The 71,260-nt window shown below is 34.2% G+C and overlaps 1 protein-coding gene and 1 long non-coding RNA gene across 3 annotated transcripts; both read right to left on the bottom strand.

Moving 5' to 3' along the window:
• Window positions 1-20,394: 20,394 nt before the first annotated feature.
• On the bottom strand, window positions 20,395-22,767 carry LOC120212574. 2 transcript variants are annotated; one of them, XR_005524713.1, is made up of 4 exons: window positions 22,507-22,767; window positions 22,316-22,345; window positions 22,065-22,188; window positions 20,395-20,429 (listed from the first exon to the last, which is right to left on the bottom strand). It is a non-coding gene; the product is annotated as an uncharacterized LOC120212574 (long non-coding RNA). The 2 variants fall into 2 exon arrangements; XR_005524712.1 differs by lacking the exon at window positions 20,395-20,429 and having other exon boundaries at window positions 21,950-22,188.
• A 2,107-nt stretch (window positions 22,768-24,874) lies between these two features.
• On the bottom strand, window positions 24,875-26,161 carry LOC120212572 (phospholipase A1-IIdelta-like). The gene has a single exon (XM_039210840.1). It carries the CDS (start codon window positions 26,087-26,089, stop codon window positions 24,875-24,877), a length of 1,215 nt encoding a protein of 404 aa, XP_039066771.1. The 5' UTR covers window positions 26,090-26,161.
• Between the last annotated feature and the right edge of the window lie 45,099 nt (window positions 26,162-71,260).

Below are 71,260 nucleotides of genomic sequence, written 5' to 3'. Positions count from 1 at the left end.
ACCGGCAAAGATGCCACGACTTCTATCTCCCTGTTCTCCACCTCCACGGGATGAGTCAAGGGAGTTACGTGATGAGGTCAATGCCTTGCGTGAGGAGATCGATACTCTACTCGATAACGATGGTGCATGGCGTGTGGAGGTGTCTACTTTACGTGGTGAGGTTGCCGCTCTACGTGAGATGGTAGTATCGTTGCAGAATGAGGTTCATACTCTACGCAACGAGGTAAGTTTAAGATTTTCCATATTTAACTTGATGATAAATTTACTCGTAATTTCACTTAAATTAACCATTTCACTTAGATTGCTTAGTAAATTTATTCGGTTGCTGCCAATACTGCTAAACTGTTTATTAACACTGTGAAGTTAGTATTTGTCTTTTTTTTGTCTTTTGTTGAAGTAAATTTATTCGGTTGCTGCCAATTCTGCTAAACTGTGTATTCTTTAACACTGTGAAGTTAGTATTTGTCTTTGTTTTGTCTTTTGGTTGAAAGTTTGAAATATATTTGTCTTTGTTTTCACTGTTTAAATATCATGTCTGTTTATTTACTGATATTTGTATTTAATTATTTAGCGGACCGATAAGGTGGATGCTTTACGTCGAGTTTTTCTTGCACGACAGAGTTCACGCATCAGACGGCGTGCACGTGCTATTAAGTCTCCGTATACCCCAATAGTGCGAAGACACCGCAAGAAGAAGCCCGACTCGCCTGTCATCCCTCAAGAGTCCACTCCTATCGTTGAAGAGGCCCCTATCATTCCTCGAGAGTCCCCTCACACCGTTCAAGAGGCCACTGTCATCGTTGAAGAGGTCCCTCCCACCATTCAAGAGCCCGATTCACATGGCGTCATATGTAGGATTCTTGAGAAACCCTCTGACGTGCTGGACATGATGGATTCAAGTTGGCTCTCGTATGAGTTACCGGCCAGTACCATACCGGTATCTGAAGTGGAGAGGAAACAACTACTGGACACAATTTTGGATAACACCCTTTGGGCTAAGACCACAGTTGATTTTTATCTACATGAGCGAAGCCATGGGTGTTTCACTGACATATGCAAGCTCAATGATGATATCTATTTGTTGCTTGATCGGTCTTGATGGGGCGTATTATTAGGGGTCAAAGACAATGGCTATTTCGATGGAGGGGTAAGTCTTATATTTTTCTTATATTTTAATTTGATTATTTTTTTGTAAATTTATGTAAGTTACTAATATATGTCTTTTTTTTGTAAAATAACATATCGATGCGTGGGTGTCACGTCTTCTAATAATTAGGAAACTTAAGGAAAATAAAAGAAATACACGATATACAATTATGCCGACGTCTTTTAACACCGTTCACTTGAAGAATCAACGAGATGAATCATTTGCGTTGGGCAATGGACAAGCTAAACTTTATCCTGTATGGTGGGAGGTCGATAAGGTTAGTGTTTATTTTAGATTGAGTTTAAAGGTATTCATAAATAAGTGCGCAAATGAATGAATTATTACTTATGATTGCAGGTGTTTATCCCTGTTTTGGAACGTAACCATTGGCTTCTCGTCGAGCTTCAGATCCCATCCCTTAAGGCAATAGTATATGACAGCATGATAAATTACATATCATTGGCTGATTTAAGAGATATTATTAAGGGATGGAGCTCTTATTTGGCTAAATTCTTGGATGCGATAAATTATTGGACTCGTTCTGGAAACAAGAAGCCAAAGAAGCTCAATATTACAGTTAGTAGAGACGAGACCGCACCAACAAACGAAAGGACCCAGAGGGGATTGTGGTCCTCTCGTATGCTTGGCGTTGGACCGTTTGATCACAGGAAGTATAAAGTATCTACCTCCCACCGATATAGATAGAGCCGCAGTAGGCTTGTGGTTTCGACATTATATGGCTAGATCGATATATACGAGACGCTGCCTACCTGCATCCGCGTTATAAAAATGTCCATAAACAATTGGTAAGTTTATAGGCTTGTGGTTTGAAAATGTTTGGTTAAGTACCTAGAATTCAATAATTTGCTGTTTGTAGGTTTTAGATGTGTAGAAAGTGTTGTTTGAGCAAATGTTTGGTTTATGCAGGTTAATCTCAGAAGTGAGCTGCGTGAAAATGATGTATGGCTGTAAAAGTTGATTCAATAGTAGAAGTGTTATTTTCTCTAATAATTATTGCTTATTTTTTGATTGTTTAATTGATTTGTAAAAGGTGATTTGTAAAAGTTGATTTGTTTAATTGATGTTAACATAATTCTTATTTGTGCTTGTTTAATTGATTGAAATGTAATGGTTGATTTTGTTGATTTCAATCTGCATTATGTTGAAGGAAAAAAGTAATATCGCAATGCGAAATGAAAATCGCAACGAGAGAATCGAGAGAATCAACGCGAAATTAAATTCGCGTTGCGATTTTCATTTCGCATTGCGATTCCCTCGTTGCGATTTTCATTTCGCATTGCGAAATTAGCGTTGCGATTTTCATTTCGCATTGCGATTCTCTCGTTGTGATTTTCATTTCGCATTGCGATAGTAATTTCCGCGTTGCGATAGACATTAAGATGATTGCCTATTAAGTGATAACAACTGAACATATCATAGCAATTTTCAAACTCAAGTTACTAATACATGCCTAACTGAAAATGTTAAAAGTTCATACATAAAATCTACATAATACAACGTTTGCATTTAAAAATCACCTAAGTTAACAGTCCCAAAAGGTGAAGCCAGTTGTGATTGGGATTTTAAAGATGATTGCGATTTTGATTGCCTTTTTCTTGACACCATATGAGCTTTGGATTTTGATGATGATCCATATTTTGGTAGAGGAAAAGATGGTTGTGATGGCACTGGTGATCCACATGTAAACCTTGTATGATCACTTTCCTTGCACCGACTACATGTCGATCTCTTCTTCTCTTCACCCTTAGACGGTATACGATCGTGACTTTTTGGTCGGTCAGGTAGCCTTCTGTCCATGGCTGGTGGAAAAACTGTTTGTAAGTCATCTGGTATGTCCCACTCAGAAGGATGTGGAATAGGGTAGACAATCTCGGCATAAGTCTGTCGATATACTTCTGTAGTGTAGCAATCCATAGCGTATGTGCTTGAATCATCTTGGTTTAGATGAAGAGCAACTTTTATAACATAGCCACACGGATAACCAGATGTTTGCCATTTCATACAACTACACGTCATTGCATTTAGATCGACAAGCCCATTTAAGTTATTATCCAGTACTTCAAACAAAGTGTTTGAACATGGTTCAACTCTCCATGACGTTGACTTCACAACACGTTTCGTTATCTTTTTTTCAGTCCATGGTGTAACACGATGTTCCAATGTTCCTGTAAATTTAAATAAATAATACTTAGTAAATATATGATAAGTTACGAATTCAAAGAAATAATACCTGCATGGTTTCTTTTCTTGTAGTACCACTGTTGAATAGAGGCTCGAAAAAACTCCATTAACATAGTAATGGGTAATTTCCGGGAATGACGACTTAGAGCGTTGATTGATTCTGCACTATTAGACGTCATGAAACATATCTTGCTCCAAGTTGATGTACTCTTGACCATCTTTCAAACCGACATCTTCTAGTGTTTGAGCACACTGAGGCAAACACGTCTTAAACAGTTTATATGCTTATTGAAATCCACTTCCCGATAAGCCTTTACAGCATTCCAGTATGTCCATTTGTGCTTTTTTATACCAGCAGACCTTGATTTTAGATTTCTATACAAATGAACACTACAAAGTCCATGAAAAGCATCTGGGAAACACCTTCTAACAGCGTTGTCAATTGAGTTTGCCCTATCGGATATGATTGTCAGATTGCTAATAGGACCTATATAATCCCTAAGATGCCCCATAAACCATGTCCATAAATCAGAGGTTTCAGATTTGCCAACCCCGTAAGCTATTGGCAATATCCCATTGTTAGCATACATGGCTACTGCTAATAAGTTTACTCCAAGGTATCGACCTTTCAAATGTGCTCCGTCAACTATAATAACTGGGCGCATGCAAGTAATAAACGAACGAATCTACAAAATAATATACACAAGAAATAATCATTTAAATGTGAAATGCATGTAACTAACAGAAATGAGTCAACAGAATTATATTGATTTACTAACCGCAGCACCAATGGCGATAAACAGCAACTCAAAGCGTCCATCTCTATCTGTTTTGATATGAGTTACCGACCCATGATTTTTCAGCTTTAAATTGTGACAATAAGCCGGCAGTTGGGCAAACGATGCTTCTGGCGACCCCCTCAACAATTCCAAGGCATAACATTTGGCTCTCCAAGCTTGAGAATATGATATACTAATCTTGAACCGAGCATTCATGTCAGTCATAATTTCATGTCCCCGATATACCCTGCCATTCAAAAACATTAACTCAGCCAGAAAACCACCCAACACCTTTTTGTTTGCATGTCTATGGTTAGGAAAAACTTGGGTTCTTGAACATGTATGTTTATCAATAAAAGTCCTAACTTGAAACATTTCGCAATCTTTTATCCTCTTTGCAATCATACGCCACGTACAGATTTTGTCAATCATACACCTTGTTTCGAAACGATCTTTGCTTGATTTGTTAACTTTTAGTTGATAGCCATCTTCCACACATTTCGTATACAAAACTATCTTCAAGTCTTCCTTTGTATCAAAACAATCATCTTTCTTGATACGAATAACTTTTGTGTAACAATCAACTGCTTTCTTTACCAACTCTTCTTCCGGTATCTGAAGTAATTCTGGCATATTCCAGTTATACTCCCGTGGCATTTTCTTTTCTTCGGGGACTTTTTCTTCTTCTTTTTCTTCTTCAGGATTATATGAATTACAGAATGGATGTTCAACATGTTCATTCACAGCCTCCACTTCCTCCTCATTATCATCAACAACATCTTCCTCGGCAACAATTGTTTCATCATCAAAATTCGGGTATTGACCAATATCAAAATCATTACACGCAGGGTCTGTTTCTTCTTCTGAAACATCATCAAAATCTGAGTATTGACCAATATCAAAGTCCGGGTATTGACCAAGATCAAATTTCGAATACTGACTAGTACTCACAATTTTTTCTCTTGGCTCATCATCGTCTAATTGGTCAATACGAAAACCGGAATTTGGTGCTGAAAGTTGATTGGGATTTGGATTAGAGAAAGGTTGTGGGTTTTGAGAAAAACTTAGTTGATTACTACCCGCTACTGACCCAACAATACTACTTCTAGGTTCAACAACATACAATGTAACATCATCACTTGAAACACTAATGTAAGCAATGAATCGTTCAACATCTTCATTGTCGGTTAACAAATAAACTTTACCATTCCTCTGATAAGATAGCCTAAATCCACTTAGGGGCTCTAAATTCAATTTCTTTGAAACACGTAACATTAGAGTTTCATAAGTTAACGTTTTTAATGACAGTTTTAGTTGAAGATTCATGGGTAAAGGCATATATTGTAAAACACCATGAACATTCTCCCATGACCCTCCAAAACACAAATCTATCCAAACATGATCAACATTAGATGATTTCATGGTTGTAAATTAATTTACTAAACAAACGAGCTGCGAAACTAAGACCTGTTGCCGGATGGGGAAGGATGTAGGAACGGATATAGGAATGGATGTCGCCGGAGAGAGTGATAGATGGAGATGGAATGAGTTGCGATTTAGGGATTTAGGTTATGAGTTGTTGCTTCTGCGTAGATATATACACAAAAAATTTGTGTTGCGAAACTAAAACCTATTGCGAACTTTGAAAATCGCATTGCGATTATGTATTATCTCGTTGCGAAAGTAAGTATCGCGTTGCGATTTTCCTAATTCGCATAAGTAAATCGCAATGCGAATTTGGAAAATCGCAATGCGATACTGACTGTCGCAACGAGATAATACAAAATCGCAACGAGATTCTGACTTTCGCAACGAGATTCTGAAAATCGCAATCATCTTCAAAATCCTAATCACAACCGGCTTCACCTTTTGGGACTGTTAACTTAGGTGATTTTTAAATGCAAACGTTGTATTTTGTGTATTTTATGTGTGCACTTTTAACATTTTCAATTAGGCATGTATTAGTAACTTGAGTTTGAACATTGCTATGATCTGTTCAGTTGTTATCACTTATTAGACATTCATTTGACTATCGCAACGGGGAAATCGCAACGCGAAAATGGCTATCGCAATTTGAAATGAAAAATCGCAACGCGAAAATGGCTATCGCAACTAGAAAATCGCAATGCGAAATGAAAATCGCATTGCGATTTTCTCGTTACGATTTTCATTTCGTATTGCGATTTACATTTCGCATTGCGATTTTCTCGTTGCGATAGTCAGTTTCGTGTTGCGATAGTCTGTTTTGCCTTTAACATAATGCAGATTGAAAATCAACAAATCAACTATTACATTTCAATCAATTAAACAAGCACAAATAAGAATTATGTACACATTAATTAAACAAATCAATATTTACAAATCATCTTTTACAAATCAATTAAACAATCAAAAAATAATAATAATTCTTATTTCTTCATAAATAATTGAATCAATGAATCAACAACTTTGTGACCCCGTACATCCATTTCACGCAGCTCACTTAAGGATTAACCTGCAGAAACCAAACATTTGCTCAAACAAGACTTCCTACACATCTAAAACCTACAAACAACAAATTATTGAATTCTAGGTACTTAACCAAACATTTTCAAACCAAAAGGAGTATATATGTTAACAAAACTTGCATTTGACTTACCAATTAACAATGGACACTTTCATAAGGCGGATGCATGTAGACAGCGTCTCGAATATATTGCTCTAGCCATATAATGCCGAAACCACAAGCCTACTGCAGCTCTATCTCTATCAGTGAGAGGTAGAAACTCTGTGCTTCCCGTCGTCAAACGCGCCAAGCACAAGCATACGAGAGGACCACAATCCCCTCTGGCTCCCGGCGATTGTTGTGGCGCGGTCTCGTCTCTGACAACTGTGACATTGAACTTCTTTCGCTTCTTGTGTCCAGAATGAGTCCAATAATTGATCCCATCCAAGAATTTAGCCAAATGAGAGCTCCATCCCTTGATCATATCTCTCAAATCAGACAGTGATATGTAATTTATCATGCTGTCATACACTATTATCTTCAGGGATGGGAGCTGAAGTTGGACGAGAAGCCAATGACTACGTTCCAAAACAGGGATAAACACCTACAATCATAAGTAATAATTCATTTATTTGCGCACTTATTTATGAACACCTTTAAAAAATTTAAAAAATAAACACTAACCTTATCGACCTCCCACCATGCAAGATAAAGTTTAGCTTGTCCATTGCCCGACGAAAATGATTCATCTCGTTGATTCTTCAAGTGAACTGCGTGAAAAGCCGCCGGCATTATTGTATATCGCAATTTTTTTTTATTTTTCCTAAGCTTCCTTATTATTAGTAGACGTGACACCCACACATCGATATGTTGTTTTACAAAAAAATACATATATTAGTGAATTACATTAATTTTTAAAAAAAAATTAATCAAAATCATATATAAGACAAATATAAGACTTACCTCCCCATCGAAATAGCCACTGTCTTCAACCCCTAATAGCACACCCCACCAAGACCGATCAAGCAACAAAAACATTTCATCGTTGAGTTTGCTTATGTCAGTGTAACACCCTTGGCTCCGCTCATGTAGATAAAAATCAACTACGGTCTTAGCCCAAAGGGTATTATCCACAATTGTTTCCGGTAGTTGTCTCCTCTCCACTTCAGATACCGGAAGGGTACTAGCCGGTAACTCATACGAGAGCCAACTCTCATCCATCATGTCCGAAACCGGTGGGGGTTTCTCAATACTTCGATATATTACCCCATGTGAATCGGACTCTGGAATGGTGGGAGGGACCTCTTCAACGATGACAGTGGCCTCTTGAACGGTGGGGGGGACTCTTGAGGGAGGATAGGGGCCTCTTGAACGATTGGAGGGGACTCTTGAGGGATGACAGGTGAGTCGGGCTTCTTCTTGCGGAGCCTTCGCACCATTGGGGTGAACGAAGACGTAATAGCACGTCCACGCCGTCTGATGCGTGAACTCCGTCGTGCAAAGAAAACCCGACGTAAAGCATCCACCTTATCGGGCCGCTAAAAAAAATTAATACATAAATCAGTAAATAAACAGACATGATATTAAACAAAGACAAATATGTTTCAAACTAGCATTGTATTCACCCAAGTCATTATTCTATCATAGTTCACAAAATGCTCAGATAACATTCCAGAAGTAAGCACTTATATAAACATTTAAAAGGACAACATATATAAACATTCCAGAAGAAGAATAGTTTACTTTCGCAACACGAAACTTAAAATCGCAACGCGAAAATGACTATCGCAACACGGAAATGGCTATCGCAATGCGAAATGAAAATCGCAACGACAAAATCGCAATGCGAAATGAAAATCGCAACGACAAAATCGCAATGCGAAATGAAATCCCAACGACAAAATCGCAACGCGAAACACAAATCGCATTGCGATTTTCATTTCGCGTTGCGATTTCATTTCGCATTGCGATTTTGTCGTTGCGATTTTCATTTCGCATTGCGATAGCCATTTCCGCGTTGCGATAGTCATTTTCGTGTTGTGAAAGTAAACTATTCTTCTTCTGCAAATTGAAACTTGAATGGATTGCATTATTGGCAGCATTGGCAGTATTGGCAGCAACCGAATAAATTACGAGTATGAAAAATCTTAAACTTACCTCGTTGCGTAGAGTATGAACCTCATTCTGCAACGATGCTACCATCTCACGTAGAGCGGCTACCTCACCGCGTAATGTAGACACCTCAACACGCCATGCACCATCGTCTTTGCGTAAAGTATCGACCTCCTCACGCAAGGCATTGACCTCATCACGTAACTCCCCTAACTCATCCCGTTGAGGTGGAGGTGGAGAACAGGGAGATAAACGTCGTGGCATCTTTGCCGGTCGCCTATCTTGCGGTGATGGTGGAGAAGAGGCTCGATGATGTGACAGAATAGGTGATGGCTGTCGTTGTGGAGGTGTATAGTCGGGTCGATCAGATGATGGCTCTGGGTGAGGTGATAGCTCTGGACGAGGTGATGGCTCCCGAAGTGGAGGCTGCTCATCAACCGTTCCATCAAAAAAACGCTTACTAGCTTGCCACCAATCAGTGGCAAGCTCAGCTTCCGTGGGTGTCAGCCTCTGTAGAGGAGTGTTGGCCTCCTAACAATATAAAAGCTCAAACAAAGTTAAACGTGTACTAGTAATAACTTGTTTATAAATATATGGTAGTATTTATGTTAACTTACATTATTTATTGTCGTATACCGTAGTAAATCTTCCCATTGCAAGGTCCGTTTCCTCTTCTAGGAAATAGCCCTGGGAATATCATTTGAAGTTTTTATTGCATATGTCTTCATGGCGGAAAAGGCCTCAAATATCCAAATCTACAAACAATATAATAACAAACATTAGTAATTGTTAAATAATTACTTATAATTTTGGAAACATTATATAAAAATTCTTACCTTAAAGGCCCAAATAAAGCCTGTCAAAGTGTATTTGGAACCATCGCCATGCAAACTTTTTCGATCATCCAAGGAAGACGATAAATTATTCCATGTAGCTTTCCATAAATACGAGCCCCACGAAAACAGGTTCCACGCATTTAGGTCTTCTACCAATTTGATTAGATCATTTGGAATAGGTTGTCTGGCCTCTCTGCCTAAAAAGCCGGCATGCAAAAGAATTAGAAGGCATACTCGGACAACGTCGACGTCATCCATCCGAGTAAAACCATCTTTCTTATTCAACAATCTTGTCAGGTCTTCTACGTGTAGATTTGGCCTCTCCAGCTCAAGAAAAACCCGGGATAGCCATGATGGGCGGGTAATGTGTCTAGTGTACCGACCTACATCATCGTGTCCGAAGCGTAGACCGGTGATTAAGCAAAACTCCTCCCGCCCAAAACACGTATACGCCGGTGGAAAATCAAACCATATCTCTTCATCACGACGTTGTATAGTCTCTGGTAGATCGCTAGTCATGGTTTGAAGAAACAGGTGTGTCAACATCGCATCTCCACCGGGATGTTGTACTTTCAGCCATGGCCCGAAGCATGTATCCTCAAACATTTTTCTTTGTGTAGGTGAAAGCTTCGACGCAATTGTTTTGGCCAGGCTGACTTTATTTCTTAAGGTCAATTGAGCCGAATAAAAGTTCTACAAAAACAATAAACATACTAAGTTAGATATACCAAAAACTACACTGTGAAGATATACCAAAAACAATAATAAACATAAAGAGTAGTAGTTTATTCTTCAAACTTAAATTTGCAACACTGTGAATTTCGTATTTGTCTTTGTTTTTTGGTTGAAGTAATACAATTCATTCAAGTTTCAATTTGCAGAAGAAGAATAGTTTCTGAAAATGAAAATCGCAACACGAAAATGACTATCGCAACGAGAGAATCGCAACGCGAAACTAAAATCGCGTTGCGATTTGCATTTCGCGTTGCGATTCTCGGTTGATTTAATAAGCAATCTAAGTGAAATGGTTAATCTATTATTGAAATTACCAGTAAACTTATCATCAATTTCAATATGAAAAACCTAATAATAATGCAAAAATTTCAAAAAGAAAATAATTAAAAAAACTAACCCTCGTTGGTTGATTTGGTTGATTTTCCATTTCTGATTGTGAGGGTGGCTCTGAGAGATGGAGATAGACGGATTTCGCCGGAGATGGGGACGGATTTCGTCGGAGATGGGTGAGAGAGTGAGAGATGGAGATGGGACTGAGTTGTGATTTTAGGTTTTAGGTTATGAGTTGCGATTACGGGATATACTGTGGACGGTTCAGTGTTCCAATATATTAATATTAGTGTTTGGAATTTAAAAATAAAATACTTGGCCAGGATACTAATGGCGCTTTGAAAATCGCATTGCGATTATGTATTATCGCGTTGCGAAAGTTAGAATCGCGTTGCGAAAGTCAGTATCTCGTTGCGATTTTGTATTATCGCATTGCGATAGTAAGTATCGCATTGCGATAGTCAGTATCGCATTGCGATTTTCCCAATTCGCGTTGCGATTTACTTATTCGCATTGCGAATTGGGAAAATCGCAACGACACTGTAGACCATCGCAACGCGATTTTCAACTATCGCAACGCGAAATGCAACGCGAATTTGCGATAATGGAGATCGCGTTGCGAATTAGCGATCGCATTTCGATTTTGTTGGTCATTTTGGCAAATCCGAAAAAAGTTGGTTAAAATCGTATATTATATGGGAATTTTGGTCACTGAGACGATTTTCTCATATTCTAATTAAAAAAAATTAACTCAATTATGGAAATAAAATCAATCTTATAATTCAATGGCTATTTGGATAGTTTAGCCTAAAAAAGTAAAGGGTCAAAATGACAAAATTGTTCCAATAGTATGTTGGAAAAAAAAACGATCATTTTGAATGTAAAGAAAATTATTTTTTAAACTAGAATCTTTGTTATAACATATATTGAAAGTCGTCTGAATTACACGATAATTTTTAAAAGACATACAGATCACTCGACGATTTTTAAAGTATCACTCAATTATCATTACTATCGTACATGTAAGAAGTCTGAAAAAGACAATGTATACTTTAAGACAATTTCCAATGACTATTATAACATATACTTTAGATAAAAATTATTTTTTATATACTTTATATGATGAAAAGAAATTCAACGCGTTATTTAAAAAAATTGATGATAAAAAATTGTTTAAGAGAGAATTTAATAAAAATAAATATAATCTAAAGACAAATGATTGATCTTGGTGTTTAGATAATATCAAATATGGATGCAAGATTTCATGTTAAAACAAATAAATTTATAAAATTTTATGTAAATAAAATTATAAAAATGTAATCTCGAAAATATAAAAATATATAGAAATTTGTAATACTTAGAGCGGGACCGTGCCACCCGCTCGAGATCCATCCAGGGATAACACGTCAAGACTTGTTCGAGTAGATCTATTAACTTTTTTTTATCATGTGGAAATGAGTGGAGTTTTGTAAGCAATGCAGTTAGGGATGGCAGTATGACTCGAACCCGACGGGAAAATCCGAAATCCGGTCAAGTTCGAGTCGGGTCAGGTTGAATGATATTGGGTCGGGTTCGGGTTCGGGGCAATGTATCCCCTCCCCGACCCGCCCCGATTATATATATATATATATATATATAATATTTTATATTTTTTATATTAATTATATATAAAATATTTTCGGTTTTGGGTTTGGGTATAATATTTCGGGTCGAATTCGGGGACGAGGTAAAAAAAATCCTCGACGGGGTTTCTCCGATAAAAAACCCGTCAGGGATCGAGTCGGGTCGGGTATTCATTTTGAGTTTGAGGACGGAGCGAACAAAACCCGACCTGTTGTCATTCCTAAATGCAGTTGATAATGGGCTCCATTCTAGGACTTTGAATCAACATCATTCACATTTGGATTAGAAGTGAGCACTAACCTTTGGAATTCTCTTTCTCCTTGTCTCTTCCGTCCTGTACGCACAACATTACCGGAATGACCCAATTCCCAGAATCAAGAGCTGATTTTTCTCAGAACAATTTATTTGCCAATCAAAAGCTTCCTTTATACTAAAAGAAACAGTGGCCTGGTCAAGGATTTCAATTGCCAGACCGAATGAGCTGTTCGTCCACATATATTAACAATAATGAAACTTTGCCCACAAATGTCTACAGTAAATCCCATTATATATAGTCAAGAATACAACAATGAAAATTTGCCCAAATTTCACCTTTAATTTATTACACTCATCAAACAAATATACATGCTAGCAATATATGTTCACCCAAAAATATACGCAGAAGAGAGCAGGCAATTTAGATTAGAAGAGGTAATTAACAAGGGATCTGTTCAGTGAAGCATTCCACGATTCAAACAACAACGCCGATAATAGAGATGATAAGAGAAAGAAGAGCAAAGGGAAGGCCACGGAGAAAAGGATAGGTTTCTGCGTTTTGACTCTGAGGTTATGACGATCTTGTCCTTATGGGTAGAGTTATTTAATGGAACTTTTTTAACACTCGCACCAATCCATCTATGAAAACAACTTCCTAAATTGCCAATTTACTCTCCACTAACGTAAATTTCACTAGAAAAATATTGTTCTTTTATTTACTTACGATAACATTATCTAAAATTTTTATATTAACAATTTATTGTGTTGATAGTATTCAAGATCAAAATAAAAGAAATAAAAATAATTGATTAAAACTAAAAACATAAATTGCAAAAAATTTATCTTAAAGTAAATAAAAGACACGTCGAAAACACGTAATTGTTATAAATGGATTGTTCAATAATAACGTGTATATATATAAATATTATCTTCTATTATTAAATAAATATATCTTTAAAAATTGATATTTAAACAATTGAAAATCTAAAATTGATCTAGATAAATGATGATGTCTTCAATTCTTGTAACCTTGGAGGATGACAGGAAGCTTTCATCAAGCGGTATTTCGTGCCTCGATTAAACTATTGGGTTTTTTTCTTTACACAAATTAATTAAAATTAATAGTTAAATGGATGATTATTATTTTTAAAGATTTTAAATTCAAGTACAACGTTTGAAGTGTTGTTTAATCGTTTTGTAGATACCCGTTTTTGTTCGGGTTGTCGTTTTATTTTATTTTATTATATATTATATATTAAATAATTAATAATATTTTCATTTTATTATTCAGGTCCAAATTGCAGGCAAGACCAAGACCCAACTAAAGGCCCATTACAACAAGACCCATTTTGGTAGGCACAAAATATAGCCCAAAACAAATTATACAAACCCTAACCCTAGGGAGCCTATTGCCGCCGTCTGCTGCCATGGTCCCTGCACTGCCGCGTCGCCACTGTCCGCGCTTGCCACCGCCGCTGTTGTCTGCTCCTACGCCGTCGTCATCTCAGCCGGCCCTCAACGCATCAATCAGACAAATAAAAAAGCAAAAAATTAGTAAAAAAATTCTAAATGTTTTTTTATTCATAAGAGACAATGAAAATCAAATCCATGACTGTCAATCACCGAGAATAGGGTAATCATACCCTATCTTCTCGGTAGCACGAGAATCAAACCTCAGACACAACATGCAATACCATAAATCGAAGGAATGAGGCCATTTTCGGGGGGATCTCAATAAAAAGTAGAGAAAATAGAGAATGAGAAAGAAAAAACCAAAAACGCACAAAAAGCCATTCGAAAAAAATAAAGAGAAGGAAAATCGAGAGAAAAGCTTACCTTTCTGGGTTGAGAATCTTGTCAGAAACCCAAAGATCGCCGGAAAATAGGTAAAACCCGAGATGATTTTCCTGGATCGGGTTGAGAATCTCTTCGGAAACCCAAGGATCGCCGGAAAATAGGTAAAACCAGAGATGATTTTCCTAGATCTAGGATTTATGTTTAGTTTTAGTAAAAATGAGGTTTGGTTTTAGTAAAAATGAGGTTTGGTTTTGAACTTCGGGGTATCGAGTGGTTGTTTTGAAAGTCTTACGTGAGTTACGGCTACCGTTCGTGAACATGAACAACGTCGTGGAATTTTGGTTCTCTTCCACCCATTGATAAGAAAAAGAGATTTGAATGAAATGATGTGGTGGTCAAATGAATTTTAGGGTTCAGTAACCCTTTAATTTAACTTTTAAACCACTGTGATATGGTGGAAAGTCTCACGTAAACGATAGGTGTTATCGATTTTATTATTATTATTTTAATAAAATTAATAAAAAATTATCGGAAAGATTATTATTTTTATTGATTTTATTATTATTTTACGTTTTATTAATTTTGTTAATATATTCAATAAAGCGTTATTGTTTTTGTTATTTTTTTCTATAGACACTTTACCATAAATCTTAAAAAAGATTAATGTTTTAGGTAGAAATAATAATGTTTTAGTTAATTTTTTTATCGATTTTGTTAAAAAAATAATAACAAAACCTATAACGTCTTTCATTAACCGTATATTAAGGTTCCGTACGGTAGAATTTCTCGTGATATGAGTCGTGGTTTAGGTTGAAGAAAACATGCAGTTAGGGTTTATTCATATGCTAAGGGCTTGATCTTTTGTTATCTCATCCTTTAATCTATCAATGAAATTTTACTTTCATGATTTAATCCTATTATTTTAATATTATTCAATTTTGATCATTGTTCGTACATTAATGAATTTTATCTTTATATTTATGATTCGGGTTTTAAACTTATTTTTTTCTTCATTTTAGTCCCTTTTTTTGTTTGTTTGTTTACATTTTGTTGTTTTATACATTTTGTACCTTATTTTAGCATCTTTTATTTTAGTCATGTATTCTTCATGGTTTTATTAAGATTCTAGTTCCTATATCATATGATATTTACTTGCTTCTTCTTGATTTATTTTCATTTAAAGTTTTGCCCTTTAGTTTAGTCACTTATATATTTGCTAAGCCCGGTTATTTATTGAAATTTATGCTTTGACTTGCCTTGATAATATGCTTGTATTTTAGTCCTCATAACTTATACGTGTACATATATATGGTGAATCCTTTTTTTATATTACCTTATATACTAGCGTACTTATATCTTACAAGATACTTTTTAATATATAATAAATATATCTTGTATATTTTATATTTGCTTTATGCATGCATTTTATAAATATGTATGCATACTTTCTTATTTTTTATAATGAAATTATTTTCATAAAATAACTTATATCTATTTTTGGGGAATATCCTGAACGAAGAGCATTCAATGGAAATACCTCCAAAATATTTGGAGTTCGATTCCTAAGAAGTTCGAGTGAGGGGACATCTCGTTAATTTTTCTTCAAATCTTAATAAATATAAAAATTATGTGTGCCATTTATTTATTTATTTGTCATATTATATTTGATGTGTCATCCATCCTGTACATATACCATGATTGATTTAGGGGTATGGACATTCAATGAGTAATGGGGCATTTCGACTGAGAATAAGTTATTTGCATCTACCATGAAGCTTTTTGCATTTGTATGAAAAAACATATCATCTTATCTGAATTATTTTTCTTTCATTTTCCTCTATTTACAAGTTTTGTAAGTCACTATACTTTTTTTAACTTGTTAAATAAAATACTACCTTCTAAGGTTATAAGCGATGAGTAAATTTTAATCTTGAAATTCTTTAAATATCAACAGAACTAAATGCTCTCTTGAGAATCATAGTTATGACTTCTTGGCAAGTGGAAAGATTAAACCTTTATAAAACAAGGACCCTTGATCTTTCTCTAGCAGATACAACTGAACATCATGCCTTTCTCTTGTAGGGGCCAAGATAGCCTTCTCCTCTCCCGAAGAGATAATCAAAAGGCTTGACATTCAGATATGTATAGAAGCGAAAAAAATGGAGTATCTTGCATATGAGGTTGCAAAGTTGATTGGTTTATACTTTTTATTGAGGATGTTCAATGATGATCATAATCTCCATAGATGGAATAGTGTAATAGATAAATTTAGTCTAGGTTAGTTGCTTGGGAATTGAATTCTAAGGATAAAATTTTCTGACCTTCAACGACGCCCAGACTATAACAAGTTTTTCTTGATGAGCTTAAGAAATTAAATCTGTATATCCAGAAAATTATATATAATTATGTATATGTAATAAAGCTGAGATATTTTGCTAAAACAATTGGTTATAGAGGAAACTCAAAAGCCCTGACTTTATGAATAAGTTATTTTCAAACCATGACATTGATCGGATACCTGACAATATGGTGTTTGCTCCATTGTGGTTGTCAAGTCAAAGACTTTGTGATGAGATGAACCATTCAACTACGCCAAATTTTGGCAAATGAAATTAAATTTAATAAATTCAAGCAAACGAAAAGTCTGAGGATTAAGTGAATAAGGAGTTTCGATGAAGATGGACTAAGAGAGTTGAAAAACACCTGTTATAGTTGACTTCACACAAGCACTCAAAAATTTTTGTTTTTAGACTGATATTTCTATACTACCTCTACTAAAGGAGTCTACGAAGATTGAACAAATGGAAGATTTCAAAGAATGAAAAATAGAAGTGTTCTAAAAAGTCTAACAATTGAGTATGCTAGTTGCATCATTTTGTCTGCATCCGACTAAAATGCCAAGATGCGAAAAAGGGGGCATGTCACAATGTACACATGGATAGACACAAAGAAGGCAACTCAAAGACATAAACCATAAAATTTAGAAAGCCAACCTAAAATCAACCCATCAACCCTTAACATTTGTCAAAGTGTCATAACTTTGAAAATTTAAAAGAGTAGTTAATTATTTGATATATAATGAACTCTTGTTTTGTAATTTGTCTCAATTGTGAACCTAAAGTAAGGGGCACCATTTTTCAAATAACTTTATCAAACATTTTTCAAAAAAATTTCATCAAACATTATTTAAAATTCTTTCATAAATCATTTTCAAAACTTCTTCATCAATTTTTTTTCATCTTTTGAAAAAATAAAAAGATGAAGAAAAACATCTTCAAACAAGACAACCTCTATAGAGTAGATATCGATATTGATAAATGCCGCTCAGACATAGAAGTTTCTTATCAAAATTGGGGTAAAAAAAGCCAAAATTTTGGGGTAAAATTTGATGGGGGAAAGAAGAGCAAGTTGAAACAAGTCAAGAATTTCAAGGGATACCCCATGTCTGATCTTAATCATTCGAATAATTCAATCTTCGTATAAGACGTGGTTCTCTAATCAAGTAAAAAAATTAAAAGAAGTAGTAAGCATATTGGTTACTGCGGGTAAGCGTCAAAATAGTACAGGAACTTGGTCATCCATGTTAAATTGTATGGGGACCAAGGCCACCATAGCAGACATACATATTACATAAATTTGCATCTTTGAATCAAGCATTCATCATCACATACATAAGAAGCTTTGATTTCCCTCTCATGAGGATGCCTTTAAAATTTCTCTTGAAATTACATCTTACCAAAAATGAATTTCATACTATCATTCATGAAAACCCTTAAGATAGTTGCATTCATACATGTATATTACTTTACAAGCATTTCATGAAATAAAAGGTCAATGACAACTATATCTCTCCTCAACACAAATAAGAAATGTCGTCTTCGTCAAGCAAATTGCCCAAAAACAATAAGATCTCCTCAACACGAAGGGGCAGTGTCGCTTACAAAATCAAGTTATATTTAGACAATCAAAGTTTCTCAACGTGAAGGAACAATGTTGTTACCCAAATACGATTAAACATCCTCAACGCGAAGAAACAATGCTGTCTACTAACTAGACCTCCTCAACATGAAGGAGCATTGTCAGAATCAGATTTAACATCTAGTAAATCAACTCAAAGGCGGTCAGATTCTCTTCAACGTGAATGAGTAGTTTCATTTCCAACATCAAATTATCTCCAGACAATTATATTTCCTTAATAAGAAGGAATATTGTTGTCTTCAGATGCACAGTTACCCAAATACGACTATACATCCTTAACAAGAAGGAAAATGTTGTCCACCAACTAGACCTTCTCAACATGAAGGGGCAATGTAATCATAAGAGATCGGATTCTCTTCAATGTGAATGAGCAGTGTCATTTCCAACATCAAATTATCTCCAGACAATCAAATTTCCTCAACAAGAAGGAATAATATTGTATTCATATGCATAGTCATTCAAATGTGGCTAGTTGTCTTCATCATAAAGGAACAACACCGTCAACAAACATCGATTGTATCCTTTGAGATTGCTTCTCTTGAAGCAAAATCTCTGTAACACCCCCAACCCGAATCCGACCTGGATCCGAGTCTGAGGTGTCACATTGATTTTTTTTAAAACATTTACTTGTATAAAATAATGAGTAATTTAAAAACTTTTACAACATATAACTTATTCAAAACGTTTACAGAACTATTCAGAGCTTATACAATTCAAATCTTTTAAATACATACCAACTAGACTTTTATGCGATAAAATACATTTAAATCATTTATTTTATGATCTGAAACTTTGTAAGGAAAAATGCTAACCTGACTTGTACCTCAACAATCCATAAACTTTGTAAGAACCTGAGTGTGAAACACTCACACGCTAAGTCTATGACTTAGTGAGGCGAATAAATATATAATGTAAACTCTAACTTGTAATCATGCAAGAACAACTATTATTATCATATCATACACATCATATCAAATCATCTCACTCATATGCTTTTCATATAACAATTACATACATATCATCATTTATGTTTTTATCTTGCTCTTATACTATTATACTTCATATCTCTTATTTCTTATTCATATGATCTCTTACATTCATATTCTATAACTTATAACAAATTCTTATATCATCATATATAAGTCATTTATACTCACTCACATATACATCAATTCATGTAACAGATACAATAACCCATATTAAACATATATCATATCATGCAATTCATATACATATATCACATACATTGATTTCACAATGATCTCTTTATTAGCCCATGTACACATGTGAGAACTGTAGATATGTGAGTCTATTGAGGTTATGCACTATACTGTCACCACAGCTCGTATAATTCCCACTAGGGGCGCGTAGAATTTATCCCGAAGGACCACGTAGATGTCCCAAAGGACTACATATAGCACATATGTCCCGAAGGACCACTATGTCCCAAAGGACCACTATGTCCCGAAAGACGGCGTAGACCCTCGACTCTTGGCATGCCAACTATACATCTAGCTCTCCTAACACTTACATGGGCATTCTCTTTTATATTGTTTCACATAGTCACATCTCATATGCTCATAGCTTTTATCATATCATTTCTTATATTCATATAATAATATGATTCACTTTCAAGTATCACATATACACACATTCATATCACATGTTCTTATAAACTCATAACTTCTTTCACATGTACCTGTAATCAGGTAGCTTCTTTTCACGTAGTTCATGTCACTTTTCATATCATTCATTTATCACATACATAATATCTATCATATATACATTTCTTCACTTATCTCATAGTTATGTATCATATTACATAATTTAACTTATATCATATTATCATGTGTGCATATATCATGGACAATTAACATGTATCATATAAACATTTATTCACTCATATCATTAACATATGTAACAATCAATAACACACACATAACATGTCGAACATATGCTCATATTAATGAATTCATGCATTCTACTATAGGAAATAGACTTGTCACAAGTCTTATTTCCATTAATACATAATAAACTATCTAATGTGCACTCACCTTGGCCTCATTACGTTCCAATACACTTTATGATTTTCCTCTCTTTCGATCGAATCTTAACTTGCCAATCGACCCGGACTTGTTTGTGCTCGATATCTATATAATCATACATTGATACATATCGGTATCCAATTGATATACACTAATCTATCATTTCTTATACCAAAAGAAATGTCTATTTCAATTTCCCCTTGAAGTGCATCGATACATTCTACAGTGTATCGATGCATTCTTTAACATGTGCATCGATGCACTACCCATGCATCGATACACAAATTACCTTCGATGTTTTCATTTTAAAAGTGATGCATCGATGCACTCCTTATGCATTGATGCACCAATTGCATTCGATGTTTCTTCTTTAAAGAGTGCATCGATGAACATTGAATGTGCATCGATACACCTTGCCCATAATTTGCATTTTAAGCCCGAAAATCCATTTAATTCAACTCAAATGCTTCATATTTCATCCCCTTTCATATTCCTAACTTACATATACATATTTGCACTCATTTCTACTCAATAATCACTTTTTTATCCTTCATATCCTATTCTCCTTAAGAAATTCAAGAATCATACCCAAATTTTAACATGTTATAAATCCAATTCTAACACTTAATACATGTTAATTAGATTGATGACAAGTCAATTTCACTCTAAAACCTCATTAAAGAACCCTATTTCAAGATTTCACTTATTTCTCTCTTTTCTTTAATTCCCTTTATTCTCTTCATCTTATTGTTTCAAGATAATTTAAGCTCTTCTTATGCTTAATTATCACCTAATAATCAAAACTCAACCTTAAATTTCAGCTAATAATCAACAACAAGAAATCTTACATTTGCTTGAGCTCTCACGTGGAGGAGGAAGAAGAAGGGAGAAGAGTTTTCCAGATAACTCTCCCCACACGCTTATCTCTTAATAAAGAGATAAAATAATTATCTTTATATAACAAAGACCATTTTGCCCTTAATCTCCTTTAATAATTACTACTAACTTTTAGAAAATATCTACACATAAATCATTGAACTATTCAACTTTTCTACTTTTATCCCCAAATTCTGAAATTTTACAATTTAATCACTAATCTGATATTGAGGATGTTACAATCTCATCTTTCTTATCATAGTTTCTCAAGAATCACAAAACAAATTTTACCCCTCTCGAGGCAGTTTTATCTCAAAAGAACTTTTTTATCTTACATGACATAATTTCTTTTGAAACTAATTTTTTCTTGCTCAAGACAGTTTCTTTTCAAACCTAAAGCATTGACATTGTTTCTCTTGAAATAAATTATATATTGCTTAAAATTTCTATCTTAAAAAATTCTACTCTTTTTTATAATGCTTCTCTTAAAACAAAATTTTAAGATGAAAGTATCATTTTTAGACTCTATCGAGACATTATCAAAATTCAATGTAAAAGGTGGAACCGAATAAAAACTCGTTGTCTATTTATCTTTGTCCTATTATTGTTAACACAAGACTAGACAAAGAGGTGTAGCTGCAGACACTTGTTTTTGTCCGGGTTGTTATTTATTTTATTTTATTTTATATTATATATTTATTAAATAATTAATAATATTTTTATTTTTTATTTTATTATTCAGACCCAAATTACAAGCAAAACCAATACCCAACTATTGGCCAATTACAACAAGATCCATTTTGGCAGGCCCAACAGATAACCCAAAATTGGGCCCAAAAAATTAAACAAACCATAAACCCTAACCTTAGAGAGTCTTCTATTATCACCTACTGCCATGTTTTTTGCACTGTCGCGATGCTACTATTAGCTCCTGCCACCACCATTCCATTGTTGTCTACTCCTGTCACTGTCGTCATCTCAGATGGCCCTCAACGCATCAATCATTCAAAAAAAGGCAAAAAAATTAGTAAAAAAATTCTAAATGTTTTTTACTCATAAGAGACAAAGAAAATCAAATCCATGATTGTCAATCAATGAGAATAGGGTAATCATACCTTATCTTCTCGGCAGTACAAGAATCAAGGCTTAGACACAACATGCAATACCATAAATTGAATGAATTAGGCCATTTGGGGGGGTCCGAACAAAAAAAGAGAGAAAATAGAGAATGAGAAGAGAAAAATCGAAAAAACACAAAACAATTAGAAAAAAATGAAAGAGAAGGAAAACCGAGAGAAAAGCTTACCTTTTTGGGTTGAGAATCTCGTCGAAAACCCAAGGATCACCGAAAAATAGGTAAAACTCGAGATGATTTTCCTAGACCTAGGATTTATGTTTAGTTTTAGTAAAAACGAGGCTTGGTTTTGAACTTCGGGATATCGAGTGGTTGTTTTGAAAGTCTTACGTGAATTCCAGCCACCGTTCATGGCCATGAACGACGCTGTGGAATGGTGGTTCTCCTCACCCATTGATAAGAAAAGAAAAAAAAGAATTTGAGAGAGGGGATGCGGCGGTCAATTGAATTCTGGGGTTCAATAACCCTTTAATTTAACTTTTAAACCACCGTGATATGGGCCGTGGTTTTGGCCAAAGAATACATGCATTTAGGGTTAGGGTTATTCACATGCTAAGTGTCTGATCTTTTATGATCTCATCCTTTAACCTATCAATGGAATTTTTTCTTTCATGATTTGATCCTATTATTTTCATATTATTCGATTTGTCTTTATATATGATTCGGGTTTTAAACTTGTTTGTTTGTTTTTTTTTTCGTTTTTTTTTGGATAATTAAAAATTTTATTACCCAAAATCAACTTGTACAACATCAAGATACAAAAGAATCAGAGTTTAGAATGCAGTGATCAATCAACACAAAAACAAAGATCACACTGTATTCCAATTCCTAGAAAGAGTAATATTAACATTATCATTGCTATTGAATTTCTCATTGCTTAAGTGTAGTCCAATTATATCTCTGATGTCATGGAATAATTCTTGAGCATAATCTACCTTGAAACATTCTCTTGTTTCTTTCATCCCACAGTAAGTAAATAGTGGCATTAAAAGATAACTTCAAGATAAGATTGAGCATTGATTTGCCTTTCCAAGCAGTGGAAGCCCTTACATATAAAGCTTCCCACGGACAATGGTAGAAGTGAAGTCCTGAGAGAGAAAAAATATTTTTCCAGATTGATGTAGCCATAGGACAAAGCAGAAAAATATGGTCCCTTGTTTTCAAAGGATCATCACAGAAAATACATTTACAGTCAGTGATATTTACGTCTTTTGTTTGTTTGTATACATTTTGTTGTATTATACATTTTGTACCATATTTTAGCATCTTTTATTTTAATCATGTATGCTTCATGGTTTTATTCAGGTTCTAGTACCTATATAATATGATATTTACTTGCTTCTTCTTGATTTTTTTTCATTTAAAGTTTTGCCCTTTAGTTTAGTGCTATTTTAGTTTAGTCACTTATTTGCTAAGCCAGCTTATTTATTGAAATTTATGCTTCGACTTGCCTTGATAATATGTTTGTATTTTAGTCTCCATAACTTAAACGTGTACGTATATATGGTGAATCCTCTCTTTTATATCACCTTTTATACTAGTACTTATATTTTACACGATACATTGTAATATGGTAAATATATCTTTTATACATTGTATTTTCTTTATACATGCTTTTATAAATATGAATACATACTTCTTTTTTATTTTTTTAATAAAATTATTTTCATAAAATAACTTGTATCTATTTTTGGAGAATATACCGAACAAAGAGCAGTCCATGAAAAAACCCTCAAAATATCTGGAGTTTGATTCCTAAGACGTTCGAGTGAGGGAACATCCCACTAATTTTTTTTAAATCTTAATAAATATAAAAACTATGTGTGCCATTTATTTATTTATTTATTTTATTTGTCATATTATATTTGACATATTATATTTATTTATTTATTTATTTCATTTGTCATATTATATTTGAGTTTTCAAAAATTATCAAAGGCAATGTTGTTTTACGTTGTGGGTTAATAAAATTACGTTCATCATGACTGGATTTTAATTTCATTTAATTCACATAATAAGATAACACAATTTTTAAATAATAACGAGTGAATTAAGTCGTTTTTATCTAGTCAAATATATTTTTTTAAAATACTCATTTTCAAATTCATCGAAATGAAGATGGTCGCAATTTAAATTTGTAAAATTCCACTACTTAGACATCGTATAATCGAGAGGTATCAACTCTGGACGTTGTGGGGTGCTTACCATTTCCCACATGTAATTGACATCCAAACCTTTTAAAATGAATATTTAGTAAATGCAGACTAATTTTTTCCTTAAAAATGATTTTTATTAAAATTATTTAAAAAAACGTTTTTAGGCATTTTACCTAGTAACTAAAGATAGATGACAACTCCAAAATTAAATCAAATAAAAACCAAAATTCAATTTCATAAAAAATAGTCATAATTGTTTTTAAATTAACTTATTTAAAAAAATTGTTATGACTCATTTAATATTAATTAATTGATAATCTTTTGAATATACAAGTAACACGATAATCGAAATGCTATTTAAATTAATAAAGCGAGTAGCGAGATCATTCAGGTGTAGGCAAGTCTTCCTCGGTTGGTGGAGCCATTTCCCAGTCTCCCTTGTCATTTCTCACCATCCCTTTGTTCTTCTCCACCCACCATGAACCGGGCACCAAGCACTCATCTTTCAAAAACGCACAAAACTTGTTCACCAAAGCCAAACTTCTCTTCACTCTCAACTTAAACCCTCCTCTCTCTCCATTCCACCCTGCTACTACGTGCAACATTGCCTCTAAATTATGCCAATCGCGAGGATTCGTCGAGTCCTTCAAGCTCGGGGACGACCTCGTATCGATGACGAATTCAGTCCCGGTATAAACGTACCCCAACAACAAGCTAGGGTAATGAGGAATGACATCAATTGTGTTTCTTATATGTAAAACGGCAAGATTTGGATACCTCTTCATCCTATCATCAAAAGCCTTATTCCCCACCTGTGGAGAACCAAAAACAATGGCTGCAACAGGAATATTGTTGACTAAACCATGCTCAACCACATCAAAAGCACTTAAAATTGATAAACTAGCCCCCATGCTATGTCCTGTGAACAATATGCTTATATTTTCATCCTTATATCTCTGTTTTAACTCTTTGATCTTACCCAGAAGATGTGCCCTTGCACTTAGTTTTGTAAAACTTGATTTGGGATTGTCGGAAATGTAAAGCGTCATCCAGCCGAGCATCACTTTAGGCTGCTTCTCGTTTTCATCATCATTGTCACTGCTACGTAAAAGGGGTTCAACAGACTCAAGCTTGGCGTCAAGAACATTGATCCACTCGTAGCCTCTGGTTGCTCCTCGCCACACTACGTAGATCTCGCGGCGACCGAGAGCTTTCGATGTTTCGTCGGTCGTGGTGGCGATGTAGCCGATCCAGTTCGATTCGCGGTCCCAGGACTCCCTTGAAATGGAATGGAGCAAAAACGCTTCGGAGAGACTGACGCGAGCGGTGGCGTAGAGAAACGACTCGACTCTGTAATCGGAGGCGGATTCCAGCATTACTTTGTGGAAGAAAGATGACTTGCCGTAGCGGCTCGAACCGCAGAACTTGGAGTTTTGGTCGTCGTTGAAGGCGTCGTACGTGGCCTCGGAGAAATCACCGCAGCGGAGTATGATCTTACGAAGCGAGAGGTGAAGAGGATCGAGAAGCGAGTCCCAGTTTTTGCTGCCGAGTAGCTCCTCCCATGGCGGTTCCGGTTCGTCATTTGCGGCCGTGAGCATGCTAGCTGCCCACAAAGGTGTGGCCACCAAGAAAATAATGCATAGGGCTTTGGTTGTTTGTATGGTCAGTGGAAAGATTGAATAAAAGAGAAAATGCATCTTCTCTAAAGCGAAGATCATCATCAAAAGATCAATCATTAATTTTTATTTTAAGAATAATAACAAGTACATTTATAACTTCACTTTCAATTTTCTTTGAAAATCAATAACAATCAAGTAAAAATTAATTACCTTAATTGAAATTTTAAACAAAATATGATAGGAGAAATCAGTTAAATGATGTCTAATAAATTAAAACAGAGTGGATGGTCGTCGGTGTTCGAACTTGACTTTTAGTAATAATAACGATTTTTTAATCACTAAAATAAGTTAATTAATAAAACAATGTTATTTTCACTAAAAATATTGAATTTAAACAATTATGTCTACAAAATATATGTAAGTTATCAATTTAAAAAAATTGACAATATGTTACTACATTGTATTTAAATATAATTATGCACTAATCAACTTACCTTAATGGTTAAAAGAATCGTTGTTCCTAGAAGTCATGAGTTCGAGCACCAATGACTATAGCATGATGATTGAGCGTTCATTGTCAAATGGTATATTTACCGATCTAACACCCGTGGCGCCAAATCAACGTATAGCACGGTTCAAGGGACGCGCTTTACTTCTACAGATGTTAGATCGAGAAATATAATTTAATCAGTGTTATATCGATAAATATACCGATCACCGGGGATTTATTAATAAAAATGCCGTATGATAGAAAGAGGAAAAGAAAGAAATTGAAATGTTTAAAGGTCCATAACTTACCCTACGACATGACGTAGCTTAATTAATTATCAACCAAACGCTATATATATAGAAAAGTCAAATAATTTAAAAGAGTATTGTTATTTTAATTAATTAATTATCAACCATGCTATGTATAGAAAAGTCAAATAATTTTTAATGAAAAAAAGACTTTTTTAGAATAAATGAATAGTAAGTTAATCATTTTATAATTTTTAGGAGTTAGAGATTTAAAAAGTAAGATTTTAGTCATATGATTATTTTATAAATTTTAATAGTTGAAGGATTTACTAAAGTATATCCTATAGTCGAGAGACTATTTGTATAATTTACCCTTGTTATTTTATTTCTTTATCGAAGTGCTTGTTAAAATATAAGTTTTAATAGTGTTATAATTATTAAAAGGAAGACATAATACAAAAATATATGTCTAAATTATACTTTAAATTGGTTTTTAGTGTCAAAAGAATTTTTCATAAAAATAGGTGTATAATATCTTATCTGTTACACTTTTAGTTGATTACCATAAAACAATTGTTAAGTGACAAATGTGACGTTTATATTTTTTCTAAAAAATTATTTTTTTAAAAAATTATTATTTTTAAATAAAAGAAGTTAGAAATCCATGTTGCGACCTCCCTCCCTTTCCCCTCGCTATTGTCCCTTCTCCTGTCCTCCTATTTTCTCTCTCATCTAAATCATTGACAACTAAAGGAATTGTAGCAATGCAATCATCCATTTTTGTTGCAATCGTCGCTTGAATCATGAGGCTTAGGTTATTAGGTGTTAGGTGTTATTTAGATTTCGATCGATTGATAGCGATTGTGGTGGTTTTTTGGCCGTGAAGGGATTGAAATTAGAATTTTTTGAGGTTTGAGGGGTTGTTTATAATTTCAAATTTTTTAATAATCTAAGTATTTTTAAAATTTTATACGGTTGACACGTTGTCAAAATGAGTTTTTCATATTTTAAAAAACACATTTTTAATTATCTTTTGATTAATATTTAATTAAAAGTAATGTGATTTTAAAAAATCTTTCGTTTCGAAAAATTTAGGATTCCCTTTAAATAAAATAAAATACGGTTCGAGGAGTCACAACCAATATTTGATTAGGGTGTGATTGGGCACCTAAAAACATATTTGTCATTTTAATAAAAATATTGATTTTAATTAAAACAATAAATTTACGGTCTACGTACCAGAAAATTGAGTTCGGGAGTTGATTACGCGTGGGGAAAGATTAGCACCCCTACAACGCCATAAATCGGTACCTAGTCAATTAATTAATTGTCTTTGCAATAAAATTTACGAGTTCGAATTTAATTTAATTTAAGATCCCTTAAAACAACATTAGTGAATGTTAGAATGAAACTAAGTAATTTTTAATTATTTCCTATCGAAAAGAAATGACCTCTCGTACCTTGAGACAATAAATTCTTACTCCAATCGAAATAAAGAAATATTACATTTCATTGCAATATTCAAATGCACGAAATTAAACAAATTTAATTAAAACTTACCAATCATTTTAGGAAGAAGAAGAATATTCGATTATTTAAAGTCGTCAAGATCAGACCTTAGATAAGTTCCTTAGATAAGTTCTAACGATATTTTCTCGAAGAATTTAAATAGACTAACATTTCTTTTTCTCTCGTTCCCAACTTTTTGGTGTAGTCAAATTTTAGGGTTTCACTTAACGAGATACATTTTCATTTTAAAACTATTGGAAGTAGCCTTCTCATAAGTTAAGACAACTACCTCACGTCAATTTTAAAACAAAAAAGGTATTACCCTTAGTCAAATTATTTGGATCGAGTTAAGTCATGCTCATGGGAGTATCATACATATCATGTGATTCGTAAATAAATCATTCACATACTCACACACATGTAAACATATCAGTATGCAAAACAAATATATATATAACTAATTAAAGAAGGCAATTACCTAACAAGGGACTACATTAAAAGAAATCTAAATTTAATGACTAAATCTAGAAGATAAAGTAGTCTAAATTAGGACTAAAATATTTGAAATCTAAATCTAAGGATTCAATTTAAAATTAAAGTTCTAGGGCCAAATTTTAACACAATAAAACAATTCAAAGAATTCTAGCATAATGACTATATTGAAAGTGAAAGGAAATTAAGCATGCAAGATCGAAATTATGACAGTGACCTAAATAGAAAAACAAGGAAAAGTTAGGGGCACTCAAACCATGATTTACCAACCATGAAAAACCTAAAATTTACTAATACATGCAGTAGGTAAAATTATAGAATCAAGGTATGACAATTAAGTAAAACACGAAAAGAATACTACATGTGCCTATGCAAAAGGCGCTAAAATGTGAGGGATTGAAACGTGGTTTCGCCTAAGATTCTAAGAGAAAATTTGTATCTTGCATCAAGCATTCATCATCACATACATAATAAACTTTGATTTACCTCTCATGAGGATACCTTTAAAATTTCTCTTGAAATTACATCTTACCAAAAATGAATTTCATACTATCATTAGTGAAAACCCTTAATATAGTTGCATTCATACATGTACATTACTTTACAAACATTTCAGGAAAGAAAAGATTAATGACAACTAGATCTCCTCAACACAAAGGACCAATGTCATCTTCGACAAGCAAATTACCCAAAAATGATCAGATCTCCTCAACACAAAGGGGTAGTGTCACTTACAAAATCAAGTTATCTTTAGAAAATCAACCTTTCTCAATGTGAAGGAACAATGTTGTTACCCAAATACGATTATAAATCCTCAACGCGAAGGAACAATGTCATCTACTAACTAGACCTCCTCAACATGAATGAGCATTGTTAGAATCAGATATAACATCGAGCAAATCAACCCAAAGGCGGTCAGATTCTCTTCAACATTAATGAGTAATTTCATTTCCAACATCAAATTATCTCCAGACAATCAGATTTCCTTAACAAGAATGAATAATGTTGTCTTCAGATGCACAGCCACCCAAATACGACTATACGTCATTAACATGAAGGAAAAATATCGTCCACCGACTAGACCTTCTCAACATGAATGAGCAATGTCATAATAAGAGATCATATTCTCTTCAACGTGAACGAGCAATGTCATTTCCAAAATCAAATTATCTCCAGAAAATCAGATTTCCTCAACAAGAAGGAACAATATTGTGTTAATATGCATAGTCATTCAAATGTGGCTAGTTGTCTTCATCGTGAAGGAACAACACCGTCAACAAACATCGATTGTATCCTTTGAGATTGCTTCTCTTGAAGCAAAATTTGATCTTTCTTATCATAGTTTCTCTAGAAACACAAAAAAAAAATTGCCCCTCTCAAGGTAGTTTTATCTCAAAAGAAATTTTTTTATCTTACATGAGATAATTTCTTTTGAAACTAATTTTGTCTTGCTCGAGACAGTTTCTTTTGAAACATAAAGCATTGAAATCGTTTCTCTTGATATAAATTATGTCTTGATTAAAATTTCTATCTTAAAAAGTTCTACTCTTTTTTATAATACTTCTTTTAAAGCAGAAATTTAAAATGAAAATATCATTTTTAGTCTCTATCGAGACATTATCAAAATTCAATGTAAAAGGTGGAACCTGACAAAAACTCGTTGTCTATTTATCTTTGCCCTATTCTTGTTAATACAAGACTAGACAAAGAGGGGTAGCTATAGACACTTGTTTTTGTTCGGTTTGTTAATTTTTTTTATTGTATATTATATATTTATTAAATAATTAATAATTAATAATATTTTTACTTTATTATTCAGGCCCAAATTACAAGCAAAACCAAGACCCAACTATTAGCCCATTACAACAAGACCCATTTTGGCAAGCCCAACAGATAGCCCAAAATCGGGCCCAAAAAAATTAAATAAACCATAAACCCTAACCCTAGAGAGTTTTTTGTTGTCGTATGTTACCATGGTCTCTGCATTGTCGCGATGCCACTATTAGCTCATGTCACCACCACTATTGTCTACTCCTGTCACTGTCGTAATCTCAGACGACCCTCAACGTATCAAACAGTCAAAAAAGGGTAAAAAATTAGTAAAACAATTCTAAATGTTTTTTTTACTTATAGGAGACAAAGAAAATAAAATCCATGACTGTCAATCACCGATAATAAGGTAATCATACCCTATCTTCTTGGCAGCACAAGAATCAAGCCTTAGACACAACATGCAATACCATAAATCGAATGAATTAGGCCATTTTTGGGGGGTCCAAACAAAAAAGGAGAGAAAATAGACAATGAGAAGAGAAAAACCGAAAAAACACAAAAAAATCATTCGGAAAAAAAATGAAAGAGAAGGAAAACTGAGAGAAAGGCTTACTGTAACATCCTCAATACCGAGTTAGTGACTAAATTGTAAAACTTTAGAATTTAGTGATTAAAGTAGAATAATTGAAAAGTTTAGAGACTTATATTATAAATTTTGTATAGGATTATATTGCAAGGGAGGAAGAATGGAAGGACAAAATGGTCATTGAATAGTAAATAATTAATTTAAGAGAGGTTATATATTAGCAACACATGAGAAGTGAAGGATTAAAAGAAGAAACCTTTCGAGAGAACTATTCTCGCCTTTTTCAGTCGTGATAGCTAAGTGGAAAAGATGAGTTTCTTGTTAAGTGATTATTTATTGAATTTAAGTTTGGGTTATGTTCTTTAGATCATACTTAAGCTTAAGGAAAGCTTAAGTTACCTTAAAATCAAAAGATAAGAGAGTTAGGAAAGATTAAAGAAAAGATGAGAATAAGTGAAATCTTGGAAGAGGATTATTAAATAAAGTTTGAGACTAGAATTAACTTGTCATCAACCTAATTAAGAAATAGGAAGTGTTAGAATTGAAAGTATAACATATTGAAAATTTAGTATGATTCTTTATTTCTATATAGATGATAAAATTTTGAAGATGAAAATGTGATAAATAAGTACAAATGGGTTTAAGTATGTGTATGTGAGTTAAGAGTATGAAAGGGAATGAAACATGAAGAATTTAAGCTGATATGGATGAATTTTTGGGCTTAAAAAGTGATTTATGGGCTATGGGTATCGGTACTGCTTCATCAGGTACCGATACTTCAAGAGTAAAATAAGGAAGGCATTCATGAGGTATCAATACCTGAAGAACAATATCGATACCAAGGGGTACTGATATCATAAGGACGGTATCGATACCATGTTTGAAACGAGAATTACAAAATGCAATATGGGCATAGATACCTAGACATGGTATCAATACCACTTCAAATAGAAAATGAAATTTAGCCTTTCCATTAGTTTAAAAAAATGAAGAATTAGAGTATGCTATTTGGAATACTTATATGTGTAAATGTATGATTATGTAGATATTGAACGTAACCCCGTTCTGAAACAATCGGAGAATTAGAAATGGTTGAGAGAGAGATAAAGTTCTAGAATTGATTTGAATCAAGTGAGGCTAAGGTGAGTGCATACTATAGATATAGTTAAATGGAAATAAGACTTGTGATAAGTCTATTTCTTATATTTGATTTCATGATTTCCTTTTTCATATACATGCATATGTTATGATTATAATGAGTACTTGCATAACTCTTAAGTACTTTAATATGATATAATATGCAATGTATGCAATCATAAGAAAACAATTCCAAGAATGTGAAAAAAGAAAAGTGATCATTTAAGTATATGAGAAGTGAATGATGTGTTTATATGAGAAGTGATAAAAGAGATATGAAAATGTGAAATGTATCCATATTTATGCTCATGTTATATAATATGAGACCTGTAAGTATAATTGGCACGCCAAAAGTAGAGGGTTATAAGTGGTCATTCGGGACATAGTGGTCCTTCAGGACAAAGTGGTCATTCGGGACAAATTTTAAGTGCCCCTAGTGGGAATTTATTCGAGCTGTGGTGACAACATTTGTGCACAACCTCAGTGTATTTGTAACATCCTCAATGTCGGGTTAGTGACCAAATTATAAAGTTTCAAAACTTGGTGACTAAAGTAGAAGAATTGAATAGTTCAATGATTTACCTGGAAATATTTCCTGAAATTTGCTAGTAATTATTAAGTGAATTAAAGGGCAAATTGGTCATTGACAAGGAAGATTTTTTATTTCTCTTTATAAGATAAGGGAACCACATGGGAAGGAAAGATTTCTCCAGAACTTCTTTTTCCTTCTTCTTCTTCATCTCCTCCCGTATCTCCAAGCTCAAAGGTGAGTTTTCTATTTAGATAATTTCTGGTTAAATTTAAGGTTGGGTTATGATCATTATATGATAACTAAGCTTAAGGAAAGCTTAAGTTATCTTAAAATCAAAAGTTAAAGGAGTTAGGAATGATTAAAGGAAGGAAGTGAATAAATGAGATCTTAGTAGAATGTCATTTATGGGATTTCCAGACCAAATTTGACTTGTCAAGGGTCCAATTAAGAAGTTAGAAGCAATATAATTGAATTTGGAACATGTTGAAAATTTAGTGTAATTCTTGAATTACATATGGAGAATAGGATTTTGATGTTAAAGAGGTGATTAATAAATAGAAATGAGTTTGAATATGAGTATGTAAGTTAAGAATAAGAAAGAGGATACTATATGAAGTAATTAAGCTGAAAAGAGTGGATTTTCGGGTATAAATTGGAATTCTGGGCTATGTGCATCGATGCATATTCAATGTGTACCGATGCATCAAGGGTAAATTTCCAGAAATTGTTCAGTGTGTATCGATGCACAGGAAGTGCATCGATGCACCCCTTAAAAATGGAAACATCGAATTAAATTAGTGCATCGATGCATAAGGAGTACATCGATGTACATGTTAAGGGATGCGTCGATACACGGTAGAATGCATCGATGCACTTCAAGGGGAAATTGAAATAGACATTTCTTTTGGCCTAAGAAATGATAAATTGGAGTATATCAACTAGATACTGATATGTATCAATTTATAAATATGTAGATATCGAGTACGAACAAGTCCTGGGATGACCATCAAGTTAAGATTCGATCGAAAGAAAGGAAATCATAAAAGAGGATTGGAACTTAGTGAGGCCAAGGTGAATGCATCTTATTTTATAAATTATATGGAAATTAGACTTGTGATAAGTCTATTTCCTATAGTAATATCTCATTACGTCTTGATTATAAGTATGTTAATAATATGAAGTGTACGTATGTTTGATTATATAAATTGATATGTTTTTGTATGTGCTATGTGGTTTATGTAAAAACACTATTAACTGTTAATGAAAGAATATAACATAAGTTATGAAATTATAGGAATATAGAAGATAAGTCAAGTGATATATGGAAAAAGGAAATAGATGTCTATGAAGAGTCATAGGAGAACAAATATAAGTTATATGATAATGAAATATAAGACTATGTTAATGCATGGTTATGAGATAAAATAGGTAATAATAGGAAAAATATGATGAAAGTGAGGTCATGAGAAGTGATAGGAACTAGGTAAACATGTGTAACAATATATGCATAATAGAAACATGAGTTGGGCAAGTACATAATTGTATGATCCATTATGAGAATTAGGATAATTAGCTTTTTTGATTTAATGAGAGTTAAGGGACCTAAATAAGATTGAATTATAGAATGAAATTAGAATTGTATATTGTTGAAAACATTTTGATGTTTCGATATAATAAATTAATTTAAATGAATTTTAAGATTTTACAAAAGATTTTCTAAGTATATTCGATGTAATTATTCGAATATCAAAATATTACTCCAAGTGTTTCAAAGTTCATTTTAATCCTTACTAAAGTGTAAAATTGTGTTTTATACTTAAACTATTTTTAAAACAATTTTACAAAGTATTTCGAACTGTTTCAAAGCCAAGAAAAATCAGATTGTCCAGGGGGTACAGATTCCCCCCAGGGGTACAGATTCCCTCCTGTAGGTTTTTGGCTCCAAGAAAACATAATGTCCAGGGAGTACAGATTCCCCCCATGGGGTACCGATTCCCCCCTGTCTAACGGTCGAAATCAGATTGTAATTAGGGAACCGATTTTCTATGATGGGGTACCGATTCCCCCCACGCTCCAAGCTATTTTATTAATTGATTCTCATCCCCAAACGACTCCAAAACATCCCCAACAGCTATATACGACTTCAAACACATTCCAAGCTATAAATACAAGCAAATGACACTTGAAGAAACAAGAGAACAACTATCCAAGCAATCAAACACAAGAGAAGAGTTTTTTTAATCTTATTTCATATTTCTCTTGTAAATATTTTGTTCTTGTGAGTTCAATCTTGTAAACACCTACCTTAGAGAGGTTTTCTTGTTTACATCTTTTATCCTTTTGTAAAGGGAAAGGTTCTAGCTTAGCCCGTGTAAAAGCTAGGGAAAGGTTCTAGTTTAGCCCGGAAAAACTAGGGAGTTTGTAAGGTTACTCTTTATCCTCAAAAGAAAGAACAAATTAGTGAATTTGTTGGAAAATCCTTGGTGAGGAGCTAAGGTAGTGGACATAGACTTTGGTTGAGAAAGTTGAACCACAATAAATCGCTGTGCAATTCTCTATCTTTCAATCTCCTTACTCCCTAAACACAAAACCGTTCCGACCCCTCTTTACAAACCATTCCGATTGTCGATTCGAGCTTTACCAAAAATCTCAATAATTGACATCAGAGCCTAACTCATTAAGAAGGTTTAATCACCTTGAGAAGATCCTAGAAGAAGCTTTACCAATTCCTGACACAACCGAGAAGATGGCTTCCACCTCCGGCTCGTTCCACATGGAATACTCCGTACTAACGGACAAGCTTCCATACTTCAATGGAGACAACTATCATCATTGGAAGAAATTAATGAAGGTATTCATCCAATCCAATGATCTTGATGCATGGGAGATAATCGAGAACGGCTACTCTTCTCCAAAGAAGAAGGAGAAGAAGCAGAGTGACAAAGAACGGAAGAAAGCTCAACTTAATGCCAAGGCCATGCACATGGTGTTGTGTGCATTTGGTCCTGAAATCTATGAAGGAGTTTCTTAATGTTCAAGTGCCAAGGAGCTTTGGAATAAGCTCGATGAAATCCATGGAAACAAGAAAGAAGAACCAATAAAGGTGGTGTCTCTAATGGCTCTTGAAGAGCCTGAGGTATCTTCTAACTCAAATGAATTTAATTCATTTACTTTTGATGAGTTACAAGATGCTTATAATAGGTTTTATTTGGGATTTGAGACCATGAATTCCAAATATACGAAATTAATTTCAAAATTCAAATTTGAAAATAAATCAATTTTGAAAGCTAGAGTTGATTTTGAAAATCAAAATGAAATTTTGAAAAATGATTTAGAACTTTCAAAAATCAAAATAAATGATTTAGAATAGAAAAATTTTGAGTTAGAAGTTAAGCTTGAAAGCTTAACAAAAGAAAAAGAATTAATTTCTAAAAAAAATCTATTATGTTTAGAAATGGCAAAATGCTCACATTGTCATTATCATGGTCATTTGGAACATTCTTGTCCTTTGAAGAAAGGAAAACATTTTAAAATTAGGCAAGTATGGGTTCCGAAAGGAACAAGGGGCATTAAAACTAACGTCCAAGGATCCAAAGTAATTTGGATACCAAAATTTACTTAAATATCTCTTGTAGGTGTGTGGAAGCAATTGTGATGAAAATGATGATATTCAAGATGCTCTAGCCACACATGAAAAGGAATGGGTAACCTCTAAGCTTAATGTTTTTAATTTTAGTTATTTGGTTGCTCATTTGATTTTAAGCATGCATGAGTTTTATTTTTAAATAATTATATATTATTGTTTTAAGAGAAAATAACCTCAGTGACCAAAAATGCCTTATAATATACGATTTTAACCAACTTTTTTTGGATTTGCCAAAATGACCAACAAAATCGCAATGCGATCTCCAGAATTGCAAATCAGTTCCCAGAATCGCAACGCGATTATGAATAATCGCAATGCGATAGTACAAATTCTCATTGCGATTTTCTATAATCGCAACACGAATATGAAAATCGCAACGTGAACATATAAATCGCAACGCGATTCTGACTATCGCAACGAGTATCCGTAAATCGCAACGAGAATACGTAAAATTGCAACACGTATCCGTAAATCGCAACGAGAATACGTAAATCGCAACTCGGAAATCGCAACGAGAATACGTAAATCACAATGCGTATCCATAAATCACAATGCGAATACGTAAATCGCAATGCGAATCTGTAAATCGCAACGAGATTCTGACTATCGCAATACTGAATTTCAAATTCGCAACTCAATTTCTGAATTCGCAACAGGTTTTAATTTCGCAACACAAATGTTTTGGGTATATAACTACCAGCAGCAGCAACTCATAACCTAAATCCCTAAATCGTAACTCATTCTATCTCCATCTATCACTCTCTCCGGTGACATCCGTTCCTATATCAAACGACATCCTTCCCCATCCGACAACATGTTTTAGTTTCGCAGCTCGTTTGTTTAGTAAATTAATTTACAATAATGAAATCATCTAATGTTGATCATGTTTGGATAGATTTGTGTTTTGGAGGGTCATGAGAGAATGTTCATGGTGTTTTACAATATATGCCTTTACCCATGAATCTTCAACTAAAATTGTCATTAAAAAAGTTAACTTATGAAACTCTAATGTTACGTGTTGCAAATAAATTAAATTTAGAGCCCCTAAGTGGATTTAGGCTATCTTATCAGAGAAATGGTAAAGTTTATTTGTTAACCGACAATGAAGATGATGAACGATTCATTGCTTACATTAGTGTTTCAAGTGATGATGTTACATTGTATGTTGTTGAACCTAGAAGTAGTGAGGTTGGGTCAGTAGCGGGTAGTAATCAACTAAGTTTTTCAACCTCAGTTTATGGTGCTCAAAATTTAATGGTTCAACCATAATTTCATCACCAAGCAAATATTGTTTCACCACATTTCCAATACCGAACACAATCTCAAAACCCACAACCTTTCCCTAATCCAAATCCCAATCAACTTTCAGCACCAAATTCCGGTTTTCGTATTGACCAGTTAGACGATGATGAGCCAACAGAAAAAATTGTGAGTACTAGTCAGTATTCGAAATTTGATCTTGATCAATACTCAGACTTTGATCTTGGTCAATACTCGGATTTTGATGATTTTTCAGAAGAAGAAACAGACTCTGCGTGTAATGATTTTGATATTGGTCAATACCCGAATTTTGATGATGAAACAGCCGTTGCCGAGGAAGATGTTGTTGATGATAATGAGGAGGAAGTTACGACTGTAAATGAACATGTTGAACATCCATTCTGTAATTCATATAACACTGAAGAAGAAAAAGAAGAAGAAGAAATCCCCAAAGAAAAGTCACCGAAGAAAATGCCACGGGAGTATAACTGGAATATGCCAAAATTACTTCAGATACCGGAAGAAGAGTTGGTAAAGATAGCAGTTGATTGTTACACAAAAATTATTCGTATCAAGAAAGATGATTGTTTTGATACAAAGAAAGACTTGAAGATAGCTTTGTATACGAAATGTGTGGAAGATGGCTATCAACTAAAAGTTAACAAATCAAGCAAAGATCGTTTCGAAACAAGGTGTATGATTGACAAAAACTGTACGTGGCGTATGATTGCAAAGAGGATAAAAGATTGCGAAATGTTTCAAGTTAGGACTTTTATTGATAAACATACATGTTCAAGAACCCAAGTTTTTCCTCACCATAGACAGGCAAACAAAAAGGTGTTGGGTGGTTTTCTGGCTGAGTTAATGTTTTTGAATGGTAGGGTATATCGGGGACATGAAATTATGACTGACATGAATGCTCGATTCAAGATTAGTATCTCATATTCTCAAGCTTGGAGAGCCAAATGTTATCCCTTGGAATTGTTGAGGGGGTCGCCAGAAGCATCGTTTGCCCAACTGCCGGCTTATTGTCACAATTTAAAGCTGAAAAATCATGGGTCGGTAACTCATATCAAAACAGATAGAGATGGACGCTTTGAGTTGCTGTTTATCGCCATTGGTGCTGCGGTTAGTAAATCAATATAATTTTGTTTACTCATTTTTGTTAGTTACATGCATTTCACATTTAAATGATTATATTTCTTGTGTATATGATTTTGTAGATTCGTTCGTTTATTAATTGCATGCGCCCAGTTATTATAGTTGACGAAGCACATTTAAAAGGTCGATACCTTGGAGTAAACTTATTAGCAGTAGCCATGAATGCTAACAATGGGATACTGCCAACAGCTTACGGGGTTGGCAAATCTGAAACCTCTGATTCATGGACATGGTTTATGGGGCATCTTAGGGATTGTATAGGTCCTATTAGCAATCTGACAATCATATCCGATAGGGCAAACTCAATTGACAACGTTGTTAGAAGGTGTTTCCCAGATGCTTTTCATGGACTTTGTGGTGTTCATTTGTATAGAAATCTAAAATCAAGGCATGCTGGTATAAAAAATCACAAATGGACATACTGGAAGGCTGTAAAAGCTTATCGGGAAGTGGATTTTAATAAGCATATAAACTGTTTAAGACGTGTTTTGCCTCAGTGTGCTCAAACACTAGAAGATGTCGGATTTGAAAGATGGTCAAGAGTACATCAACTTGGAGCAAGATATGGTTTCATGACGTCTAATAGTGCAGAATCAATCAACGCTCTAAGTCGTCATTCCCGGAAATTACCCATTACTATGTTAATGGAGTTTTTTCGAGCCTTTATTCAACAGTGGTACTACAAGAAAAGAAACCATGCATGTATTATTTCTTTAAATTCGTAACTTATCATATATTTTACTAAGTATTATTTATTTAAATTTACAGGAACATTGGAACATCGTGTTACACCATGGACTGAAAAAAGATAACGAAACGTGTTGTGAAGTCAACGTCATGGAGAGTTAAACCATGTTCAAACACTTTGTTTGAAGTACTGTATAATAACTTAAATGGTCTTGTCGATCTAAATGGAAAGACGTGTAGTTGTATAAAATGGCAAACATCTGGTTATCCGTGTGGCCATGTTATAAAAGTTTCTCTTCATCTAAACCAAGATGATTCAAGCGCATACGCTATGGATTGTTACACTACAGAAGTATATCGACAGACTTATGGCGAGATTGTCTACCCTATTCCATATCCTTATGAGTGGGACATACCAGATGACTTACAAATAGTTTTGCCACCAGCCATGGACAGAAGGCTACCTGGCCGACCAAAAAGTCACGATCGTATACTGTCTAAGGGTGAAGAGAAGAAGAGATCGACATGTAGTTGGTGTAAGGAAAGTGGTCATACAAGGTTGACATGTGGATCACCAGTGCCATCACCATCATCTTTTCCTCTACCAAAATATGGATCCTCATCAAAATCCAAAGCTCATATGGTGTCAAGCAAAAGGCAATCAAAATTGCAATCATCTTTAAAATCCCAATCACAACCGGCTTCACCTTTTGAGACTGTTAACTTAGGTGATTTTTAAATGCAAACGTTGTATTATGTGGATTTTATGTGTGAACTTTTAACATTTTCAGTTAGGCATGTATTAGTAACTTGAGTTTGAAAATTGCTATGATATGTTCAGTTGTTATCACTTATTAGGCATTCATTTGACTATCGCAACACGAAAATGACGTTCGCAATCATCTTAATGTCTATCGCAACGCGGAAATTACTATCGCAACGAGAGAATCGCAATGCGAAATGAAAATCGCAACGTGAAAATCGTAACGCGGAAATGACTATCGCAATGCAAAATAAAAATCACAACGAGAGAATCGCAATGCGAAATGAAAATCGCAACGAGGGAATCGCAATGCGAAATTAAAATCGCAACGCGAATTTAGTTTCGCGTTGCGATTTTGTCGTTGCGATTTTAATTTCGCATTGTGATTCTCTCGTTGCGATTTTCATTTCGCATTGCAATAGTCATTTTTTCCTTCAACATAATACAGATTGAAATCAACAAAATCAACCATTACATTTCAATCAATTAAACCAGAACAAATAAGAATTATGTTCACATCAATTAAACAAATCAACTTTTACAAATCATCTTTTACAAATCAATTAAACAATCAAAAAATAAGCAATAATTCTTATTTCCTCATCTACTATTGAATCAACTTTTACAGCCATACATCATTTTCACGCAGCTCACTTCTGAGATTAACCTGCAGAAACTAAACATTTGCTCAAACAACACTTTCTACACATCTAAAACCTACAAACAACAAATTATTGAATTCTAGGTACTTAACCAAACATTTTCAAACCAAAAGTCTATAAACTTACCAATTGTTTATGGACACTTTCATAACGCGGATGCAGGTAGGCAGCGTCTCGCATATATCGCTCTAGCCATAAAATGCCGAAACCACAAGCCTACTGTACCTCTATCTCTATCGGTGGGAGGTAGAAAATGTGTACTTCCTGTCGTCAAACGCTCCAAGCACATGCATACGAGAGGACCACAATCCCCTCTGGCTTTCTTCGTTTGTTGTGGTGCGGTCTCGTCTCTGTTAACTGTAATATTGAGCTTCTTTGGCTTCTTGTTTCCAGAACGAGTCCAATAATTTATCGCATCCAAGAATTTAGCCAAATGAGAGCTCCATCCCTTAATAATATCTCTTAAATCAGCCAATGATATGTAATTTATCATGCTGTCATATACTATTGCCTTAAGGGATGGGAGCTGAAGCTCGACGAGAATCCAATGTTTACTTTCCAAAACAGGGATAAACACATGCAATCATAAGTAATAATTCATTCATTTGCGCACTTATTTATGAATACCTTTAAACTCAATCTAAAATAAATACTAACCTTATCGACCTCCCACCATGCAGGATAAAGTTTAGCTTGTCCATTGCCCAACGTAAATGATTCATCTCGTTGATTCTTCAAGTGAACGGCGTTAAAAGACGTCGACATAATTGTATATCGTGTATTTCTTTTATTTTTCTTAAGTTTCCTAATTATTAGAAGACGTGACACCCACGCATCGATATGCTGTTTTACAAAAAAAGACATATATTAGTGACTTACATAAATTTTAAAAAAAATAATCAAATTGAAATATAAGAAAAATATAAGACTTACCCCTCCATCGAAATAGCCATTGTCTTCGACCCCTAATAATACGCCCCACCAAGACCGATCAAGCAACAAATAGATATCATCGTTGAGCTTGCATATGTCAGTGAAACACCCCTGGCTCCGCTCATGTAGATAAAAATCAACTGCGGTCTTAGCCCAAAGGGTGTTATCCAGAATTGTGTCCGGTAGTTGTCTCCTCTCCACTTCAGATACCGGAATGGTACTGGCCGATAACTCATACGAGAGCCAACTCTTATCCATCATGTTCGACACGTCAGAGGGTTTCTCAAGAATCTTACATATGACGCCATGTGAATCGGGCTCTTGAATGGTAGGAGGGACCTCTTCAACGATGACAGTGGCCTCTTGAACAGTGGCAGGGGACTCTCGAGGAATGATAGGGGCCTCTTCAACGATAGGAGTGGACTCTTGATGGATGACAGGCGAGTCGGGCTTCTTCTTGCGGTGTCTTTGTACTATTGGGGTGTACGGAGACATAATAGCACGTGCATGCCGTCTGATGCGTGAACTCCGTCGTGCAAGAAAAACCCGACGTAAAGCATCCACCTTATCGGGCCGCTAAATAATTAAATACAAAAATCAGTAAATAAACAGACATGATATTTAAACAGTGAAAACAAAGACAAATACTAACTTCACAGTGTTAAAGAATAAACAATTTAGCAATATTGGCAGTAACCGAATAAATTTACTAAGCAATCTAAGTGAAATGGTTAATCTAAGTGAAATTACGAGTAAATTTATCATCAAGTTAAATATGGAAAATCTTAAACTTACCTCGTTGCGTAGAGTATGAACCTCATTCTGCAACGATACTACCGTCTCACGTAGAGCGGCAACCTCACCACGTAAAGTAGACACCTCCACACGCCATGCACAATCATTATCGCGTAGAGTACCGATCTCCTCACGCAAGGCATTGACCTCATCACGTAACTCCCTTGACTCATCCCGTGGAGGTGGAGAACAGGGAGATAGAAGTCGTGGCATCTTTTCCGGTCACCTATCATGAGGTGATGGTGGAGAAGAGGCTCGATGATGTGACGGGATATATGATGGCTCTCGTTGTAGAGGTGTATAGTCGGGTCGATCAGGTGATGGCTCTGGGTGAGGTGATGGCTCTCGAAGTGGAGGAAGTAGAGGCTGCTCATCATTCGTGCCATCAAAAAAACGCTGACTAGCTTGCCACCAATTAGTGACAAGCTCAGTCTCCGTGGGTGTCAGTCTCTGTAATGGAGTGTTGGCCTCCTAAAAATATAAAAACTCAAACAAAGTTAAACGTCTACTACTAATAACTTGTTTATATATGATAATATTTGTGTTAACTTACATTATTTATTGTCGCATATGGTATTAAGTCTTCACAATCCAACAGACGTTTCCTCTTCCAGGAAATAGCCCTAGGAATATCATTTGAAGTTTTTAATGCATATGTCCGCATGTTGGGGAAAGCCTCGAATATCCAAATCTACAAACAATATAATAACAAACATTAGTAATTGTTAAATAATTAATTATAAATTTGAAAACATTATATAGAAAATCTTACCTTAAAGGCCCAAACAAAGCCTGACAAAGTGTATTTCGACCCATCGCCACGCAAACTTTTACGGTCATCAAAGGCAGACGGTAACTTAGTCCAGGTAGCTTTCCATATATACAAACCCCACGGAAACAGATTCCATACATTTAGGTCCTCTACCAATAATATTAGCTCCTGAGGAATAGGTTGTCTGGCCTCTCTGCCTAAAAAGCCGGCATACAAAAGTACTAGAAGGCATACTCGGACAACATCGACGTCATTCATCCGAGTAAAACCATCTTTCTTATTAAACAATTTCTTCAGGTCGTCGACGTGTAAGTTCGGCTTCTCTATTGACTCATCAGGAAAAACCCGTGATAACCATGATGGGCGGGTGATATGACGAGTGTACCGACCTACATCATCGTGTCCGAATCGTAGACCAGTGATTAAGCAGAACTCCTTCCTCCCAAAACAAGTATACGCCGGTGGAAAATAAAACCATATCTCTTCCTCACCACGTTGTATACTTTCGGGTAGATCGCGTTGCGATTTTTATTTTGCATTGCGATTTTGTTGGTCATTTTGGTAAATCCAAAAAAATTTGGTTAAAATCGTATATTATAAGGCATTTTTGGTCACTGAGGTTATTTTCTCTTGTTTTAATCTCATGTATGTTAAAAAGGTTTTATGATGAACATTTTAAAGTTTTAATTATTTTTTTAATTTTTAGTTCATCATAAGGAATTTTGGTCAAAATTGGTTTTAATGCAAATGATATCTCTCTAACAATTGATATCAACTTTTCAAATGTTTTGATTTTATAAAATTTAAAATTTTTGACCTAAAATTAAATGTTTATGCATGTGGTTTAAATGAAAATGATATCTCTCTAACAATTGATATCAAAATTTTCAAATGCATAACATTTTTGGAAAACTTTATGCATATGCACTTAATTTCAATAATTGATATTGCATAAAGTATTTTAGACTTGGATGTATTGAATTTCTTGTGCTACTAACATGTTTGTTATTCTTTGTTGAAATTCAATTTTGTTTAAGTGTCAAGATCCTAAAAGCATAATTTTATTTGGAATGCATTTATTGAGGGGGAGCTTTGATTTTTCAAATGATTTTTAAAATGTCAAATTTACTACTTACTCTCCAAAGTTATTTTGAACTTTAAAGATTAGAGTCTTTTTTATTTAACAAAAAGGGTGAGAATTGTTAAGGTGTTAAAGGGGAGAAGTGTTAAAGTAAGGGGGAGATTGTTGAAAACATTTTGATGTTTCGATATAGAAAATTAAGTTAAATGAATTTTAAGATTTTACAAAAGATTTTTAAGTATATTCGATGTAATTATTCGAATATCAAAATATTACTCCAAGTGTTTCAAAGTTCATTTTAATCCTTACTAAAGTGTAAAATTGTGTTTTATACTTAAACTATTTTTAAAACAATTTTACAAAGTATTTCGAACCGTTTCAAAGCCAAGAAAAATCAGAAAGTCAAGTGGGTACAGATTCCCCCTGTAGGTTTTTGGCTCCGAGAAAACAAAATGTCCAGGGGGTACCGATTCCCCCTGTCTAACGGTCGAAATCAGATTGTAATTATGGAACCAATTCCCTATGAGGGGGTACCGATTCCCCCCACGCTCTAAGCTATTTTATTAATTGATTTTCATCCCCAAATGGCTCCAAAACATCCCCAACAGCTATATACGACTTCAAACACATTCCAAGCTATAAATACAAGCTAAGGACACTTGAAGAAACAAGAGAACAACTATCCAAACAATCAAACACAAGAGAAGAGTTTTTCAATCTTATTTCATCTTTCTCTTGTAAAAATCTTGTAAACACCTACCTTATAGAGGTTTTCTTGTTTACATTTTATATCCTTTTGTAAAGGGGAAAGGTTCTAGCTTAGCCCGTGTAAAAGCTAGGGAAATGTTCTAGTTTAGCCCGGAAAAACTAGGGAGTTTGTAAGGTTACTCTTTATCCTAAAAAGAAAGAACAAATTAGTGAATTTGTTGGAAAATACTTGGTGAGGAGCTAAGGTAGTGGACGTAGACTTTGGTTTAGAAAGTCGAACCACTATAAATCGATTTGCAATTCTCTATATTTCAATCTCCTTACTCCTTAAACACAAAACCGTTCCGACCCCTCTTTACAAACCATTCTGGCTGTCGATTCGAGCTTCCGAAAATCCCAACATATATCAATCAGGAAACTTGATATAAAGGGATGATACGAATATATAAGATAAGTTATATGCTAAAGATCTATAAAACTATATGAAAAGGTTATAAGGAATATATAGAATTGAATTAAGTAAACAGATTAAATTAATATATAAATAAAATACTATTAAATGATATATGTTTAAAAATATGACATAATTTATGTAATCTAAGAGAATACAAAGAAACAGAGCATAAGGTAGATGATAGGATATAAGCTACGTGGAAGTGTTCTAGGTGTTTTTATATACTATATGAAGTATATATGATTATATGTGAACAAGATATGATATTTAGGTTTACATGAACATCTAAGAAATGATCTACGTGATTATATGCAGTTTGGATTATGTTATATGACATGGATCTATGTGACTACATGAGAAAGAATAGAAGCTATGTGATATGCTATGAGAAATAATCCATGTGAATACATGAGCTTATGTGAATTGGTAATGTGAATTGGTAATGTGAATATAAGTAATATGAGCTACGTGCTTATGAGATATGAATATGGAACATGAGCTATGTGAAAATAAGTTAAGTAATTACATGTGCAAATGGAAATGTTATGTGAAAAGCTATGTGGCTATGTGAAGATGTGTAATGGTATAAAATATAATGCCCATGTTATGTGATATGAGAGTTAGGTGTATAGTTGGCATGCCAAGAGTCGAGGGATTATCAGTGGTCATTCGGGACAAACAGTGGTTCTTCGGAACAATCAGTGGTCCTTCGAGACAAATATTCAGTGCCCCTTAAGGGAATTATACGAGCTGTGGTGACAGCATCGTGTACAACCTCTATGTACTCGCATATATTTAGTTCTCACATGTGTACCATGGGCTAATAAAGTGATAATATTAATAAACTTGATATGATGATATGTTTGTTTCCTTGTGAAATGTTATGTGTGATATATGATTGTACAAATAGTAATTACAGAATAAATTGATAAAATGAATCATTGATAATGCTAAGCATGAACATGATGATATAATAACAAGTTTACAAGATAAATGATATGAATATAAGAGATCATAGGAATTTGAGATAAGAGATATGAATGATAATGACATACACGTATGTATGTATGTATGCATGTATGCATGTATGTATGCATGTATGCATGTATGCATGTATGCATGTATGCATGTATGCATGTATGCATGTATGTATTTGTTACCTGTAAGAGTGTATGAATTGTATGAATGATAATAGTAATTGTTATGTATGATTATTAGTTAAAGTTTGCATATATGTTTATTACCTCACTAAGTCATAGACTTAGCGTGTGATTGTTTCACACGTAAATTACAGAAGCGAGAAGAGAAGCAAAGAAGAGCAAGACAGGTCAGCATCTCCCTTACAAAATTTCAGATCAGAAAATAGATGATTTAAATGTGTTTGGATATTTCGAATATAGTTGGAATATACTAAGTGATTGAGTTGAATATGCTCTGATCAATTTTGATTATTTTAATCAATATATGTAAATAAACTGCTTTTATTTTAATGAAAGTTTTAAATTTTCTTTGAATTTTGTCAAGAGTCAAAGTCTAAAAGTCAATGTGACACCTCATACTCGTATTCGGGTTGGGTACAGGTTGGGGTGTTACATTTAATGGTATCAGAGCCACAGTTTAGTCGATTCTCGGCATAAACCGAAGTCTAGAGTGTCGTATAATGTATACATGACAACAAAATAATGAAAATTTATGATCTGATAGTGTAAGGAATATGTTGTCTTGTTGATAAAATAAGTTTAATATAATACAATAGAAATGTGATTATAAGAAATGTCAAAGTGAATCGATAGGTGCAAACCTGATGGTGGTAGCAATTCACTTGCCCTGGCCAGACATGATGAAAAGCGGACACCTCAGAAAGTGCCTCATAAGATCAAAGGGTTGATTTCTGTATATTGAAATCATATCTGAATAATGATAAAAAGGTTTTCACTGTTTCGAATCGAAAAAGTGATATGGAGAAGTTTTGTTATAAAGTGAATAAGATAGAATATGGTGAACAAGTGTCACCATAAGGACGTTAAGAGATCAAATGATTGGGTTAGAATTGTAAAAGATTTCAAGGATAAGTGCACCAGTGACAAGTGCATAAAGTATATGAAGCCAGAGTTTATGAGTTTGATACAGAGGGAAATCGTAATGTGTATGGACAAGAGTACAGTATGATAAGTAGAGTGAAAGGTTGAGAAGCTAATTTAAATGAAAATGATGCATACAAGTGATATGTAGAGGGTTGGTGCCTAGATTAAAAGAGTGCTATAGGTGTTGAAATGGTTCCCTTTTTAAAAAGTGGTTATTGTGTTAAGGTTCTGGAGAGAACTCAGAATGAGTAAGGGAATTATTATTTCATAAATCAGCACTATCAAAGAGATATAGAAATTATGATTTTTAACTACAAACTTGGTTGGAATCGGTTGTATTCCAAGTTAAAAGATCAAATTGGAGGAATGACTTCAGAGTTTTGCTAGAAATTATACAAAGTGAAGAATAAGAAGTATTTTTAAATGGATCAAGTGATGTAGATACTGTTTTGCATTCTAGAAGGAAAAAGTTAGCGTTGGCTAACAAGAATATGGGATGGGAATGTACTGGAAGTATAAGATTATAAGATATTGTCAGGATATGATAACCAAATATGAAATGGATCTGGATACAATTGTATATTTGGATCATAGTAATGTGGTATAGTAAAGGAAAAAGGAAGTAATGATTTGTATATTCGAGTAAAGCTGAGGATTGATAAGAAGAGTTTGAGAATGTGTATATCGATGATCAGTTTATAAGACAAAGGAAGTCATAATGTTAAGTTTGAATAACGGAAATTTCAGGATGTATGAGAATATAGGTGAAATCAATAAGTTAAGTAAATTAATTTTGAGATAATTTCGATTGGAAAGAATGTATATGATTGGTTGACTAGGGCTTGTGCCCTAGATTGAACAGATGTTATTGCTAGCTATCGGAGTAAAGGTAATAGAGTTATAAGATTGGAGGAAAAGATAAAACTGAGTTAATCAGTTTTGATGTGAATCTGAATATAGTTGTGTATTTTGATCATATAGATATGATGTAGAAAAGGAGATAAGTATTTGCATGGAACCTAAAGGAAGGAAAATACAGATATAAGAAACGATAAAGAATGAAGTTCTGTATAAGAAATGGATTATCAAAGTTATGAGGATGCAATGAAGATTGGTACATAGAGATGAGTATAGGTGATAAGACAAGAATATGTGAATCTGAAAGGAAATATATGATTTGTATATAAGGAATAAATAAAGGAATAATGGAATAAAGAAATGAAAGGGATTGAGTTAAAGGATTCAATACGATAAAGATTATATGGAAGTGTAGATGATAATTTTGATATAAAAGTAAGAAAAATGTGCAAGGTGATGTGAAAAGATTCTTTAAAGTGTATGTTAAATCATATTTAAAGAAGATCTAAGGTCGTGTTCTTGGTTAAATGATGATGGAAAACGAATTTGGTTATTATTATAAGGTAGTAAGAGATGGATTTATGATGTTGAGTAATGAAAATGAATGTTACTGTCTATATAATGAGTGACATTATATAGATTTTAGTATGGTCAAAGGAAAATCCAGAATCGAATGAGAGAAAAGACATAAATGGAATGAGGTTATGGGTTACTATGTATATGATAAGTGACAGTAGATAAATATATAAAGGAAAAAGACAATTGAAGAAATACATGAAAGAAAATTTAAGTAAATGAAGTAGCATGAGAACATTAGAAGATATGTTCTTACTGATATGTTCAGTGAAAATTCGAGGACGAATTTTCTTTAAAGAATGGGAGATTTGTAACATCCTCAATGTCGGGTTAATGACCAAATTGTAAAGTTTCAAAACTTGGTAACTAAAGTAGAAGAATTGAATAGTTCAATGATTTACCTGGAAATATTTCCTGAAATTTGCTAGTAATTATTAAGGGAATTAAAGGGCAAAATGGTCATTTGACAAGGAAGATTTTTATTTCTCTTTATAAGATAAGGGAACCACGTGGGAAGGAAAGATTTCTCCAGAACTTCTTCTTCCTTCTTCTTCTTTCTTCTTCTTCTTCCTCTCTTCCCGTATCTCCAAGCTCAAAGGTAAGTTTTCTATTTAGATAATTTCTGGTTAAATTTAAGGTTGGGTTATGATCATTAGATGATATCTAAGCTTAAGGAAAGCTTAAGTTATCTTAAAATCAAAAGCTAAAGGAGTTAGGAAGGATTAAAGGAAGGAAGTGAATAAATGAGATCTTAGTAGAATGTCATTTATGGGATTTCCAGACCAAATTTGACTTGTCAAGGGTTCAATTAAGAAGTTAGAAGCAATATAATTGAATTTGGAACATGTTGAAAATTTAGTGTAATTCTTGAATTACATATGGAGAATAGGATTTTGATGTTAAAGAGGTGATTAATGAATAGAAATGAGTTTGAATATGAGTATGTAAGTTAAGAATAAGAAAGGGGATGCTATATGAAGTAATTAAGCTGAAAAGAGTGGATTTTTGGGTATAAATTGGAATTCTAGGCTATGTGCATCGATGCACATTCAATGTGTACCGATGCATCAAGGGTAAATTTCCAGAAATTGTTCAGTGTGAATCGATGCACAGGAAGTGCATCGATGCACCCCTTAAAAATGGAAACATCGAATGCAATTAGTGCATCGATGCACATGTTAAGGGATGCATCGATACACGGTAGAATGCATCGATGCACTTCAAGGGGAAATTGAAATAGACATTTCTTTTGGTCTAAGAAATGATAGATTGGAGTATATCAACTAGATACTGATATGTATCAATTTATAAATATATATATATCGAGTACGAACAAGTCCCGGGATGACCATCAAGTTAAGATTCGATCGGAAGAAAGGAAATCATAAAAGAGGATTGGAACTTAGTGAGGCCAAGGTGAGTGCATCTTATTTTATAAATTATATGGAAATTAGACTTGTGATAAGTCTATTTCCTATAGTAATAGCTCATTAAGTCTTGATTATAAGTATGTTAATAACATGAAGTGTACGTGTGTTTGATTATATGAATTGATATGTTTTTGTATGTGTTATGTGGTTTATGCAAAAACACTATTAAGTGTTAATGAAAGAATATAACATAAGTTGTGAAATTATAGGAATATAGAAGATAAGTCAAGTGATATATGGAAAGGGAAATAGATGTCTATGAAGAGTCATAGGAGAACAAATATAAGTTATATGATAATGAAATACAAGACTATGTTAATGCATGGTTATGAGATAAAATAGGTAATAATAGGAAAAATATGATGAAAGTGAGGTCATGAGAAGTGATAGAAACTAGGTAAACATGTGTAACAATATATGCATAATAGAAACATTAGTTGGACAAGTACATAGTGGTATGATCCAATATGAGAATTAGGATAATAGAGCTTTTTGATTTAATGAGAGTTAAGGGACCTAAATAAGATTGAATTATAGAATGAAATGGGAATTATATATCAATCAGAAAACTTGATATAAAGGGATGATACAAATATATAAGATAAGTTATATGTTAAAGATCTATAGAGCTATATGAAAAGGTTATAAGGAATATATGGAATTGAATTAAGTAAACAGATTAAATTAATATATAAATAAAATACTATTAAATGATATATGTTTAGAAATATGACATAATTTATGTAATCTAAGGGAATACAAAGAAATGGAGCATAAGGTAGATGATAGGATATAAGCTACGTGGAAGTGTTCTAGGTGTTTCTATGTACTATATGAAGTATATATGATTATATGTGAACTAGATATGATATTTAGGTTTACATGAACATCTAAGAAATGATCTACATGATTATATGCAATTTGGATTATGTTATATGCCATGGATCTATGTGACTACGTGAGAAAGAATAGAAGCTATGTGATATGCTATGAGAAATAATCCATGTGAATACATGAGCTTATGTGAATTGATAATGTGAATGTATATGTGAATATAAGTAATATGAGCTACGTGCTTATGAGATATGAATATGGAACATGAGCTATGTGAAAATAAGTTAAGTAATTACATGTACAAATGAAAATGTTATGTGAAAAGCTATGTGGCTATGTGAAGATGTGTAATGGTATAAGATATAATGCCCATTTTATGTGATATGAGAGCTAGGGGTATAGTTGGCATGCCCATTATCAGTGGTCTTTCGGGACATAGTGGTTCTTCGGAACAATCAGTGGTCCTTCAGGACAAATATTCAGTGCCCCTTAAGGGAATTATATGAGCTGTGGTGACAGCATAGTGCACAACCTCTATGTAATCACATATCTTTAGTTCTCACATGTGTACCATGGGCTAATAAAGAGATAATATTAATAAACTTGATATGATGATATGCTTGTTTCCTTGTGAAATGTTATGTGTGATATATGATTGTACAAATAGTAATTACATAATAAATTGATAAAATGAATCAATGATAGTGCTAAGCATGAACATGATGATATAGTAACAAGTTTACAAGATAAATGATATGAATATGAGAGATCATAGGAATTTGAGATAAGAGATATGAATGATAATGACATACACGTATGTATGTATTTGTTACCTGTAAGAGTGTATGAATTGTATGAATGATAATAGTAATTGATGATTATTAGTTAAAGTTTGCATATATGTTTATTGTCTCACTAATTCATAGACTTAGTGTGTGATTATTTCACACGTAGGTTACAGAAGCGAGAAGAGAAGCGAAGAAGAGCAAGACATGTCAGTATCTCCCTTACAAAATTTCAGATCAAAAAATAGATGATGTAAATGTGTTTGGATATTTCGAATATAGTTGGCATGTACTAAGTGATTATTTTGATCAATATATGTAAATAAACCGCTTTTATTTTAATGAAAGTTTTAAATTTTCTTTAAATTTTGTCAAGAGTCAAAGTCTAAAAGTCAATGTGACACCTCAGACTCGTATTCGGGTTGGGTACAGGTTGGGGGTGTTACAGTACTCACGTACCTCCTGTTCTCAATAATGTACATGTGCACCCAAAGATAAATTGAATGAAACTCTCATAAGAAGTTAAGTTTTATTTGTGCATGTTATGGTCATATATGTTATAGTTTAATAAATACATGCAAATTGGAATGTTATGATAGAATAATAGTAGTGCATGTTTCATGAATTCATTGTTACATGTCCTTTTATGCCTCACTAATTCTGTGAATTAGCGTGTAAGTGGTTCACACGTAGGTAACAAGAAGCAGGAAGACCAGAGTTAAGGTCTAGAAATGCAGCATCTCCTTTAAAGCGATCAGATCAGAAGTGATTCAAAGTAGTATGTCATTTTGTTGTAATAATTATGTTGGCATGTAATTACAGTTTAAATCATATATGCTCTGATCGATTTTGCAAACGTTTTGGTGTTGTTTATGTAAATTATTACACTATTGTTTTAATAAAAGTTTTACATTTTATGAGATTTTGTAAAAGTAAACGTTTCGAAAAGTCAATGTGACACATCGGACTCGCATCCGGGTCGGATATGGGTTGGGGTGTTACACTTACCTTTTTAGGTTGAGAATCTCTTCGAAACCCCAAGGATCATCGAAAAATAGGTAAAACTCGAGATGATTTTCCTATACCTAGGATTTATGTTTAGTTTTAGTAAAAACGAGGCTTGGTTTTGAACTTCGGGGTATCAAGTGGTTATTTTGAAAGTCTTACGTGAATTCCAGCCACCGTTCGTGGCCATGAACGACGTTGTATGGTGTTTCTCTTCCACCCATTGATAAGAAAAGAAAGAAAGAATTTGAGAGAGGGGATGTTGTAGTCAATTGAATTCTAGGGTTCAATAACCTTTTTATTTAACTTTTAAACCACCGTGATATGGGCTGTGGTCTGATCTTTTATGATCTCATCCTTTAACCTATAAATGGAATTTGTTTTTTCATGATTTGATCCTATTATTTTCATTTTATTCAATTTTAATCATTGTTCGTACATTAATGAATTTTGTCTTTATATTTATGATTCGGGTTTTAAACTCTCTCTTTTTTTTCATTTTTAGTTCCTTCCTTTGTTTGTTTGTATACATTTTGTTGTTTTACACATTTGTACCTTATTTTAGCATCTTTTATTTTAATCATGTATGTTTCATGGTTTTATTCAGGTTCTAGTACCTATATCATATGATATTTACTTGCTTCTTCTTGATTTATTTTCATTTAAAGTTTTACCCTTTAGTTTAGTGCTATTTTAGTTTAGTCACTTATTTGCTAAGCCCGCTTATTTATTGAAATTTAACCTTCGACTTGCCTTGATAATATGTTTGTACTTTAGTCTCCATAACTTAAACGTGTACGTATATACGGTGAATCCTTTCTTTTATATTACCTTTTTTGCTAGTACTTATATTTTACACGATACTTTTTAATATGATAAATATATCTTGTATACATTGTATTTGCTTTATACATGCTTTTATAAATATGGATGCATACTTCTTTTTATTTTTATTTTTATTTTTATTTTTTTAATAATTTTTTTTCATAAAATAACTTATATCTATTTTTGGAGAATATCCTGTGTCAACACACTTTTTTCGTCCGGGTACAATACTCTAAACAACCCCAATTTTATGGGATTCAGAAAACAAACGTTAGAGTTTTAGTAGGATTCAAACTCCTAAAAATATGATAGAGTTTTACTATGATTCAAACTCCTAAAAATAGACTCCACAAGCATTATAAATAGCCATTGTAACTCACTATTGTAACACACGATTTACATACAAAATACAGAGGAAAGCACGAAAAAAATACAAAGGCAAAACTATTCTAAACAATTCGAAAAAGAAATAAAAGGTATCATCTTTTTTACCTTGATTCGTTCATTTCTCGCATGCACATGTTATTTTTCTTGAGATTTGGTTCGAATAACCCAAAATGTGGGTTGCGCCGATGACCAAAAAAGGGTGTGGTTTCGAAGTTTCGAACCTAGATCTACCCCCGAGGCGTGTTCCTATTTTTAAATATTCAATTCTCCCCTCTATATCAATTTTTTTTTCTTCGAAATTTACCCATCGATTTGTTTTTCTTTTTGATTCGGTCCCTTACATTTACGTTTTAATTATTATTATTTTATTTATTTAACTTTATTTATACGCACATTTCCCTTATTACTCATTTTATTTAATTGCTTTGTTATTTTTCTTTTCTTTTTTTTTCATCTAATATTTTTTTTACATTTTATGCATTTTCTTTTTACTTTAGTATATATTTTTATTTTTTTAGATTACATATATATATATATATTATTTTTTATTATCCATTTTTTTAATTTATATATATTTACTATTTTTTATGTTTTTATTTATTATATATATATATATATTTTTACTTTTTATTATTATTATTATTTATTTGTTTTATTTATATATATTTTTCTTCTTTTTCTTTATTTTCTTTATTTTATATATATATATATATATTATTTTACTTACTATTTTATCTTTGCTTTCTTTATCTTATCTTTTATGTTGAGTTAATCGATTGACGGAATCGACCAAGAGGGGGGTGAAATGGCAATTAAAAATTTTGTGAAAGCTTTTGCAGAAAATTGAAAGTAATTGCACAACGATTTAGTGTGGTTCGACTTTATCAACCAAAGTCTACGTCCACTACCTTAGCTATCCACACTAAGGATTTTCCAACAAATTCACTAATTTGTTCTTTCTTTTGAGGCTAAAGAGATAACCTTACAACTCCCTCAAGAATATACCCCAATTCTTGAGAACACTCTTTTCTCAAAGAGAAGATTACAAATTTGCAAACTCACAAGAAAAACCTCACAAGGCAAATATGTTTGCACAATTCTAGAACAAAGAAAGAACACTCAAGAATAAATACAATTGAGCACAATAAGTGTTCTTGAAAGCAAAATGAATATTAAATGAAAAATAGGCTTGAAATGCTCAAACTTGAGGTTTGATGCTTTCTCTTTGATTCTCTCTTGATTCTAGTTGCTTGATGTTTCTTATTTTTGATCAATGGCTTCTAAGCTTGCTTAAATACACCTTGAATCACTTCTGAATGTTGGGGATCATTAATGAAGTTATTGTAGCCGTTTAAGTGTGAAAACAATAAATAATTTTGCTTGGAGCGTGGGGGGAATCGGTACCCCTGATGGGGAATCAATTCCCTAAGTGTAAAATTCAAATATTTTGACCGTTGAACAGTGGGGGAATCGGTACCCCTAGAGGGGGAATCGGTTCCCTCCGAGCATACTGGAATTCTCAAAACCAAACCATTCAGGGGGAATCGGTTCCCTCTGAGCAATCTGGAATTTTTGGCTTTGAAATTGTTCGAAATATTTTGTAAAATTGTTTTGAAATTATTTTAAGATTAAAACTTAATTTTACACTTGAGTAAGGATTTAAAATGAACTTTGAAATACTTTGAGTAATATTTTGATATTCGATTTAATATATCAAATATACTTTAGAAAAATCATTTTCAAAATTAAAATTCTTTTAATTTAATTTGTTATATTGAAACATCAAAATGTTTTCAACAATCTCCCCCTTTTTGATATAACAAAACATTTTAAGATTTTCTAATTTCAAAATGAATTTTGATTTTGAAAAATACTACTCCCCCTTACTTTAACACTACTCCTCAAAAAAAGCTTTTATCTCCCCCTTTTTGTTAAATCAAAAAGACTCGTAAAAGATTTTAAACAAGGTTTTGAAATCATTTAGCCAATTGATTATAAATATATATAGCTTAAACTGCTAAGAACACAATCAAAAGAGAGGTTAGCCATTAGTTTCATAAACAATATTCATAAACATGTAATGGATAATTGGTCATATATGTCTAAAGATGCAAAATAAACATGAAATCCAAATCAAATGTATTAAACATAAGTTCCAACAACCAAAAATAAACAATCCAAAAGCATTTAAAATGTTTTAACAATAATGCAAATATCCAAGTTCAATCTAAACAAGCAAAGCAAAGATTAAAGTTCAAGCATCCGTAGGAGGATCGGGAGGTGGGAAATGAGCTCGCATAGCTGCCATTTCATGAGTGAGTTCATTAATACGAGCGTTGGTTGCCTCATTGTTTGCACGCATCTTCTGGAGAATTTCCAATTGTTGAGCTTCCATATTCGATAAGTGAGATTCTATGGAAGTGAAGCGAGAATCCAAGGATGCATAACGGAAATCAAATGTCTCCATTTGAAAATATGGAGGCACATGATATTCTTGCCGAGCTTGTTCCTCGTGTTGTTTCGGCTCATCGTCGGCTTCGTCAATATCTTGCATTAATTGCTCAAGTTCGGGATCGTCGTCATCTACTGGAGGAGCTCGTGAAGAACTAGCTCCCGGAGTATCTTCAGAAGATCGAACCCATTCACCGGTGTCCTTATTCTTTATCCATCCCGCTCTCGTTAAGGAAAGAAGATTAATTTGTTTCTTGAGAGGAAAGACGACATCTAGACCTACTCTAAGCCCGGATTTAGAAAATAGATTACTTAGAATGCAACCATAAACTAGAGAGGAACAAAGTTTCTTATTTGGTACTAAGTTTACGGATTCAACGATTTTAGCAAAAATAATCTCAGGAAGATTTATTTTAATACTGTTTTTGAAACAATGTAACCACCAAAGATCTAAAGCACGAAGAGTAGAGTAATGACCTCCAGATGGTCGAAACCACCAAGAAATCATTAGATGAAGAAAACGATCATGAAGATCTAAGACACTCGAACTATCCCTTCTTTTATAACGAGAACCTAAAAGCTGTTTTTCATTTGATATACCATCATTATCTAATCCTAATTCATTAGTTATGTAAGCCGAGTCAAGATGGATGAATTGTCCTAGGAGATAGGAACGAACTGATATGGTTTTGGTTTGAGCTCGGTTTTTAACACACACGGCATTAGAATAGAATATGCGAACAAGTTGATGGTAAACTATATGTTCAAGGTTACAAAGTTTATCAAATTTCCACTCTTGTAAAAGAGGAAGATATCTAAAATTGATATCTATCATAGCTTGACGAGAAGGGATACGTTCTTCTCTAATTTTGTAAGAGTCAAATTATTGATAATACCAAAAACAATGATTTCTAGGACCAGGATGATTGAAACACGAGTTTTGGATAGTCATATTAGGATCAATAGGATTAGGAATAAGAATTTCAGGAATAGGATGAGGATTTGGAGGTGGGTTGGATTGACGGTTTGAGCGACTAGATGATGACCTAGCACGTTTAGGATTGGACATGGTTTAGGAAATTGGAATAGAATGGATAACCTGCAATTTAGAAAACACATGTATGCAATTCAATTAATCCCAAAACTCAATTGAGTACTCAATATTTCAAGGTTCTCTAAACAATCCTAATGGACAAAGTTTTTGAAAAACTTATTGAAAAATGAGATTTTGAAAATCAATATATGTATAGTTTTCATAACAACAACATAATTCAATCAAAACACAATAACAAAAAAAAATTATTTCGAAAATTTCAAAAACTTTTTGAAAAAACTTGTGTTTTTGATGAAATTAGTTGTAAAATCATGTTTCTAATCACTAAACAATCAATGCCCGGTCACTATTTCTATCTAGAACTAATTAAAACTAGTTCTATGTTCAAAATCAATGAAATAGAGATTTTAGAAAAATTTACCTTGAAAGATGAGATTGAGTGGATTTTTGATGTTGTTTGCACGATTTTAATGATGCTAGCAGGTTTAGGAGATGATATTTGAAGAGAATTCCGATTAAAAACGTTGATTTGAGGCAAAATGGAGATAGGGAGAGAGTAGAGAGGGGGAACGACGACAAAAGAAGAGAATTTTGGGTTTTAACATTTTGGGAGCTCTGCCCGATTTAAAAACCAGAACCCCAGGGGGGTATCGATTCCCCTAAGGGGGAATTGGTTCCCCTTCAAAGGGGGAATCGGTTCCCCTTCAAGGGGGTATCGATTCCCTCTGCCCTATAATTCAAAAATCTGTATTTTAAACACTCAAAATGCTAAATTAATCTTCTCTAGTGGTATTGGTAACTCATATATAAAAAATTAATTATGTTCAATCAATCAAATTAATCCTTAAACTACATTTGAACATAAAGTTAATTTTTCATCAAGAATCATAAACTCCCCCTAACTGATAGTAATGAATGTAATCAGAAATTACTATTATAAGCATTTTTCATTTATTCTTAAAAGTGCTAAAATTATTTTAAACACTAAGTGAAGATAGGTCAGTTAAACCTAATTCTCTTCTAAGTGTCCAAAATCATTCCTTTTCTAAAGGTTTTGTAAAGATATCCACTAATTGATGCAAAGTATCAACAAATTCTAGAACTACATCTTCCTTAGTGACATGGTCTCTAATGAAGTGATGTCTTATTTCAATGTTCTTAGTTCTAGAGTGTTGGATGAGATTTTTAGTGAGACAAATAGCACTAGTAATGTCACACTTGATAAGAATGGTACCTACTTCAATTCTATAATTAAAAAGTTGTTTCATTCATAAAACTTGTGCACAACAACTACCAGCTGAAATGTATTCAGCTTCAGTGGTAGATAATGCAACACAATTTTGTTTCTTTGAAAACCAAGAAATCAACATATTTCCAAGGAATTGGCAAGTACCGGAGGTGCTTTTCCTATCTAATTTGCATCCTCCATAATCCGCATCAGAAAAGGCATGCAAGCTAAAGCTAGAGTCTCTAGGATACCAAAGTCCTAAACTAGGAGTGTCCTTAAGGTATCTAATGATTCTCTTAACAGCTAGTAAATGTGATTCCTTAGGGCATGATTGAAATCTAGCACATAAGCAAACACTAAACATAATGTCCGGTCTACTTGCAGTTAGATAAAGTAGAGATCCAATCATTGACCTAACATCTACACATTTACCTCCTTCATCTAAGTCAAGCTTTGTTGAAGAGCTCATTGGAGTGTCATGAGATTTGCCATTTTCCAGTCCAAACTTCTTGAGCATATCTTTGACATACTTAGCTTGATTGATGAAGATGTCATCTTTTCTTTGCTTGATTTGGAGTCCCAAGAAAAATGAGAGCTCCCCCATCATACTCATTTCGAATTCGCTTTGCATTAGCTTAGAAAATTCTTGGCAAAGAACATCATTAGTAGAACCAAATATTATATCATCAACATATATTTGAACTACTAATAAATCTTTACCTTTATGCTTTAAAACAACGTAGTGTCAACCTTCCCTTTTGAAAAACCCTTTTCAATTAAAAAATTTGCCAATCTTTCATACCAAGCTCTAGGAGCTTGTTTTAAACCATAAAGTGCTTTTGTCAATTTAAGAACATGATCCGGAAATTTTGAATCTTCAAAACCTGGAGGTTGTTTCACATACACTTCTTCTTTTATAAAACCATTTAAAAATGCACTTTTAACATCTATTTGATATAGTTTAAATTCAAGAAAACATGCAAATGCTAATAACATTATAATTGCTTCCATCCTAGCTACGGGAGCGTATGTTTCATCATAGTCTATGCCCTCTTCTTGAGTATACCCTTGAGCAACAAGTCTAGCCTTGTTTCTCACTATATTACCACTCACATCAAGCTTATTCCTAAATACCCATCTAGTACTAGTACATACAGTAGATTTATTACTAGGCCTTTCAACTAATGTCCATACTTTACTTCTCTCAAATTGATTTAATTCTTCTTGCATAGCCATAATCCAATGTTCATCATTTAATGCTTCTTTAATATTCTTAGACTCTATGCATGAAATAAATGCAACATAATTACAAATATTTCTAAGAGAAGATCGAGTTGTTACCCCTTTGGATGGACCACCTATAATCTCACCATCCTCGACATAGTTGTACTCTCTTGGATAAGATACTTCCCTTTCTTCAATGGTTGGATTCTCGAGAGGATCATGAGTTTCCTCATCTTTCGTTTCTTCCTTTGATGATGGTTCTCCAACGTCATGTCTAATGTCATTTATAATGCCTACATCATCATTCACACAAGAATCCTTCCTCGGAATGAGATTATCATCGAAAACAACATGTATAGACTCTTCTACAACTAAAGTTCTTTTATTAAATACTCGATAAGCTTTAGAATTTAAGGAATAACCCAGAAAAATTCCTTCATCACTTTTAGCATCAAATTTGCCAAGGTTTTCTTTACCGTTGTTTAAAATAAAAACATTTACATCCAAAAGGATGAAAATAGCTAATGTTAGGCTTTTTATTTTTGAAAATTTCATATGGAGTTTTCTTTAAAATTGGCTTAATCATTACTCGATTTACAACATAACAAGCGGTATTTGTGGCTTCCGCCCAAAAATATTTTGGCAAATTATTTTCACAAAGCATGGTTCTAGCCATTTCTTCTAAAGTTCGATTTTTCCTCTCAACAACTCCATTTTTGTTGAGGGGTTATAGGTGCTGAAAAATTATGGCTAATACCATTAGAATTACAAAACTCATTAAATCCAAGATTTTCAAATTCAGTGCCATGATCACTTCTAACACTAGTGATAGAGTAACCTTTTTTTGTTTTGGATTACTTTTGAAAATGTGATGAAATTTTCTAATGCTTCATCTTTAGTACTTAAGAATAGAACCCAAGTACATCTAGAATAGTCATCTACCAAGACAAATGCATATTGTTTTCCACCCAAGCTAGTAGTCCTAGTTGGCCCAAAAAGATCTATATGGATCAATTGTAATACTCTACTAGTTGACACATCATTAATGGATTTAAAAGAAACTCGCTTTTGTTTTCCTTTAGCACAAGCATCACATATTTTATCATTATCAAATTTTAGTTTAGGCAGCCCTCGAACCAATTCTCCTTGAACTAACCGTTGCAAAACACTCATGCTAGCATGTCCTAGTCTCCTATGCCATAACCAACTATCAAGCTCATCCTTTGCAACTAGGTATAAATTGGTCATTTCTATAGAGTCTAAATGCACCATGTATATGTTTCATATTCTATGACCAACAAGCATAATCATATTAGATGCAATGTCAATGACTTTACAACCATTAGTTTCAAAATATGACATTGAATCCCTTATCACATAATTAACTAATACTTAAGAGATTATGCTTTAATCCATTCACATATAACACATTTTTAATTTGTATGGAAGAGGTATTACCTATTGTACCTATACCTTCAATGTGATCTTTTGAATCATCACTAAAAGTCACTTCTCCTCCATTTTTGGCGTTAAGTTCTATGAACCGGTTTTTGTCCCCGGTCATGTGTCTCGAGCATCCACTATCAAGGTACCATGAATTTAGATTTGTTTCCCGTGCCTTGTAGCAATGCTTCTTTTCCTACAAACATAGATTAATTTTTGATTTTTGGTACCCAAATTCTTTTGGGTCCATATTCATTAGTTTCTAAAATCCTAGTCCCCTTAGGTATCCATTTGTGTAGGATATCCTTATCTTTAGTAGTAATGAGCTCTTTAGGAACCCATATACTTCTAACAATTTTTCTATTAGAGGTTCTTTGGGGACCTCTATGATTGTAGTTTTTAAAACTTTTTCTAACAAAGTTGGATTTTGAATTTTCTCCATTTTCAAAACGTTTTGTTCCAACTTTATCAAAAGAAGCTTTAAGATCATCAATTTTCTTTTGATTATCATCATTGACCTTTGAAAGTAAATTTTTGCAAATCCAAATTTTTCTTTTCAAACTCTTCTAGTTTGATTTGCAAATCTTTGATTTTACTTTCAAGATCATTGTAGGTTTTGGATATGAGTTTATTTTCATTTTTCAATTTTGAAATATCATTTATATATTTTAAAAATAATTTCTCATAATCCGATGCCAACCCATTATATTCCTCTAATAACTCATCATAGGATAAATCATCAAAATTAGATAAGTTAGAGGTTACCTTAGAATCTTCCCCGAATGCCATCAAGCACAAGTTTGCTACTTCTTGTTCCTCTTCATCGGAACCTTCTTCATCGCTCCATGTAGCCACATGAGCCTTGTGTTTATTCTTTGATTGACCATTTTTCTTTAATTGTGGGCAATCATATTTGAAATGCCCTGACTTTTTGCATTCATAGCAAATGATTTTTTGGTTTATTTTTTAGGCCTCGGTAAGGTCTCATCATTTTTCTGAACCGTTTGGCAAACAATGCCATTTCCTCGTCATCGTCATCTTCATCCGAATCACTCTCATCTTTTGTGGATTTGAGAGCAACTCTAATGTTTTTCTTCTTCTCCTTCTCCTTTGGTGTCTCTTCAATCTTATCGAGGTCCACCTCATCTTCAAGCATCATTTCATAAGTGAGGAGTGAACTGATTAGCTCTTCAAGAGTTAAGGACGTTGTCGTATTCTTTGATTGCCATGATTTTGGAAGGGAGTAAACTAACTTCCTCACAAGCTTTTCATTTGAAATGATCTCTCCAAATGATTTGAGACCATTGACAATCGTTGAGAATCTATCCGTCATAGTTTTGATATCTTCATTTGGTTTCATCTTGAAATTTTCATAGCTATGCGTTAGAATACTAATTTTAGATTTCTTTACCTCATCGGTACCTTCATGAGTGACTTGAAGTTTGTCCTATATTTCTTTGGCAGTTGTACAAGATGAAACTCTTCCGTATTCATCTGGTCCAAGAGCACAAAATATGATATGGATGGCTTTGGAGTTGAACTGGAACATTTTTGTCTCTCCTTCACTCCACAATCTTGGATGAGTGAGAGGCTTGATGTATCCTTCTTCTACGACATTCCATGCTCCCATGTCACTTGCTTGAATGAAGTACATCATCCTATTTTTTCAATAGGCATAGTTATCCCCATTGAAGAAAGAAGGCTTGTTGACGGGCATCGAATCAAGATCGGAGTCGAAGTTTGAAATAGAGGCCATTGATGACTTTGATTATCGATGTAACTCTTCTTGAATCGACTCAAGAGGCGATTAAACCTTCAAATGAGTTAGGCTCTGATACAAATTGTTCAGTTAATCGATTGACAAAATCGGCCAAGAGGGGGTGAATTGGCAATTAAAATTTTGTGGAAGCTTTTGCAGAAAATTGAAAGTAATTGCACATCGATTTAGAGTGGTTCGACTTTATCAACCAAAGTCTACGTCAACTACCTTAGCTATCCACACTAAGGATTTTCCAACAAATTCACTAATTTCTTCTTTCTTTTGAGGCCAAAGAGATAACCTTACAACTCCCTCAAGAATATACCCCAATTCTTGAGAATACTCTTTTCTCAAAGAGAAGATTACAAATTTGCAAACTCACAAGAAAAACCTCACAAGGAAAATATGTTTGCACAATTCTAGAACAAAGAAAGAACACTCAAGAATAAATACAATTGAGCACAATAAGTGTTCTTGAAAGCGAAATGAATTTTGAATGAAAAATAGGATTGAAATGCTCAAACTTGAGGTTTGATGCTTTCTCTTTGATTCTCTCTTGATTCTAGTTGCTTGATGTTTCTTATTTTTTGATCAATGGCTTCTAAGCTTGCTTAAATACACCTTGAATCACTTCTGAATGTTGGGGATCATTAGTGAAGTTATTGTAGCCGTTTAAGTGTGAAAACAATAAATATTTCTACTTGGAGCGTGGGGGGAATCGGTACCCCTGATGGGGAATCTGCTCCCTAAGTGTAAAATTCGAATATTTAGACCGTTGAACAGTGGGGGAATCGGTACCCCTGGGGGGGAATCAGTTCTCTCCGAGCATACTGGAATTCTCGGAACCAAACCATTTAGGGGGAATCGGTTCCCTCTGAGCAATCTAGAATTTTTGGCTTTAAAATGGTTCGAAATATTTTGTAAAATTGTTTTGAAATTATTTTAAGATTAAAACTTAATTTTACACTTGAGTAAGGATTTAAAATGAACTTTGAAATACTTTGAGTAATATTTTGATATTCGATTTAATATATCGAATATGCTTTAGAAAAATCATTTTCAAAATTAAAATTCTTTTAATTTAATTTGTTATATCGAAACATCAAAATGTTTTCAACATTTTATTTAATTTGTTTTTTCTTCATTTTAATTTTATTTATTTATTTCTTACCTTTTTATCTAACACATTTCTTGGCTCTTTTAAGGGTACACCTTTAAAACTATCTAAGATAAGTAATTGGGATCATATTTTTACCTTTCAATTTTAAATTACAATTTTCTTAATTTAAGACAACTGGAAAGGGCAGTTCAAGGGTGCTAACCCTTCATTGACTGTAACCGACTCCCGAATCCGACACATCTTTAGAAAGACGCAGATCAGGTAAGAAATAGGGTATCCAATCAACCCATTTGTTTTAAAATAAATGATCGGTGGCGACTCCAATTCGTTTAATCCAAGTCGAAGCCCAATTCCGAGTCCACCCGAAAAACGGCCGCGACAACTTGGCGACTCCACTGGGGACAGGTAAGTGAGTCAGGCTAAGGTAATTTCCAGTTGCCTTTTTAACGAAAAGGGTAAGTTTAAATTTTAAGGTAACATTTCGATCATTATTTCTTACTTTTGATTATATTTTTCGAGTAAATAGTTGTACTAACCGTTTTCTAATTATTTCAACATCCAAAACTTGTTTTTTTTCATCTAAGGCTCTATACCCGAGCTCTAGACCCGTTTTAAGTGGGGGTGAAAGCGACGCATTCGTGTGAATTTATTCACCGTATGGGCTTAGTAAGTAACCTTCGGGATTCATATACCTTATGCCTTCGTGTGAATTTATTCTCCGTATAGGCATAAGGGAATGTTTCCTCCCGAGTTTAACTTAGTCCACACAAGCTTGTAATGGCTTAGGACTAAATGACTGGCAAGCCCAAGGGGGCACCAGTAAGGAGAACTCGGGTACCTCTTTAGAACCTAAACCGTGAGAGTACAGGGAATTAGAGCCCACCCCAAAACTCATTCCAAACCCTAGAATGCTTGAATTATTTCCGGGTAGAGATCATGCGGGGTATGACTTTTATTTTCATGATCGTTTTTTTATTATTTTTCACCTCACTAACTCTTTTTATTTTAATTTTCATCATTTGAATCATTCAAAAGAGGTGTTGATCCACCAAAAACGTGTTTATTAGACATAAATAATTTGCATTACTGGACATAGGGGTTGTAATACAATAGATGAAAATACAAAGGACAGTCTACAAGGCAACTATGTGTCACATTCAATCCAGAAGATGTGGTACCCACAATTGAAGAGTATATTACTCTACTGCATTATAAAGGACTCAAAATAAATTGGGTCAACATCAAGAATAATGAAAGTCTATCTTTGAAGAACTGACTGGCAGAGGTTATAGGGGCAAGATGAAGGTTACTGATCTTGGGGGTCCCTTCAAATACAACAATGGCAAAACGATAGCTGCAATTTGAGACCATTACTGACGAATTCAAGAAATAGAAAAATGAACTTCACATAGTTCCTATTAATTGAGGGATGTCCGCTGTTTGTGAGTACTATAAATGGGTGTGGATATGTGTGCAAGTATACACAATTGAACAAGTAATAAAGTGATAAGTCGAGTACCGTCTCCACAGGGAATTAGGGAAATCAAATAGGTTTGTCAAGGCACTTTACTTGGTCACCTAAGTAAAGTTAGTGATGGTATGTACAAATGACAATGTTGTGGCAAAATGGAATAGCTAATGTGGAAATGGAATGATGGTAATTGAAAATGATGTGGCAAATTAAATTGTAATACGTGCAAGCAAATGGAAATGTCAAGGCAAAATAAAATGTAAATATACGATTTAATAATTATAGGACTTTAGCTTTCTCAAATAAAAAGCAGCAATGGGAATGAGTGGAATGAGTCACAAGGAAAATCTAAGTCTATGTCTCTGAATGTTGTTTCTTCTAAGCTTACCCTACCCGACAGAGTCTACTGAAATGCCCTATGCTATCTCTAGTAAAGGACTCTACAGATTAAAGATGCCATGGTAAAACCGATTGGCGTAAGCCCTTGCAGTGACCCTATTGGTTCAGTTAATAGGATATGTATCGGCAATACCTTTTTGCAGCAGCATTAACATCTAACCTATCGTTTATACACAACTCCTTTTAGTCGAATGAAATCCTATCCTTATCTCTAAGGTGGATTAGGCCTAGTTACTCTAGAACCCCTTGTTTGTGTAGTTCCTCCCTAGCTTCTCTCAAAGACTAAAGATATTTTGCCAAGGCATTCTCTCGAACCCTAAGCACCTTCTAAGGAAAGGCTACTCTCGTAGCTCCTACAACCTTAAAGCATTAAGTCTCACAAACAAAACAGAATAAAGCACAAAACAACAACCATTCATTAAAATAAAAACTTAAACATCCAAGTGAACTCCCACCAAATAGGATTAGTTCATGGCGGGGTTCGAAATCAACAAGCACAAAGCAAGATTCATTCGTTCCTTACAACCCAACAACAAAATATAAAAGCAAATGACTAAGGGGAGGAGAGAAAGCCTTCGACGTGCACTACCCAATGCTTCCCTCGGCCACCAAGATCTGCTCCTAGCGAACTAGCTCCCCTCGGATGCTCAGAATGCCACTCCCTTTGGCTTGTCAAGGAGAAATGCCACGGTAAGTGGGATTGACGGAGAAAGCTGAGACATTCTCTCTCTAACCTTTTAAGCTCAAAACAGTGGAGAACTAAAATCTTCTTCATTGTGGCTTCCTCCTCTATTTATAGGGGAAAATTAACCCTAAGACTTGGTGTTAACCATCCTAGAAAACCCCAAAACCATGGTTGATTAACTAGGGAGTCGGGCAAAGCATAGCAGTGATCCAGCCTGGGTTGCTGGCTGAGACCCGACATAATCCCGTTGCAGGCGCCCAAGGACAGATAAGATCTACAGGGTCAAACGACGTCATCAGCAGAACCGACGGTTGCAGCGCCGATCCCTCCATGTGTATCTTCGAGGTGGATTTCTCGGGCAGAGGGCACTGAGAGTTGGGGACAGCTGGCTAGAAAATATCTTCTTTCACCTTTTGCGTTCTCGAAATGCCAGTCGAACTCGGCATTTTCATTTAGCTCAGCAATCTCTTTATGCCATCTTTCCTCTTTTACCTGCTTTCACCTTTCAATACCTACACATCATCAGACAAGTACCTTTCTCATAAAGCAACACCGCTTGTAAAAATAAAATGCCACGGTAAACTGGAATCCACTACATGCAACTAAATGCTTCTAAATGCATCTATATGGTTCTAAATGGGCCTTTAGACGTTCAATAACTTAAGTAAAAAGGTACAAAAATATGACCTTTTACGGAGTCTTAAGCTATTGCTTGTTCTCAAGCAATGGATAATAATAGCAAAACAAAAATACCATGACAAGTTCAGAAGCAAAATAGTTTTATGGATTAAAATTTCAGCCCTCAGCATTTGGCTTAAACAAGTTAGACTAGGTTTGAGAATTCAAGCACTTCCTCCTAGAACAAAACTCTTTGTGTTGGTGTGTGTGTGCTTGTATCCAATCCATGCTTAACAAACCTACAAATTTTTTAAGCAAGCTTTCTTAATTTTCCATGATATTTTTAAAATCTACTCCCACCTTGTCTTTCTTTTCTTTTATTAAATCTGCAACGAGGGGAGTCAGCCCATCACTCTACCATCCCACACTCTAGGTGAAAGGGAGCATACCTTCCACCCCCGAGCTAGTCAGGTAGAGTCATCCCGTGACATCTTTCATTCAGTCATATGCCATGGCATAGCGGAATGTCCCTCTATAGATATGCTGAGGCATTTATTCATACTTCATTCATTTTTTTAGACATATAACTGTGGGGTTTCAGCAGTCAAATTTTTATGCCATGACATTTTAATAATTTTATTATAAAAAATTTCTAAGTTTCTCAAGCATGGAAAGCATACAATCGTGTATTCAAGGGTTTCAAAGAAGCAAGTCCTAGAGTTGGTCCTATCATCCTCAATCAGTTATGAACATTCTATCATGGTCATCCAGAATTCATCATCATCGGGCATCCTTAACTAATTCCAGAAACCTATTCAGCAATTACTAATGTCATGGCATATTTATTTTACTACTACTATCATGCAGTGATGCGAGAACCCTACTTCCCTCAAACCTGAAAAAAACATTGTCCCCAATGCATACTAAATCGAAGGAAAATGAAAACTACATGCTATAAATGCAATGCAATGCAAGGTACCTTGGCTTTATGGTGGTGGTATAGCGGTTGCACGGTGAGTGTGCTTATGGAGTTTGGCGGGGCTGAAATGTTCGGAGTCAGACGCGGGTGCATCTAGAGGAGTGCTAGGTCTTTTGGGAACAACTGGGAGGGGGTTCCTCACACTGAGATGCCTTCATAAGGTGACGTCTGCTCTTACGCAAGGGAGCTTACCGTGGCATCTCAGATTGTGACTCCTCGGTTGACTCGGTGGGCTGTGGTACGGTAGGATTCTCGGCTTCCATTGGTGCGGGTTCTGGGAGATTAGCGAGTTGGAGGTTGGCTTCACTGTCTACATCGGGTGACACTTTATGGATTGGATCGGGATCGACGGGCTCTTCTGCCGCAGCTGGCTGGTGACTGTCTTTACTAGATGAGTGTTGAGCAGCCGCTGGAGCAGGGTGAGGTACTTCTGCAGATGCCTCGGCATCTTCATTTGGTGGCACAAACACGGCAGGAAAGGTAAGAATGGTAAAGTTAGTGTGCGGGAGGAACTCCATCAAGGCGCTGGTGAGAAATGCATCTCGTCGTTTGGCATAGGCAAAATAGACCATCAATTTGTCGGACAGTTGCCCGATATGCACTTGAGTGCGTTGAACTGTCTGCTCCAGGGCGTTTGAAGTTGCCCTGACATGTGGAGATAGTGCAGCGCGAGATGTGGTTGCCTCGCGTTCCTTTCCTTTGGCTTTCTTGTAGCCCAACAACAGAGGGATTTTTGCTTTATTGAGTCCAACAATGCCCGGCAAAATCTCATCAAACATTTCTTCTCGAACCTTCTTTTTCCGGCATAAAGCAGTGATGAGATTTAGGAATACTAAGGCACTGGTCGGTCGCTTCAAGCATAGATGAGCCTGTTCCACGATTATCTTCCCTACATCGATGGTTCGTCCAGAAAAAATCGAGTGTAGTAAAAGCATCCACTGGCACGACACGGTTGTATTGTGGGAGGTTGGTAGAAGCTTGTGCTTTATGAAATGGTTCCACAACTTTACATGGGGGAGCAGTCTATCCCTATCCACGGTCTGTCATCTCAGTTGCTGACCGTTCCACTGAGTATCGAAGACACAGGTCTTCCAGGATGCCTCGGTAAGTTTCGTTGTCAGCGTCTTGGGCGAAGCTTGCATGGTGGTCATCAGCAACCTGCAGTTTAAAATATCAGTTAATAGCGGTATGAGTAAAACGAATAGAAATGCTGTGAACCATCACGGCATGCTGATTTGGCTCAGTAATGTTAGAATAAAACTCATTCACTAATGTTGCATTGACAGCGACAGGGTGCTTGGCAAATTTCTTCCACTTATGCCTAGTGACAACATCGAGCACCTCGCTGCCCAAGTCGATATCCTCCTCCTCGGAGAAGACAAAACCCAACTCAAAAAAGACTCGCCGGTTCTTGATTGTTTGGTACCGTTCATCAGTGGCTTCATCCACAAAGCATGGTGGTGAGGGCGATGGAGGGGATCATGAACGAACCATTGTGAAAAAGTAAAAAGAAAAGAATGATTCAAGCTTTGAGCTACAACGACAATGGCAATTTTCGTCAAATGGAAGGGAGAAGAAAATGATAAAAAGTAAAAGTAAAAAGATAGAAAGTGAAAGGTGAAAACGTGGGGTAGGGGAGATAAAAGGAAATGTTTTTTGGGGGGCAAATGTTAAGGAATGTGGGGAAGGTAGACCAATGTCAATGTCGTGCAAAAGCAACGCCGACTTGTCACTCGTAGGTGGGACTCCCTGGTAAGCCTTCAGGCGTTGGCCATTGACTTTAAAGATGGATCCATCATCCATGTTCTTGATGTCAACAGTTCCATAAGGGTAAACATGGTGAACTTCAAATGGTCCTGCCCAACGTGACTTTAATTTGCCTCGGAAGAGTTTGCACATGGAGTTGAACAACAGAACTTTCTGACCCACATAAAATTATCATGGCAAAAGTATTCTGTCGTGCCACTTTTTGGTTTTTTCCTTGTAGAGTTTGGCATTTTCATATGCTTGCGCTCGAAACTCCTCCATTTTATTCAGATCGATCAATCGTTTCTCCCCAGCAAGTTGCTCATCGAAGTTTAATTTTTTTTATTGCCCAGTATGCCTTGTGTTCTAGTTCAAACGGTAGGTGGCAGGCTTTTCCATATACCATCTTAAAGGGCGACATTCCCAAAGGTGTTTTAAATGCCATCTGATATGCCCATAATGCTTCATCGAGCTTGGGGGACCAGTCTTTCCTCCGAGGG

Source organism: Hibiscus syriacus, unplaced genomic scaffold (assembly GCF_006381635.1).
Source record: "Hibiscus syriacus cultivar Baekdansim isolate YM2019G1 unplaced genomic scaffold, ASM638163v2 tig00110013_pilon, whole genome shotgun sequence".
In the NCBI taxonomy this organism is placed as follows: domain Eukaryota; kingdom Viridiplantae; phylum Streptophyta; class Magnoliopsida; order Malvales; family Malvaceae; genus Hibiscus; species Hibiscus syriacus.
Note: the sequence above shows the minus strand (reverse complement) of the source record. Positions and strands in the feature narration are given on the sequence as shown.

Coding starts and splice junctions, on each gene's coding strand:
- LOC120212572 (XM_039210840.1), bottom strand. CDS start 26,089: ATGCTCACGGCCGCAAATGACGAACCGGAACCGCCATGGGAGGAGCTA.